The sequence below is a fragment of the Crotalus tigris genome, unplaced genomic scaffold (assembly GCF_016545835.1).
Source record: "Crotalus tigris isolate CLP2741 ecotype Arizona unplaced genomic scaffold, ASM1654583v1 scf7180000018777.2418813, whole genome shotgun sequence".
Classification (NCBI taxonomy): Eukaryota; Metazoa; Chordata; class Lepidosauria; order Squamata; family Viperidae; genus Crotalus; species Crotalus tigris.
Genome location: NW_024097195.1, coordinates 1,155,853 through 1,215,674, shown reverse-complemented (window position 1 = coordinate 1,215,674; position 59,822 = coordinate 1,155,853). Strand labels below are relative to the sequence as shown.

At 46.2% G+C, this 59,822-nt stretch overlaps 1 protein-coding gene across 13 annotated transcripts; it reads left to right on the top strand.

Annotated features, from left to right (window-relative positions):
• Positions 1 to 4,063: 4,063 nt before the first annotated feature.
• PAX6 (paired box 6) lies at positions 4,064 to 50,690 on the top strand. Of its 13 annotated transcripts, none has more exons than XM_039355958.1 (14): positions 4,064 to 4,608; positions 15,230 to 15,375; positions 19,631 to 19,707; positions 20,126 to 20,180; positions 26,334 to 26,464; positions 27,388 to 27,429; positions 27,524 to 27,538; positions 28,640 to 28,805; positions 40,313 to 40,471; positions 41,171 to 41,253; positions 41,803 to 41,953; positions 42,214 to 42,311; positions 47,633 to 47,783; positions 49,624 to 50,690. In XM_039355958.1, the coding sequence occupies exons 4-14, from the start codon at positions 20,171 to 20,173 to the stop codon at positions 49,707 to 49,709; spliced, it is 1,092 nt and encodes a 363-aa protein (XP_039211892.1). In that variant the 5' UTR covers positions 4,064 to 4,608; positions 15,230 to 15,375; positions 19,631 to 19,707; positions 20,126 to 20,170; the 3' UTR covers positions 49,710 to 50,690. The 13 variants fall into 13 exon arrangements, with proteins under 13 accessions (XP_039211892.1, XP_039211894.1, XP_039211888.1 ...); XM_039355954.1 differs by having other exon boundaries at positions 4,067 to 4,608; positions 27,524 to 27,739; XM_039355957.1 differs by having other exon boundaries at positions 4,071 to 4,608; positions 42,196 to 42,311.
• Positions 50,691 to 59,822: the final 9,132 nt, after the last annotated feature.

Below are 59,822 nucleotides of genomic sequence, written 5' to 3'. Positions count from 1 at the left end.
TATAAATGGTGTGCAATAAAGTCAGCTGAAAAGAGGGGAAAGAACAAGAATCAACCTGCAAACGGGCGGGGGGGGGTAGGTGGGGGAGTGAAGGGGTGAAGAAGGCGAGAATGGGAGACCGCAGGCCTCTTCTGCCAAGCTCACGAGTTCTGTTTAAGGTGACTCCTCTGTTCCTGATTGAGGAAAGTTTGGAGAGCCCCCCCCCTCCCTCCCGCCACCTCACACCTAAGCCCGGGTTAGGAAAAGCGTGGGGAGCGTTTCGGATCTAATACGGCGCCCGTCTTGGCCGGCTTTAGTGGAGGGGAGGCCACAGAGGGAGCCTTAAGGGGGATTGGGAGTGTGTGAGCGTTTGCGCGCGCGGAGAGAAAGGAGTTTTCAGTTCCTATTGCCTGTCACTCCGCACTAGGGAGACACCGAGTGAAAATCGCCTGAAAATGTGTCGTGGACGGGGGGGGGGAGCGGCGGGAGGGAGAGAAAAGCAACGGGTAATTAAATTGCTATCTGATCCAATGGAGGTGACTGAACAATCCGAAATATCAAGAGGGCGGCCCTCTTTGGGCGCCCTCCGCCCCCCCCCCTTTCAGGGACACGTCGAACAAGATCGGGCCTATCGTTTCATTTGCTGTCAAATCCAAATCAGATCAGGATCAGGCATCCGTTCCCACACCTAAGGTCCGGTCCTGCCCGGCCGGGGCGTTTCTTGGGTTAGTGTTTAATTCTAACCCAGCCCGGTGCGGCGCCCTGGAGCGGTCCCCGAGGCGAGCCGAAGCGAGCGGCACTCAGGCGTTGGCCGGGGAACTGTTTGCTCGCCGCGGAGGCCCGGCCAAGCAGCCTTGGCTTCACGCCTGATCGGTTTCTGAAGAGCCGCGCCGCTTGGCCGCGAAGGCAAGGCAGCACCTGGCCCTGCTTTTCGGAGCCATCTCCTTTATTGACAGCCAGATAAGCAGGCGGGAGCGTGGCGTTTCCAGCGCTTCCTTGGAGAACCCTGCTGGGTTGCAGGGAGCCCGAGTCTTAATGGCAGCAACTCCAAACAACCGGGCAAACAGGCTGCCTGATAAATCTCTGGCTCAGCGCGCCCGCCCGCCCCTCGGGAGGGAGGAAGCCTTCCGGGGGGCAGCGCGGCCCTCTTCGTCCCCTTGCAAAGCGCTGGTGGCCTAGAAAACGGCGCAGACCCAGGGGTTCTCAACCTTGGCAACTTTAAGACTTGTGGACTTCAACTCCCAGAATTCCTCAGCCAGCTTTGCTGGCTGAGGAATTCTGGGAGTTGAAGTCCACAAGTCTTAAAGTTATCAAGGTTGAGAACCCCTGGCGTAGACAAACGGGCAAGAGGAAGGCTGGGCGTCAGGCGAGGAACCAGAGAAAACCAGGGGTTGTCTTCCTCCGGGGGGGAGGGGGGCCCTTCAGTAGTTCTGCTGAGCCCTTTGATGCTCCATTTCCCTCTCTCGAGCCTTTCTTTCCCGCAGGTTTCTCTCTAGCCACCACGTCCAGGGCTGAGTAAATGTGTTCGTGGGAGGGGACCCACTTAGCGAACTAATATTTGGAATAGGATGCAAAGAATCGTTCAGCCTTATCCCGCACTGAAGGTTACTTCACCTGGAGCCCTGTCTGTGGCAGGACCACCACCCCACTCCCACCTCAATCCAGCAGGGGTCTCCTTCAGAAATTCTTTTCACTCCATAGAAGGCTAGTATTCAGGGACCTTAAGGTTGGATCCTAAGCAGGGGCTGGAAAGGTAAGATCCAAAGTTTGGTAGAGTTAGACTTCCTCTTAGCTAAAGACCCAAGAGATGGACTGAGTTACCTTTCTGGTTCTTTCAGCATTTTAATTTATCTCCGTGGGCTCACACCTTCAGCCCCAGACATACAAAAAAAAAGCTCAAGAAACCATTGCTTTCTGCTGGCGTTAAGGTAGATCTCCAAGACATCCTCAGCCTGGGGTTTCAGGATGTTGGGACCTGTGAATGTTGATGCAGCCAAGCTGCCATCAAAGTCTCTACAAGGCATGATGTCCAAGGGTTCCTCAGCTGAATATTCTCCAAAGCTAAGATCCTAAAGAGAGTGGGGGGGGGAGGGAATGAGGCAACAATACACTGGACTCCCATTCTTGTCAGTTCGGAGTCTCTCCACAATAGAGAGGTCCGTGGGAAAGCAATCCACCTAGGTCTGAGGTCTTTGGTAGATCAAGGATAGTTTCCTTGTTGTTCTGAAAATGTGTTTGGACAAATGAGGGAACCTCCCAAGAAAGCACTTGACAACACAAACATACAATTATGCTCACCACATTCTTTGAAGAACAACTCAGAGAGAATCTTAATTTAATAGGTTTATTTACGTCACTTAATATAATAAAAAAAACCCTGAAAAATGACTAAAGAGAATATCTGTGCCTTGAATTTAAAGTAGCTCCAATATTTTGCAATGGAGTTGCAGCCCTCAAAATCAATTGCCCACCTGGGGCCTGCTTCTGAGGAGTGAAGCATTAGCTTGTAGTGCAAGTGTGTCAAAGGGAAGAATCAAGAAAGGAAGTAGGATATAGGGGAGGGGGAGTGAGATGGGGGGAAAGGAACAAGAGGAGAACATTGTTTAAAGAAAACAACCTACTCTTGTGAGAGTTTTTTCTTCCAGCACTTTTCAGGAACCCATTGCCAGACATTTTCCCCAGAAATATTTCTGAAATACTAATGTACAGTTAAACCACATCTGAAACTTTCCACCACGGTCTAATTTCCTGACCAAAGAACTCAATATTGTCAATCTATGAAGAATGGAAACCCATACTAAAATGGAAACAGAGTTTCCCAATAAATAATAGCTGGCGATTCTCATTGATGTTAAGTAGATAAGATACAGGAGACTTTATCTCTGAATAGTACCTTAATAGGAAAAGGATTATCATTGCCTCCCAGAAAATAAAAATCCCTCGTGGTTCAAAAAGTAAAGGAACAAGCACATTTTTAAGCTCGTGGGATCCAATATAATTTATTTAAAATACATCTTTCCCCCCTCTCCACAAAAAGCAATCACTCGGTGCAGAAAACATGCACTTGAAATAGAAATCGGTGGTCTCAGGAAATTATTTTGATTACCAGAACCGAAGTGAGTTCACAGCCCTTTTGCACAAGGCTTCACTTCTGGCTTCTCCAAGTGGACTAGCTCACCAATATTACTGGGAGAGAGCAGTAAAATTCTCGCTATTGAAAAAATAATTGATGGGTTATAAAACTTAGTCAAACCATTACAAATAATTCTGTAATTCCAGTTCTCCTCCTTCCACTAATCTTCTACTCCCAGGAAAGGCCCCTCAAAAAGACATCAGGAGGACACTGCGGTGAAAAGACATGACCCACCCTAGAGACGAGTGTTTTAAAGATAGAGAAGTGAGTTGGGGGTACCCGTTAAACAGGATGTTCACTTCCTGAAAAGAACTTCACTTTCCCAGCCTCCTAAGGTTTAAAGAGAACATTGTCGGTCTACTATCTTCTAAATCTTTGAGACCTGGGGGACGCTGGGAGGGGGGGGGAAGAGTCAAAGAAATATGAGAATTTGTCGACTTATCTCCATTCGAAATTTCTCTCTCCGCGCGTGAGCCAGCTTTTTTTAGCTGGCCAATTTTATACATAACACACCATTCCCATTAACAGCAAAACGCGGGCAATCGTCGTCAGCCCAACCTGCCTTCCCTCTTGCTGCAACCGAGGTCTCCAACCCAAAGCCCGAGTTAGATTTGGGCTGGAGCCGTCCCAGAAGCAGAAACCTGGGAGCCAAGGTGGCTGAGTCGTGGGCGGAGAGGTGCGTATGGACTGTGTTGCGCCTTAGAGACCCAGGGAAGAAAAGCCACGTCCTCCTCCAGACTCCTTTGGGTCCCTTGACGGAGGCCCGTTGATCTCCAGCCTAGTAACCTGTCCAGCGACTTTTAGTAGCCAAGGCTACTAAATAGCTGGAACACAGCGGAATTTGCTGTGCAAGGACACAGAAGTAAAGCCAAAGAAGAGAGCGGAATACAAACTGGGGGGGGGGGGCGGAGGCGGGGAGGGCAAAGGAGCGAGCTCGAAAAAAGGGGACCCCAAGAAAAGGGAGATTCGGGATACTTTGGAAACGGGAGGGGGGCACTCCTCCCCCCCTCCTCCCCAATCTCTGACAAGCTGTCCGCGGCGAAGTGGAGCAAAGAGCCTCCCTGCGCAGCCGGATCCAGCGCAACGGGCGGAGAGAGGCTGGAGACGCGGGCCCCGCCGCCTTCCACGTGCGCCTCGCCTTAGCCTCGAAGTTTCAGCAATGGCCGCGGGAAGGTGAGCGAGCCCGGCGCTGGGAGCTCCTCTGCCTTCTCGAAAATGGCTTATTAGCTTAGCGGCCGCTCTAACTGCTCTCCGCCGTGACGTCACGGGGGCAGCCCAGCCAATGAGGGAAGCGCCGGCGCTGATATTAAGGGGAAAGTTAGCGCAAAGCTAAGCGCCCTGGCTTTTTTTTATATATATATTATTGTCATTGACATTTAAACTGTGTGGCAGATTCTTGTGTAGAAATTGGCGATCCGACTTGCCAGTTCCCGACTCGCAGAGGCGGGATTGGGAATCCGCGGAACATGCGCCTCCGCCGGCCCTCCCGCTAACAGGTAAACATTTGTTGCGTTTGATGCCGTCGTTTTCGAGAATTTGCACAGTGTCTTCCTAAAGCGGTTGGGTTTTTTTTTTTCTCCCGAATTTTCTGCGCGTCTTGGATGTTCGCTTTCCTTTCTCGTCGGCGAGCTTTCGCCCTCTCTCACGCACCCGTACTCACGTGCGCGAGTGTTTGCGTGCAGATTTACTTCGCTCTCCTCTTGTTCTGCCCGATGGCTGACCCTAAAAGCTCTGTTAAATTCCTTATGGCGGAAAGGGGGTCTTGCCGTTGCTACCACCCTTATTTGACCTGGGCATCGTCGGCTAGCCAACTTCTGGAGCAGGAGAGCTGCATGCGTGCCAAGGGCTAGTGAAGCGGAGGGTCATTTATTTCCCCCCCCCCCGCGAAGCACCGTGTCGTTGAGTGGACGAAGTGTAGCCCAAGCCCAAGTGCAATTAGTGGGAAGGGGATAGGAAGAGCCAGGGAAATGGCCTGGACTCTCCTTTGCAGTGAGGAACCGAGGCCAAAGGCAGGTGGGGAGAGCAGGACTCCGTTCCACGCCAAAGCACCACCACGGATATTGGGGGAGGGAGGGGGAAAGTAGCGTTGCGTTGTAAAGAGGGAAACGGAGGGTTCGATTCTCGAGCGAGCCCGGAGCCGCGGCCCTCGCGCCTCGGCGCCCTGAAGTTGAGGCAGGCACGAAAGAATGCAGCGCGCATTGTTGGGAGGCATTTTCCATCCCCAGTCCGAGTGATTTGAGCTTTCCTTGGGGGGGGGGGGACCTAATAATTAACGATTCTCACTGAGGTAGAAAGAAAATCGCTTCGGGTTACACGGGGACTCCGGCGCACCCTGCTCGCCTTGGGCTGCGGACAGCTTAAAGTGCTCCTGCCGTCGAGCCGCTGGGGCGTTTGCCGCTCATTTCGGGCCACGTTCAGGAGAACCTCGCCCGACGGGGAGCTTTCGCGCTGGGTTGCTTGTTTTGAACCGACCCGAACTGGAGCCTCGTTCTTTCTTCCGGCCGTTTGCCAACCCACCTCAGTTCACGTGTCTGGTCTCGCTTGGCTCTTCGGTTTGAGACGGTGGCAAAATTTTCTCTTCGTTCTGGATGGTTCCGTTTGGTGCGGTTGCTGTTCTAGAGCAAGCCAAGCGAATGCATTCGGGACCCCGGAGGTTTCAAACCAGGTTAATAAGGTCCTAGGCGCAGCCTCCTGCTGCGTTTGGCAACGCTTTCTCCTACTCCTGCTTTCCACCGCCGGTCGTATTCAAAGCGAGAAAGGAGGGGAGAGTAAACACCAGGCGTCGGGGGTACGCTTTTTCAGAGCCGGATCCACAAGTTAATTCAGCCAAAAGCCACACCTCGAAGCCGAATTTGCCTTCTGTGGACGTTCGAACCGGCAGGGAGGAACGCACAGAGTTGACCCGTAGAACTTTCTCCGGAAGAATTCCTTTAGGGTCTTATTCTGAAAGACTTTCGCTCTCCTCCTGCCTGCCAATTTTACCGCTCTGCCTTGTTTCCTGTGATGTCGTCGCGCCGCCGACTTAATTATCCCGGCTGGCACAAAAACGCAGGTGGCGTGTTATGGTTGGAGAAAAGGGAGCAGCCTAGACACCGGCTCTGATTTCACTTTTCAACTGTTGCCATCCGGATAAGCTTTCTCGAAGTTTCTGGTCCGATGAATAGGCCGTGGAATCCCGAGGTGAAGGGGGAAAGGGCTGGGTATGGAATGGCGAGGATCTTCTTCCCAACAGGTAGCGTGAACTCGGGTAGTGAGAAAAAAATGTGCACAGGTAGGCCAGAGGCGAGCAGAAGGCTGCGTTTGATTTTTATTTTGCTTTTCTGTTTTGCTGGCGGCGGCGGCGGCGGCAGCTGCAAAAGGGAAGAATAAGAGTGGAAACCAAAGAAATATATGAGGAAAGGGGGAACCGTTTCTTGGGAAACTCTGTGCTGAATTGCCGCCTGAAGCCAACTTATCTAAAAGCAGTTCGATTTGCAAGGGAGGACAATCTTCTGAACGGGTTTGGTTTAAAGCGGAGTATAGAGAAAGCTGCCCATCCTTGAGAGTAAATCCCAACAGGCTTCAAATAGTTTGTTTAGGATTGCAGCCCAAGGCAGGTGAGCTGTGTTTCGAAATCTAGATGATTGGGTGGGGGGGGTTCTTAATTAGGGGAAAAAAAGGATTAGTGGGATAATGGCTTTTTTTCTCCTCCCCCTTCCCCCCATTTGTCTTTCATTCACTCTCTTGGATGAAGTCTGCAGCCTTTCAGTTCTTAGAATCTCTTAAGGTGCTTTGGAACAAAACAAAACAAAATTAAAAAGGAGGGGGGAAAGTCCACTTTAATCTTCTCCAGTAAATGGACATTCTGGATGGGTAATAAATCAAACACCCAGCCTCGCAGGTCCTCCTCCCTAATTAGAGATGTTTATTGGAGATTGTGTTTATCCAGCTGTCACGACGAGAAAAAGCTGTGACATAATTACCTCTGACCACATAGTCTTTTTATATGCATATCTCGTTGACATCCAGCAACCACCCGATCGCACTAAAAACGACAAGATCAAAATGTTGATCTTCACAGATGGAAAGTTTCTCCACCTTTACCTTAATTGAAACTAGCTCCGGAGGAACGGCCCAATTCAGTTCCAACTCAGCCAGCACAAAAACCACCACCCCTAACCCCCCAGCCCCACCCAACCGCGCGCATCTATAGGCGCTGGTGTGTCGGTGAATGTTTATTTTTAAAATAGTTTGTGGCTGGAATGTAAGTCAGAACGCCTGGCGCTTTCCCATCCCTCTAGGATGCACATCCCACTGAAAGCTGCCCGTTTCCAAATCCACGCAGACGGATCTTTGGGATTGGTAAATGTAGGGCTGTCCAGCTTGATGCTTTTTCTGCTAGCAATCCAAGCGATTCCTACAAAGGTGGTGGAAGAGAAGAAGCAAAACAAAAGAAAAAAGAGACGAGAGTTATCTTTGCTCCGGCGGAATGTTCCCTTTTCCCCCTGCAGCGCCCTGCTTTGGAGGAAAGCCTGAGAAATCAGTGGTGGCTGCAGCTCTGGCGAAGTCTCCCTCCGCCTTTTGAGCCGGCTCTTCTCTTCTGGCAGCGTTTGGGGGGAAACCATCTGCGTGTTTCTGTTACGCGGGGATGATAAGCTAAGAATTGCTCTGTAATTGAAAATATTTTTTTGTGTGGGGAGGTTGGCTTGACAAATATCAAGGGGGAGAGTCTTTTGATCCTTTCTGCCGCTGTGTTCTCCAGTCGCTAATAAAAGTCGCATTGAGCTCCTTAGTGCCTTGATTAACAGGCAGATTAAGTGCTTCGGGGAGGGGGGGGGCGCTGAACAGCTTGTTCCAATCAATAGCGTTTAGAAAGGCCGTCAGGATGCGCTTTGCTGATGTGCTTTCTCCCGCCTTTCCCGTTTTCACTTTTTGGAAGAATTTTCCGCGGTGGCTATTTGTAGACTTTCTTCCCTGCAGTTATAAATATTAAACTTTCTTATGGTGGGAAGAAAAAGGAAAAAAAAAAAACAAAAAAAAAACACGGCGGTTGCTGCCTCCGCCTCTTTTCAGAGTTCCCCAAGGCCGAGTCTTTCCTCCATTCTCACCCCCCCCCGCCCTCCATTTTTTTTCTCTCTAATCCTTGCACACAAAAAGTGCCTTCCTACAAAACGCCTCATGGCAAAAAGAGGTTAAACCGATTCCAAACTTTTTTTTTTTTTTTTTTGCAGAGTGTTGCTTAAACTCGCCAAAGCTCCGTTTAACTGGGTGTCCGGCGCATTAGAGGTTTCCAGGGTTTCTCCCCCCCCCCCAATCGAAGTCGGCAGCCGGTGTCCTGAAGGCTGAGGCGTTGTGGAGCGAGCCGTCAGTGTGGGTGTATCTCTTCAGTCTGAGACTGAAGTGGACAAGAGGACTTTAAGCCCTTTTCGGGGGTATTTATAAAATAGTGCTTCACAAGGCAGATCTTAATGCAAGGAGACGATCCAAGAGCGCTTAATTCGGCGATTCCTTCTGAGGGCCTAACTCACCCACCCCCCTCCCACCCTTTTAAATATTTCCCTCCCCCCATAAATAAATTGCACTTCCTGGGAGCAAATGACGGCACTGAAACAATCTGTATCGGTTATTCACACTTCTGTCTTTATTTAGCATTCGGGAGATAAACAAAGATGCTGGCCTTTTCTCTTCAGGGAGCTGCCAAAGCTCTGAGCGATTCGCATTTTTTAGCGGCCCTTCTCTCCTCCTTCCCTGCTTGCTTTGTGTTGGGTGAGCTTTAAAAAAGGGAAAAACAAAAAAGTCGAACTCGAGTGACGGATTTCATCGGTCGCCTTCACACAAGAGACGCAGCGCTGCAAAAGGAGAAAGGATCGATCCACCGGCCCCGGCTGCTTTCCTTGATTAAGGCCAGGGATCGTCCTCTGCCCGACCCGCAAATTCCTCCGTTGAGCTCCCCACACCTGTACGTTCCAAACCTGCGGCCATTTCTGATCGACCAGCTCGGAATCCGCCTGACACCGACCGCCAAATCCATGTAAACGACAGCAAGGCGAACCTACCATTTCTAATTATTATTATTATTTATGATTTTCCCTGAAGACGCAGACACCCGCTCGGTCGCGCGCTTCGGAGGCGCGCAACTGGCTTTCTCGGGCGCAAGAAGCCTCGCTTGGCCTCGCTCCCTTGCCCCGAATGCTCCCTGTCGGAGCCGAGTCTGGCCCACTGAGCAGCTTAGGAAATCGGGGAGCCTCCGAGGCTCTGCCGCTCCAGGCTCCCATAAGCAACGCCTCCCTCCAGGACCCGGTTGTTGGTGCCGGCAGCCGGGTGAGAGAGGCAAGAGCCAGGCTGCGATCCTAGGCGCGTTTTATTTTTTTTCCCCCCTGGGAACAAGCCCATCTGGATGCCGGGCACCGTCTTTCTTTCCGCTTCAAGCGCACGAGCGTCCAAGGAAGAAACCCGCCGTCTTTTGAGAGTTGTTCTCGGTGACAGGCCTACCAGATCTCGGGGACTGGGCTCTGCCAGCCTGGTGGATCGGGCACGAGGTTGCCATCCCAAGCGCTTCACCCATTGAAGCCTTTGGCCCTTCTTGATCCAACGGGATCTCTGGAGAAGGGCGCCTTTTGTCTCCCGGTCCGGCTCACGCGCGCTCCGTTTCCCAGACGGACCGGTCGATAATCATCAATCCATTCCCCCTCCCCTCGAAGCCAGCCCGCCCGCTCCTCGCTCCGTCGGTTCCTATTTGTCTCGGGCTGAAGGGCCGTCTGGGAAGGAGCGCCCGGAGGACGGCTGCCACTTCGAGGAGCCTCAAGTGGCGGGCCAGCCCGGGCGCCCACCTGCCCAGACCAACTGGGCCGGACTGAGGGAAGCGGGAAGGGGCTCTGGCTTTTTTTCTCCCCCCCCCCTCGCGTCCCGGCCTGATCTTGTCTCCCCCCCCTTCTCTCTCTCTCTCCCTCCCTCCCTCCCTCCCTCCCTCCCTCTCTCTCTCTCTCTCTCTCTCTCTCTCTCTCTCTCTCTCTCTCTCTCTCTCTCTCTTTCTCTGCCCCCCTCTCTTTTAATGCCCCCGCCCCTCTCAGGAACCGGAGTAACCCCGATTTAAAATGGCGCCTCCGGTCACGGCCTCCCTCTCCTTTGCCTCCGGTGGCAGGTAGCGTCTCCCACCCTCCCGGCTTGCAGGCGGGCGCCGGCCTGGGAGTTGCTCGCCCTCCCCCCTCCCGCCGATGGGGCAGCCCTCCCAGCCCAGGCGAGAGCCGTCACCGACCCCACCCTTCGGCTCTCGACCCACGCGGCCTCCTCCGGAGGGGAACCGCGGCCTCCCACGAACTCGCCGTCTCCCTTCACTCACGCGCAAGCAGGCCCGGATCCCGGAGCCTCCTCGCCCTCCGATCACTGAAGCGCCAGACTTCGGGACTTTTAAGCTGGCTCCCCGGGACGTCGACGCACGTCTATGCCGAAGGAAAAGCCTCGCCGAGTTCAGGGAAACTTCCTTAGGAGAAAGTGAGTATAGGAGGGCAGGAGTTTCTCTGCCCCGTCAACCAAGTTCCCTTCCCACGCCCATTCTCTCCTCTCTCTCTCTCTCCCCCCCCCCCCAATTAACTGGCCTCTCCTTTCTTGAACCCTCTGGTGAGGCATCCGGGCCCACAGACCTCTAGGCTTGATCTGCCTGTCCCTTTTTCTCGCCTCTCTCTCTTCTTTTCACATAAATCCTACTTTGCTTTCTCACGCCCACATTCTACACGCCTGATGCTCTTCCTTTCCCATTCTCTTTCACACATGCATTTTGTAATACAGGCCTCTCTTCGCTCTTGTTCTTTCCTCTCCTCCTCTTCCCCCATCCTTCTCTTTCAACTTTTGCTTTCTTAGTTTCATCGATTTTTATCGATCTTTTGTGACCCTTCTCTCTCTCTCTCTCTCTCTCTCTCTCTCTCTCTCTCTCTCTCTCTCTCTCTCTTTCATTTTACTCAGACTTGCTTCCTCAGTTCTTCTAGTCCCTTTTCTGCAATGACGTCAGATTATTCGCTATTTCCTTCTCATTATTTTTTTGTCCTCCTAGTTGTTGTTTTTTTTTTTTAAAAAAAAAATCAGCAACTAAGAAAAGGGAGGCACACAAGGCCTACTGTGCCCTGGGGGAAAATAGCAACAAGATTACGGCTCCTTTCTTTTTGAGATGAAGCATATAAATAGGTGCTAATCCAAAGAATAGCTAATTGAATGGTTGTAAAAATGATATTTGCCTGAAGATCTGGGTAGAGAGCTTGTGGCTTCTCCCCCTCTCACTTTCCTTCCCCCCCTCCCTCCTTTGTTATTGCTGTAGTTGTTATAATATTTCTCAAAAGAGTTAACAATGTTTTTAAACTTAAACAAAGAGAAACAGAAGTTTAATTCTTTTTCATAAGATTAGAATACAATCTAAACAAATCACACACACACACATACACACACACACACACACACAATAAACTCAACATGCTAACCCCACTTTATATTTTATTTTATTGCATTACAATATCCAGAAGGACTAACGTCCTTTCAAATCACTTGCTGACTTAACAAGTTAGGTTTTGGAAGGGAAAAAAAATCCAAGCTTTTCTTAATCTAGATTTCCTTTCCTTTTCCACCTTTCTACCAAGATCCCTCTTGAGAAGCTCATTCTAAAGTTTTCCTGAAGCTGGATTGAAAAAAAGATGAATAATTTAACAATGAATATTAAATTGACTGGAGGGGGTTATCACCCTCACATTAAAGGGATTCAAATTTACTGGGGCTGATTCAAGAATAAGAGTGGGGAGTACCAAGAGGGGGAAAAACCAATTTGTTTTAAATAGATCTAAATTAGCAACCCGAACAGCTTTTCAGCACACACCAGCAACTCAACCCAGGAAATTCTCAAGTTCCTACCGGTACTTACCTTTACCAACGTCCTCTTCTCGAGTTCCGCCCCCCCCCCCGTTTCTACCATTGTATTCGACTCCGATTGCAAACTTAGTCCTCACTTCCCAGTTCAATGGGGAAAATACAGATTGCCTTAGGCCTAACTACGGTAGCTAGAGGACAAGGATTGGTCCAGCCTGCCCAGCCCTCTCATTTCTTCAGCAACTGAGGGGATGGGTGTTACCCAGGAAGGGTTGTAATACTGAGCACCCCCCACGCCCCCCCCCAAAAAAACCCAACAAAAAAACTGGAGGGAGAGCTTAAAGAAAAAAAAATCTAGATTGGCAAACGAAAGAGAAAGAGCCAGATTCCTATCTCCCAACCTCGCAGGTTTCCCCCACCTCAACACACACACACACACACACACACACACCTTGTTTGTACAAGGACAGGCAGCCCTGCTTCCCAGCTTTGCCCCAGCCTGCAAAAACCAGGGCACCAAAAGTTTGCCATCCCAGAGAAAATCTTGAATTGCAATTCCAACCTCTTCAGTCTCTCTCTCTCTCTCTCTCTCTCTCTCTCTCTCACACACACACACACACACACACACACACACTTCTGTTCAATCCCTTCACCAAAAATAAATAAATAAATAAACATCCACAGCCCAACAGAAGCAGAGCCCTAGTGTTTAGTGGCCCTCTCAGCTTCGAGGCACATTGGCAGGAGGAAAGGAAGGAGGCTGGAAAAAGAAGGAGAATGAGAATGAGAAGAGGGCCGGCCGGCTGGCTGGCCGGCCGCGGGCGGGGGCCCAGCCTCAGAAGGAATTGCCCGTTGGTCTTCCCAGCCAGTTTTGTGCTCGTAGGGGCCGCCGCAGTTTCTCGGGCCGGTCTGCAGATGACAGTCAGTGCATGACGGCCTGGCAGCCCATTATCCAGCTCCCATTGAGGCGTCTTTTCACTCCCATGCTAACTCCTTGGCAGAGTCGTTTGTCTCCTCATTGTACTTTCTGGAAGAATGCGATGCTTGTCAGGGCCCTCATTCAATCGCCAGCTACTTTATTGATGAGCTCTGACTTTTAGCACTTTTCACATGTCAAGAGAAGTCAAGTGTATGCGGGGCTACGACTTCATTTTATGCTTGGCGCGTTCGTGTCCTCCTCCTCCTCCTCCTCCTCCTCCCCCACCCGTCTTTTCAGCCTCCTGGAATTTGAAGAGGGGGAGGACGCGTCTTCCTTCTCTCTCTCTCTCTCTCTCTCTCTCTCTCTCTCTCTCTCTCTCTCCCTCTCTCGCTCGCTCGCTCGCTTCCTCCCTGCCCCCCCTCTTCCTTTATGCAAGAGGAAGCGCCACCCCTCCCCCCCGCGCCCTCCCCCCCCCGACCACTCGCCATCAACGATCGGAACACCCTGAGCTCGAACTGGTGCTGCCGGTGTCACCTTAAATGCAGGCGCGGAGGGGTTGCTTTGGAGTGTACTGAGGTGTATCCTAATACTCTGCCATTCAACAAATGAACTTGTGGTAGTGTGTGGCCAGAAGTGTTGCCTGCCTTCGGCCCTGGGTTTTTCTGCCTGGGTGCAGAAGAAACGGGCGGGGGGGGGGGGATGAGATGCAAGACTGGGCCAAAACTGGTGGAAGCAAAAGGCATACCGCACACAAACACTCATCTTCATTTACGGCGGAGCGGGTTTAGTACCCCCCCTCCTCAATTCGCCTTCTCTCTCTCTCTCTCTCTCTCTCTGTCTCTCTCTCTCTTTTTTGGTAATGTCTGCGGGGGGAGGGGGGAGGTCGAGGGAACCTTACAGCTCTTAGTCAACAAACGGCACGTGGAAGAAGTTTAGGCAAGGACTCTTCAGGCCCTTTTCACGAGAGCCCTCAATACACAAAGTAAATTGTCTATTTGCTCTGCACTTTCCAGGCAGAGGGGAGAGAGAGAGAGAGAGAGAGGAGAAATTCCTTTCTCCGTCCCATTTGGAGAAAAGGGGACTGAATACCCACACACCCAACTGTAGACTTGGCTACCTCCAGGCGATTCCCTCTCCCAAATATTTATGTCGTTACCATCTGAATGTTATTTTTTTCCCCCCTTATCTCCATTGTCTGGTGGAAACTAACTGTTTAAATGCAAATGGGTCGTCTCTCCCTTCCTCTCCCCTCCCCTCCCTCCCTCCCTCGCCCGCACCAACCACGGTCGCTTTGGAAAGAAAAGGGCACTCGTTTTTCAAGCGACATTATTTATTTACTCCGGGCCCTAACTCAGAGGCGAGGGGGCGGGTGTGAGCAGAGTTGATATTTTAGTTGCAGGCAAAGAGGCACTTTGGCTCTGGTAACTGAAAGAGGGGGTGGGGGGGAGAGGAGAGAAGGAAGCGAAGGAAAGGGGAGGGGAGGGGGGAAAGAAAGAGAGAGAAACTTCAGGAAGGCCCCGGTGCTATTATTTTGGATAACTTGAGAACAAACCAGGAAAACACCTCTCCAAAGCCAAAACGGCTAAACTGGCAATTGCCCGCCGCACATCCTGGCCCCAAAGTTTCTGATTTGAGCTGGGGAAAGATAGAAGAGGAACCCAGAGCAAATGGGGGCGGGGAGGGGATGCAAGCGAGGAGGAGCGGGAAGGGAGAGAGAGAGAGAGAGAGAGAGAGGGAGAGAGGGAGAGAGGGGGGAGGGAGGGAGGGGGAGAGAGAGAGAGAGGGGGGGGAGGGAGAGAGAGAGAGAGAGAGAGAGAGAGAGAGAGAGAGAGAGAGAGAGAGAGAGAGAGAGAGAGAGAGAGAGAGAGAGAGAGAGAGAAAAGCCGGTGCGTTCATATTCAAACAAATGGGCCAATTGAACTAGGCAGTGTGAGTGAACATCCAATCGGCAGCTGGGAGGCAATGGCGTTGCTTTGCATAAAGCAATATTTTGTGTGGGAGCGAGCCGAGCATTTGCATGCGTGGAGTGATTAGTGGGTTTGAAAAGCGAACCCTGGCTCAGCCTCATTTCCCGCTCTGGTTAAGGCGCGGGGAGGAAGTGTTTTGCTGGAAGATGATGACAGAGGTCAGCCTTTGCTAATGGGCCGGTGGAGGCGAGGCAGAGACTAGGCGCACACTCACATTCATACCCTTGAACCATCACCAATCAGCCTAGGTGTGCTCTGGCTCTCTCTCTCTCTCTCTCTCTCTCTCTCTCTCTCTCTCTCCCCCCCCCCACTCTCTCTCCGCCCCCCCTTCTCTACATCCTCTTTCTTCTTCCCTCTCCAGTCAGTGTCAGCCCATTTTATTGTCAATCTCTGTCGCCTTCCCAGGAACTCAAGATCACACAACCAGCAGCGTCACTGGAGAAAAACTCTTTTACTGGCAATCCTTTTTAAGACACCATCATTTCAAATCACGGGCGCTTTTTAAAACTGTTGACAAGAGCTTTGACAACAAGACAGGATGCCTCAAAAAGGTGAGTCTACTTGCTTCTTCTCCTTAGGCTGCATGCTGCCTCCCACCTCTTAGCCGCCTTTCTCTTTCGCCCATTCTCTCTCTCTCTCTCTCTTTCTCTCTCTCACACACACACACATATCCCCCCGCCCCCTTCTTTATCTCCACTTTTATATTCCGGAGATGACCCTGGGAGACGCATCAGTCTCAAAGCTAGCTTACTTCCTCCTCTTCTTTCGTGCACCCTCCCCACCCCGAAAGCAATTTTGCCTAGCGAAGCAATGGCTGCAGCAGGGCCCAGGCTCTCTAGCTGCCTTTGACTGGACAGAACCCTCCTCCAAAAGACTCGCCTCTTCTGACGAAGGGCGACGAGCTCGCTCGAGGCTTGTAGGGACTCCCAGGACGTGCGTGGCGGATCTGACCGGGGGGGGGGGCAGGTTGTGCTGTTGTTGTTCCACTGCGCCCGCCTGGAGCTCATTCATAGATTGCTTTCTGAGGTGACTGGACCGGTCCGAGTGTGGGTGTCCTCTCTCCCCCCCCCACCCCCCAGCTTTCCCCCCTTACTTTTCTTGCTTTGTATTCCAAAGATGCAGGCGCCTGTGTGTTTGGGCGAGGAAGGAGTCCCGTTTGGGGAATCCTGGGGGCTTTATTTATGGATCTTTTATTCATGTGCCTGGTGATAAGCAAAGGGGGGGGAAGAGGGGGGGAGAGGATTGGTGGTTGTAGCATCACCTTCTAGGCCAAGTCAGCTCTGAGTAGTGGCTGTGTCCGGGATGATCTGAGGGAGCTAAAAGTCTGTCACTCTCAATCAAGTAGCCCCGAGATCTCCCCAAACTTGCCCGCCACAGAAGAAAAGGAACCGACAGAACTTTATAACTTGACCAGCATCTGGCTAGAAGTTCCCACTGTTTAAACAACAACAAAGGGCTGGGGGGGGGAAGGGAAACTGGACACACACACACACACACACACACAAAAAAAATCAGAAAAGAATCCAGTCCCCTTTCTGCACCCCTTTCACTACCGGTTCTGTGAAATGGGAAATCTCCTAAATTTTGCCCCCCACAGAACTTGCGAATCAGGTTTCGAAACGAAACCGAGTTTCTGCTCCTATTTCAAGCCAGCAAAGGAAACCCTTGGATTTTCAAATTAATATTTCCTCCTTGCACGCCTGGATGCTTTTTCCAAATTAATGTTTCCTCCTTGCACGCCTGGATGCTTTTTTTTTCCCCCTCCCCCTTGAATGGTTCTCCCAGCCCCGGTGAACATTCAATGCAACGTTAGGATCCTAGAAAAGTTTTCTGCCGCCCCGAGAGCCGCCTCCCTCCGCAAGTACTTTCAGGCTGTGTAGCTTCGCGCTCAGGCAGCACTGATAGGAAAGCATCCCATTAAAGTAAATGGCGCTCCCTTTTGAGCCAACCTGCACACGGAAACGCTGCCCACCGGGTCACTTAAAAGCGTGGAGGAAGAAGCCATTTCGAAGGTCTCTCAAGGGAACGGGAAAAATCCACCGACCTTTGCTAAAAACGCCTTCAGATCCGCGGCTTCCAAACAACAACGGCAACAGCAACAGCAACAACCGGGGGGGGGGGGGGAGAGAGAGACCAACCACAAGCACCACCCCTGGGAGCCGAAGCGAAGAAAGTTTTCAGGCTGGCTCGAGTTCTTAAAAGAGCGAAGCTTTTCGGCGAGGGCCGCCGTAGGCCTAAAAACAATAACTGGAGCCTTTGGGCACTATTTTCTTTTTAACAGCTGCACCCGTCTCCAAGCCACCGGATTAGCCTTATATCTCCGTCGCCGATTCGTCCCGGGATTGTAAACACGGATCGCCTCCCGAGCTAATTGTGCTCGCCAACGGGAGGGAGACTCGGCACCCGCGGTCGAACAGATTTAGGTCCCGATTTGGAGACGGTCTTTCAAGAAAGGCGGGCGCAAGTTAGGCCTAGCCGACCGGGAAAAGGGGGAGGGGGGGAGGATGGAAAGGTAGAGCGGGGGGGGGCGGGTAGGGAGACACCTGGACTGGCCGAGGACCGGCTGGCATCGGCCGCCGCGGCGCCTCTCCGCGCACACCCAACCCAGCGTGGGAAGCTGGCTGGCTTCGTGGCAAGAGGGAGAAAGGACTGCTCCCCGATGGGGGGGATTCCGGGCGAGGGTCCTGCTTTTCCCGTGGACGCCGCCTAGCTTTGGCTGAGCCCCGGCCTGACTGTTCCAGGTCCCGAGGAGGGCGGCCGAAGGAGCCGGGGCCGGCCGGCCGGCTGGCTCCGAGAAGCCAAAGTTTTCCGCGTGGAGCCAAGCCTGCTCCCCCCCCTAAGCCCGGTCGGCCGCAGGCGAACGGCTTCCTCCAGCGGCGGACCCTGGGTGTCCGGGCAGAGTTGCTCGGGAGCCGGAGGTGGAGAGGATGGGGCTCCCTTCAGCTGCTCCTCTAGATGGGCCAGGCCGCTAACCGGGGGCCTCTCGGCAGCCGAGTCAATATTTACGCCCTCGGAAGCTCCTTCCCGCTGCGGGAAAGGCACCGCGCGTCGCCGGTTCGCTTTCTTGTTTTGTTTTGTTTTTAAATGGCTTTCGGGAGAGCTCTCCGAACCGGGCCCAGTTTGGACTCCGGGGCCGCGTCCGCCTTGGCCTCCCTTTTTTTTTCTTCTCCGGAGAACAGAGCGCAAGGAATCTCTGTGAACAAACCAGGATTTTTATTTTTATTTTTTAAAGGCTTTCTTTAAAACAAAATCAGAAAAAAAAGCTTTCTAGGTAAACAAGGAGAGAGAACGTGGGAGGAGACGAAGCAAACGAAAGCTAGCACCGTTTCATTATTTTATCTCCTTTACCTCTCTCGCTTTCCTCCCCCCTCCCCCCGCTTCTTCTTCTTTTTTTTTTTTTAAAAAAAGAGAAAACCCCTCTTGAATAGCTTCTTTATTGTAATTGTCTCACCCCAATTGAGCACCCCACTGCGCTGTTGTATCTTTTTACAACCCTTAACAACTCGCACCAGTAACATAATTACCTCCAGATATTTATAACGAGAAATTACTTCTCTATTTTCCTCCTGCTAGGCTGGGAACCTAAAAAGAAAGAGCTGGGATTAAATGCAGACACACACCAGCAGGAACTACAGAACTTTGTTTGTTTGTTTGTTTGTTATTTAAAAAAAAACGTTTTTAAAAGAGGAAGGAAGGAAGGAAGGAAGGAAGGAAGGAAGGAAGGAAGGAAGGAAGGAAGGAAGGAAGGAAGGAAGGAAGGAACACCCACCGAAGTCAGGCGTTGCAGCTGCCTAGTTCTGGGCTAAGGCAGGCCTAAGGCTTGTTCTTTATAAGTGGAAGGGCTGTTGGTACCTTAAGGTGGAAATTGCCTTGCCGGAGCAGGAGGAGGCTAGCTGGGTCTTGCGCTCTAGGTTTGGGGAGGGGAATAAAATGGAAGCCATTGTTTGCCTTCCATAGGCTTTGTGCTGGCAGTTCTCACCCCCTCCTGATCTTACTTTTTAAAGCAGTGAGGCGAGGTAGACAGCGTGTGTCACAGTACAGTGAAAGGGGGGAAGATCTAAAGACCAGAAAGAAGTTAAGCAGAATGAGTGGATTTCTCTCTTCTTTCCCTTCCCTTCTCGTTGCTCTCTTCTCTCTCAGAGAAAAAAAAAAAAGGGGGGGGGAGGTGGGATTGTTAGTGTCTCTTGAAAAATTGTTAGCGATTGTTAGTGCCTCTTGGGAAAAAAATATACATATGTTTGGGTTTTCTCACCAAAAGTAACGTTCCCACCAATTTAAAATGCCTCAGGTGAGAGAGATTTGCACATAACCGAAAAATGTCTTTCTTCTCCTTTTAGTATTGTTGTTGTTGTTCTTATAATTATATGTGGCAGCGAGCGTCCCTTGACTCAGAAAGTTCTGTTAGATCAGAGTAAGAATGTATTATACTCACTTCCATAAAAATCAACTCAAAGTCAAGTTGTTGGAGGGTTTGTTTGTTTTTAAATGCAGACACGCCATCTGACAAAATTTTGCATTCTTGCAAGAAGCACCCCAATATTATTAAAGAACGGGGGTATTCCTGAGAGTTTTAAAAGTGAAGAAAAGGTGGACACGTGAGTCTTTTGAACTGTTTTTCTTCCCAGTCCACGCTTGGGAAGAAAAACAGTTCAAAAGACGCACGTGTCCACCTTTTCTTCACTCTTTAAACTCTCAGGAATACCCCCATTCTTTAATTGGGGGGAGGGGGCAGGTGAATGTAGGGAAGGATGTAAACTAAAAAGTCCCTAATTTTATTTTTTCACACACTTTTCTTCTTCATCCTAGTGGGAAGACTTTAATCAGCACTACACAGATGTGCGGTTCCTTAAATTGCATGAGAGGAGAGTCCACTCATAAACCAGGCAAGTTTCGCCCTTCCTCCTCCTCCTCCTCCTTCCTTCTCCTCCTCCTCCTCCTCCTCCTCCTCCTCCTCCTCCTCCTCCTCCTCCTCCTCCTCCTCTGTTCCCCTATAGCACAAGAATGTGAATGAGTCTATATTTCCTTAGGGGTTCAAAGTGACCAGCCTCTCTTCTCACACGGTAGCTGATGTGCTGAGAGAGCTCAAGATTTTACTCAGAATGTGATTTATCTTGCATGATTGCATGAAAGATTCAGCGATTTGTTATTAATCAGGGTTGGGAGAGAACAAACAAATGATAAATTAATAAATTTGGGGCCTTAATTGAGGGGCCATAGAATGAATGACTTCTTAGACATAATAATACTGGAACTGCCAACCTGCCTCATTACCTTGGTTAATATTGATTTTATCACTAACAGTGCCCTCTTCCCGAGCCACGTGGGATCTTGCTTCATCAGTCCACAATGCAGAACAGTAAGTGGCTCTTCCTGTCTTTTGGGATGCCAGCTTGAGTATGTACAATTGAAAAGGTGGTTTGGCTTGGCTTGGGTGTGAAGGTGGCTGAGAAGAGAGAAAATTATGCATTTTGAAAATACTCTTCATAGTGGAAGAGAAAGCTGAAAGAGATTGGATGAATGAGGTTCTTTGAACTCTTCCAACAAGAGATGGGCTTTTGAACTTGGGGGAAGCACTGTGTGGTGGTTCTCCTTCTTTGTCCTCAAGGACATTTTGGAGGCCAAGACATCTTGGAGAGGTGGAAATCCACCCCTCTCAGGAGAACCTTCTTCCTTGTAATTGCACCTAGTGGAGATGGTGGTGAAAGAATATATTTTTATGGACTGACAACCCATTGGCTCTCAATAGACCCACTCTAATATTCATCTGCTTCTGGATTCCTCAGCAGCCCTTCAAATATGTGGATTCTTTCTGAGTGCTGTAGGGGGGACATTGGGAGAATAATGCTCTGTCTGAAGAGGGGAGGCTATTTCCTGACACAAACAGATTTCTAGAAGTCTGACTCTTTTGCTTGACTCAGTGCTGTGGATTCCTATCCACTTCACACCATCCCTTTCCCCAGCATTCTTCAGTGGTGGGCATGATAGCTCTCTGGCAGGAAATAGTGGAGCACTAAGGCCTGTGTAACTTTTGTACTTCTTAAAACTAGAAAAAGAGGGGGGGGAGAGGGGGAAGGAAGGAAGGAAGGAAGGAAGGAAGGAAGGAAGGAAGGAAGGAAGGAAGGAAGGAAGGAAGGAAGGAAGGAAGGAAACCCGATTCATTGCATTGTGGCAAAGTTCTCTGTTTGTTGTGGTGTAGTAAAAAAGAGGTGAGCTAGTTGAAATCCTCAATCTATCCGTGCAACTTTTATTAACCTGGAAGGAAATCCCCTTAGCAAGCAAGGTATTTGTCCAAGAAGGCGTGGTGGTGATGCCAGAGCGATGGGAAGCTGCTAGATCCAGCCCGATGGTTTTATCAGTCTGGAAGGCAAAGCAAAAGGTTGGAAGAGACCTCAGTAACCTCCTCGCCGTTTTGGTATATTGTCAGAATAAGCCCCAGCAACACCCAAAAAGTAAAGCAGACTAGAAACACCCAACTGTGTCCAGGAAACAACAGCGCCTGTTGCAGTTCTTTACTGATGCCCTAGCAATGAATGTTATTTCGAAACCCAAGCGACTTCTCCCTGGCCTTACGAATTCCCGAACCATGAATTTTTTTTATTTTTTATTTTTTTAAAAAAACTCCAGCTATCCTCTCTGGCGCAAAGGCACAGAGGCACGGTACAAACGGTAAGGGGACGTTGGCAGGCCGCTAGTCTGAAGGATTGGGCAGGGCGGGCGGTCTCCACCGCAAGGCGGAAAGGCATCAACTGAGCAAAGATGGGGCGCCTGCTGGTTTGGAACGCCTGACTTGTTCAGTGTATTTTAGGCACGGAGTTGGAACCGGAAAGCGCCGAGGTAGCCTGAAAGTTGCGGCGGGGGCTGAGGAGACGTCGTCCCAGATCTCGAGAGGGCCGTTCCCAGTCGCCAGCCGAAAGGGCTAGTTAGTGCCTTCCTTCCGGGACTCTCCGGAGCTGGGAAGGAAGGAAGGAGCCCTCTTTGATCTGGGTGGACGGCCCTACGAAGGGGAAGAGCCTTGTCTCTGCCCGAGGGAACACCCTCGCCAGGCCCTTCCGCAAGCTGGAGGGAATCCCTAGTGACATTGACACTAGGAAGGGGGAGACGAGCTTTGGGGGGGAAAGATGCCAGGAGTCACCCGGATATTTGTTTCCCAAATCTGTTTCTCAAAGAATTTACCCCCAGCCCACCCCGGCCGCGTCGTTTCCTGGGGAATTGGGTGGAGCACAGGTGCTTTCAGCGCGAGAATTAATGATCAGCTATTCTATTCTATAAGGTTGACTCAGCCTTCCATCCTTCCGAGGTAGTAAAATGAGGACCCAGATTGTTGGGGGCAATGTAATATATATATATATATATATATATATATATATATATATATATATATATATATATATATATATTATATATAATATATATATATATATATATACATTGCTTACTGGTGTACACCGCTTAGAGAGTGCTTGCACTTAAAGCGGTACATAAGTCTCATAAATAAATAAATAAATAAATAAACCCGCTCCGGATTTCCGCAGGGCCGTGATTTTGCGCGCAGCTCTGCCCCTTGGCGAGGGACTCAGCCCCAGATGGAGGGCACTCCGTAAAACCGATGGCACTCTTTCGCCCGATAAACAAGCACGCTTAGCCTTTAATAAGAAAGCCAGCCTTCTGGCAGCAGGTCGCGCTAAGCCTAACGCGACTTTATTTGTTTGGAGGTAGATATGAGCCGAGAGGGGAGCCGGACAGCCCTCCAGCCTTATCTGGGTGGGAAAGTTGCTATCCCGGCTGTTCTTGGGGACTTAGAAAAATAGCTCCCGTTGTGCGGCGTGCCGGGAAGGCGAGTAAGTTCGCCGGGTACTCCTGAGATCAAGGTAGGCTTGATCCCTTCAGGTGGACGGCGCCCTAATTTCCCCCCAGAAGTTATGCCGGTAAAATAACGTTGAGGTCTTTGCAAGCGATTCCCATCTTCAGCGCGTCCTGTTTGTTTTAAGCTTACTGTAACCCCGCACCCCTGGCCGGTTGTTGTTATTCGGTTGAGCTTCTAAATCCTAAAGATAGCTCGTTAGTATGCAAACTCCGTCGGGATTTCCTTGGAGAGAGAAGTGCAGGCGAGACCCGGTCGCGGAATCGGAGCTCAATAGCTTCGCTTCCCTCTCTCCTCTCTTCTTCGCCGGCCTCGCTCGCTCTTGCACGCAACCCGGGTCTGTTGCCACCTCCTTGGCTTTCGGAAGCTGGCTTGGAAGTAAGCCCCGTTGAGGCCCAGCGGGGCTTTCTTCTAAGGAGTCCCGCAAAAGCTCCGGCCCGGCTACAGGGGGCCCCTTCGGCTGCTCCAATCCAGCGCCACTCCTGATGAAGTCCAAGGTTCAACGCGGTTCGGCTCGCGGTCTCAGCTGCCTTTGGTTCTGGGGGGTTTTGTGCCATTTTTTTTTCTGAGCCCCAAACTCGCTTGGGTGTGTAGTTTCCGACTGGGGGTGGGAAGCAGCAACCCCCCCCCCCAACCGCGGGGTCTCTCTCTGTGCTAATGCGCCCCGAGGCCTGTTGGGGGGGGGGTGCGTTTCCGAGGTCCCTGGCGCTGCCTTTTATCTGCGGGTTCCTTTCGGGAACCTCCCTCGGTGGCTGGGCTGGGGTAGCGTCGGTGAAGCTTTTCCTGCTCGAGGTTGGCCTCGTCCCTTGAGACGGTTCTGATAAGGCCGCCTTGAGAGAGCGGTACCCCATATGTGCCCGGGCCTCCCTAGACAACGCGGGCCGTCTTTCCTGGGAATCGCAAATGCCTTTGCACTAGATTTCTCTCCCGACCCCATTCCTCCACCCTAGCCGCAGGAAGGGAGGGGAAAAAAAAAAAAAAAGCCCGCCGGGGTGATTTGGGTGGAGGTCGCGGCCGGTTTCCCCGGCTTTGTGCGGAGAACTCCTGCGTGTCTGCAGCCCGGCGCATCCAAATTGAGACCATATGTTTTCCCCTTAGAAGGCTCGCCCAAGAAGCCGAGGCGCGTAATCATTGCCACTGGGCTCGAACTGCCGGCGTTTCTCCTGGGAAATTAAGGCATTGATTAAGGCTTAACCTTTTTTTTTTACGCGGAATTTGGAAGTTGGGCTGCCTTCCTTGAGGCGCGGAGGAGGAGAGGCGGAGAACGCGGGCGAATGGCCTCCATCGGCTTCTGGGTTGGGGGAGACTGGGGTGTGGAGGCTTAGGGGGGAAAAAAAGAGCTCTCCTCTGTGCGCCTGGCAGGCCCAAGAGCTCCGAGCATCCGGTGGTGATGGAAACCTTCCCACCCCACCCCCACCCCCGGGCTCTCAGGGGAGCAGAAGGGGGCACCTGCTGCTGCTCCTCAGAACTCAGCTATGGAGTGGATTGTGGTCTCAGGCCTCCGCAGGTGGGGGGGAGGAAGAAGAGGGACGACCAAGATTTCCCTGAAGTCCAGGCCAACGGGGGAAGAGGAGAAAGAGACGATTTGGGTGCCGGTGTTGAGCATAAAGGCTCCCCAGGAAACAAGCACTTGGTGGAGGGAGGGCGAGAGGGGGAGAAAAAGAGAAAACCCCCCCTCCTCCTCAAGCTGCCTTTCTTGAGGTCCTTCCTGGTCAGCAACTCCATCCCAGAAGCCAAGAGAGCCGCTGTTTCTCCCCCGTTAGAGATTTTTTGCAGCCACGGCTAGTCAGTTCTCCAGTGGCCTTTACCAGAAGACTTTCCCCTCCTCCCAACCCGCCCCCCCCCCACTCCTCCTCTCCTCTCCCCACTGCTTTCTCCAACTCTTGTCACTTCGGATTTATCGCGGAGGCAGCGCGCCCCTTCGGTGGTGTCCAGATTGACCCTGTGGCTACCTTAAAAAGCCGCTTCTCCTCGAAGGGAAAGCTAGGCGAATTCACTCTCGTCGGAGTGATACCCAAATCCGGACAGAAAGGGTCGTTTTTATCCTGCTCCCGTTTGTCGTGGCGATGCAATATCCAAGAGCGGAGCACTGTCACAAAGTGACAGGTCTGCTACAAGTGCTCCAACTGATCTTTTCAATTAGCCTTCCATGCATGATCCGGGGCGACTTCCGCCTATTTCCAGAAATTAAGCTCAAACTTGACGTGCAGCTAGTTTTATTTTAAAGACAAATGTCAGAGAGACTCATCATATTTTCCTGCTCTTCTATATTTGGAGCTTATTTATTGCTAAGAAGCCGAGGCTCCTGGAGTCAATTTAGCAGACGGCTCCAAAGAGAGAAGGCGAGCGGAACAGAAGCAGAGAGAGAAAGAGGGGAAGAGAGAGAGAGAAAGAGAGAAAGAGAAAGAGAGAGAGAGGAAGAGAGAGGCCAGATCTTCTCCAGAGAACCTTTTTCCTCCAGAGCTTAAAGCTGCAGGTTGGGGATCCTTTTCGAACCCCCTTTTTGGGAGTCTTGCCTTTGGCGGGGGGGGGGGAAGAGAATGCAGACCAAGCTCGCGACTTTTCCTTAATAACCCCGGTGTCCCTTTTTCTCCCCCCTTCTTTTACCCCTCAACGCGTGGGGGGGGGCATGGGAGGGGAGAGGCGACTTTCTCGGAAATGGCACTCTTTGGGAGAGGGGGAGAACCAAGTAGCCTGGGCTTCTTCTTCTGTTTTGCAGAGCCGGGCATTGTGGGGGAGGGGAAGGGAGGGGAGGGGAGGACAGGCAAGGAGGACGGGGCACCCTTGCCGGGCCGGAGCTGTCTGCTGCTCCCGCAGCCAAGCGCCGGGCTTCCGAGGCTTCGGTTCCACCCCACCGCCCGACCCGAGAGACGGGCGACTTATTATTATTATTATTTTCCTTTTTTGCTCCCGCCGCCGCCGCCCCTCCCCCCAACCCCGCCGCTTCTTTTTCCTTGCTCGCTTTTGCCAAGTCTGCTGACAGGATGGCTCTGAGTGGAAGTGTGTAACCAAACGGTGCTCTTCTGAACCCAGCCGGCCGTCAATGGATTCGGCATTTAAGCTTAGAATCGGGGCGGGGGGGGGAGGGAGGTGGGGGGAGGCAAGGGGCTGGAGAAGCCAGCTGGGGCGGTGGGACAGGAGAGCCGAAAGTGGAGAAAGCCTCCCGCCCCCCCCCCGTCTGCCTCCCCTCTCCCTCCCCCCTCTAGGGTTGTCGAGCTGGGCTTTTCTTAATGCAACGGCCGTGTAGACTGAGATACCTGCCTGTCCGTCTGTCGGTTTTGAACTGCAAGGCGATTCCCTTTCTGTGCCTGTATAAACCTAGACGGCGACTGGAGAGGCCGGGGCTGCTACGGCTGTGAGACCGGAGGCTTTATTGCAACGCTTCTTTCCTTTGGGGGGGGGGAGCTCTTCTTTTCCTCCCACTGGTTCTTCCAGGCCCAGCTCGTGGGACACAGGGGCTTCAGCTCGACCGTCTCTCTCCCTCTCCCACCCACCCAGTCCCTTCCCTATCTCCCTCTACCGCCCACCCCCACCCCCCACCCCGCCCTTGCCTTTATCATGACCCGGGAGGGAGCCGCTGGGTCTTCCAGGTCTCCTCAGGTTGACCGAGACTTCCATTGTCCTTCTTTTCCTTCGCCCACTTCGCAGGTCACAGTGGCGTGAATCAGCTCGGCGGGGTGTTTGTCAACGGGCGGCCGCTGCCAGATTCAACCCGGCAAAAAATCGTGGAACTGGCCCACAGCGGGGCCCGGCCGTGCGACATCTCCCGAATCCTGCAGGTGAAAACGCCAGTCGCCTCCCCAGTTGGAGCCAGCCCGGGGCTTCTTGCTTGGAGAAGGAAAAAAGGGGAAAAAAAAAAAAAAACCAAACAGGGGAGAGGAGGGCTTTCCACACGGCTGCAAACTTCCCTGTCCAGCCTTCTGGGGGTGGGGGTGGGGAATCATAAATTATGCTCAGTGCATATTTCATGGGAAATAATATACATATATATATATATATTGCTTGACCAGTCTGTCTATATGCCTTATTTGTATGTGGGTCACCTAGTGCTGCAATAGTGCCTTATAGTCAACTGAGAATAACCTGGGCGAGGATAAGAGATAGCCATATTCCCCAATGGCCTTCTTGGAAATTTCGTCCCCTGTTCCCTTGAAGCTTCTTTCCAAGCCGCATTGCATTGGGGACGGAGGTGTGTGTGTGGGGGGGGCAAGCTAAGGTGTCCTCCCCACCCAGAGGTAGTAGTAGCTTCTGTTTTCTGCATGCATATATTAAGCAAAGGCTGAAAAACCAGCAATGCTCCAATCGCCTTTGCTGCGGCAATCCTTACCCGAGACTCCTCAAGACGTTTTGGCCAGGTCTTTGGCTTTAGGAAGGCAGTGGAATTCGTCTTTGATAGGTCAACTCCACCGCCCCGACATCCTTTCCCCAGGAATTCTATTTTGAAAACTAGCCTGAAGATGTTGTTAGTAGCTTATCTGCTAAACACCTTATCCACGTTGGCTATCTTCCTTCAGTTTTTCTCTCCCTTCCCTCCTGTCGAAAGTTTTTTTTTTTAAAGAACAAATATGTCACCTTTGTAGCATGTAGGCTCCCAAATGTAATCTTTTTTCTAAAAAAAAAAGAAAGAAAGAAAGAAAAGAAAAGAAAAGAAACCTCTCTAAGTAAGTTCTCATACCATTGAAGGTATATTTTTGTGTTATAGACCCATGCAGATGCAAAAGTCCAAGTGCTGGACAATCAAAACGTAAGCTTGTCATTGTTTAATGCATACTTAAACAATTTTATTTTTGTCTTGAAATTATTAATAATGTGATTTTCTGTCCACTTCCCTGATGCAGGTGTCGAATGGCTGTGTGAGTAAAATTCTGGGCAGGTATTACGAAACTGGCTCCATTCGACCGCGGGCCATCGGAGGTAGCAAGCCGAGAGTAGCGACTCCAGAAGTTGTAAGCAAAATAGCACAGTATAAGCGGGAGTGCCCCTCGATCTTTGCTTGGGAGATCCGAGACAGATTACTATCGGAGGGGGTCTGTACCAACGATAATATACCCAGCGTAAGTTCCTTGAGAATCTCTTTTCTGTCTGATCTAGAACAGCGTCATAGATAACCGTTTCCTCCCTGTTTTTTAGCTTCATAGTCCTCCCTTCTCTGGCTCACTGTCTGTCCAGGAGCGCTTAGAAAAAAAAATAATAACTTGGGATTCACTCTTGGCTTTTAAGCTCTTGGGAATTTAAAGAATAGAATGTGCTCCTTTTGAATATCCTAAATTTAAAAAAAAAATAAATCTAAAAATCTAAATCTAAGAACAACAACAACAAAAAAAAAGTGGGGAAATCTTTCTGTGTGAATTAGGAGTGGCTGAGCTGTTTCATCCTGAACGTTTCTTTCTAATTTGAAGAGAATGAGGCATTTTTGCCCCAGGCTATTCACTTCCCAAGGAAATGGAAAGGACTCAGGCTAACACACTCGGCCCTGCCAAAAGGGATCTAAATTTGGCTGCCTCTGCCTTGGTGCCAACTATGTTTGAGGGCACAGCTGAACCCACTTGCTTGTGCCACATGCTTTTCACTAGGATCTCAGCTTTTTGTCTTAGGCTCGGTAGCATATGCCTTGCCTCCTGAATGCATCCCCACCCTACCCCAACCCAAAGTCTTGGGATGGCAGCCTAGCGCTGCATCAATCAGGGCCCACTGATTAGCGGGGGCCCTACTGAAAGCTGGGAGCTTGCAATGGAGCAAGAGGGCCAGGGTCCTGAAGGCTGCTTGCCAAGGACTCCTGGTGAAATGAATTGGTGGGCATGATCCTGGGAAGCCAAGTGAGTTTTGTTTCACTTCTGGCTTTCTCCTCTGGGTGGACAGTCGACCTGTGGCTGGAATGGGAAGTGGGGTGGGTGGGTGGGTGAGGTTCTGCACCACTGTGCCTGCCATTTGGTGGAATGCAATTTTCCTTCCAGGTCTCTTCGATCAACCGAGTCCTACGCAACCTGGCTAGCGAAAAGCAACAGATGGGAGCAGATGGAATGTATGACAAGCTAAGGATGCTGAATGGGCAGACAGGGACGTGGGGCACCAGGCCTGGGTGGTACCCAGGCACATCTGTCCCAGGACAACCAACACAAGGTAGGCAGGGAAGGGAGTTGTCAACTGCTCCTTCCCATCTCCCCCCTTCTCCTCCCAGGTCAATCTGATTTCTCAAATGATCCTTCAGAGCCTAAAGGAGCAACTCAACACAGGCCTACCTGATTCATTTCCAACTTCCCTCTCACTCTCTACTCTGCCTCCCTGGGAATGCCCACTTAAAGGACACTTTATAAAAGCAGTGATTTTTCAGTCCAGTTTCCTAAATCCCACCCTTTATCTAAGGAGACCTCCAGACAGTATAGAGGGTGGACTAGGCCAGTGATGGCGAACCTTTTAGAGACCAAGTGCCCAAACTGCAACCCCAAACCCACTTATGCATTGTCGGGTGCCGGGTGGGTGTGGCCCATTGTCTGGGTGTGGCCAATTGGGTGGGTGTGGCCCCTTGAGTGGGTGTGGCTGCGGTGGTAACGGCAGACTGTGTGGGACTAAAAAGTTCAATCAATCAATTCCAACTTTGCAAGATCTTTTTTTTTTTCCCATTAGAAGTTGAAATTGACTCATTGATTGAACCTCTTTTTTTTGCACTTGGCGGTGGAGGCCTAAAGCGAAAAGGTTTTATAAAACCCAGCTGAAAGCCTAGGACTGGGGTGGCGGCGTGCGTGCCCACAGAGAGGGCACAGAGAGGGCTCTGAGTGTCGCCTCTGGCACCCGTGCCATAGGTTCACCACCCCTGGACTAGGCCGTTAAAAACAAACTGGAGAAGAAGAGCCAGTGGGTGAAGGGTTTAAGGGTTGGATAACAACGGAGAGAGAGTGGGCCTAATCCATACCCAACCACAGAAACTCCCTGGGTGACTTTGAGCCAGGCATTTCTCTCAGTCCACCTGCCTCTAAAGGGTTGTTGTAGGGAACCAAATGGAAGAGAGAGCACTCCTTATGTCCTCTTGAGTTCCTACATTGGCTAAGAAAGCTGCCCAAGTCACCAGCAGCAGAGTTTCAGGTTGCTTTTATTAAATCAAGTCCCTGCACAACCGGGCCATTCCTTTCTCCCAATTAAAAGGCATCAGGTGCTAAGCCGCTGATAGACTCGGAGCAAATCCTCACTGTATCAGCTTGCTTTGGAAGCGTAATTATGAAGCCCTGAGTGGGGAGAAGCATCCCCAACGATGGATGGATGGACGGGCTAAAAAAAACACAGCCCATGCAGTTCTTCTCTTTCGGGATCTGGTTAGTCCACAGGAGAATTACCACCCATCCCTCTTGTTGAATCTTGTCTTTCTTTGCCAGAAAATAAGTACTGAAGTATTGAAAATAAGTATTGAAGGGAAGGGAAGAGATGGGAAGGGAACAAAGAGGCAACTTGTGCAAGAATCCCCTGCTGTTGTGGGTTATTTCTACTTGTTCCTTTTAGATAAGTCTTTGGCATTTTGAAACCCAGGCTGGAGTATGTTCGGATTTGTTTTTTTCAGGGGACTCCAAATTCAGGGGTTCATCACTGCTTGCAGGCTCTGATAGCAGCTATGCCTGGGCATCCCCAACTCGCTTGTGGTTGGGGCAGAGAGGCATGCTTTCACATCCCCTTAGCTTGGGTTCACCCCCTTGAGGATTGGGGCTTCTCTGCTTGCTTGTGTGTCCTCTGTCGGGGTGGCTCTGGTCAGCTTTTCCAGCGTCCAGTAGCCAACACCCTACTTTGTGTTGTCTGGGAAAGGAGAAAGAAGAGAGGAAGGCGGAAGGAAGAGAGACACCGAGAAAACGAGAGCGGCAGAGAGAAGGAAAAAAAGAAAATCAGTAACAATATGCAGAATATCTGGTACAAAGGATGTTTCTGTCACACACAAGAATTTGTTATGGGAACAATTCTGTCGCTATGTAATTGCTCATTAGAGATCGTTTTGTTTCTCATTAAGGCGACATGAATAAGCGTCTAGTTGAAGGAGACAGCTGTAGAAATGTTCCACAGGAGACCTCTGGACACGATATGGCACCGGTTGCCAATTAGACATGTCAGTTTTAAGAGAAGGGAGCTTTCTAGGAGGGACCCTGGGAAGATCGGAGTTTTGGGCCAACCCATTACTGCCCAAGCCTCATCTTGAGGGAGGGGGGAGGGAGACATAGGTGGCTGAAGCTAGTAGAGGACTGAGTCCAATACTGATTTTTCTGGGGGGGGGGTTGGCTCTGCTCTCTCCATCCCACTATTTCTTTGGACGCCAACACTTTGAATTCCCTCTGGGAGGCAGCACAATCTATCTATCTATCTATCTATCTATCTATCTATCTATCTATCTATCTATCTATCTATCTATCTATCTATCTATCTATCTATCTATCAGCTCTATGCATTGTGTGTAGATGTTGTGGAAAGGGCGATGGGAACAGGTTTAGATCCAGAAAGTGAAATATGTGCTGCAGGAACAGCAAGAAGGATTCCGGCCACACTTCAAGGTTAGTGGCTCTTTCAAGACAGATCTACAGCTATTCCCATTTCCCTTTTTTTGTGAGCCAGAGCAAGCTCATTCCTGTAAAACGTTCGGCCACAATAAATCTGCCTTGAAAGAACTACCAGCTCAAAGTTTTCCATGGCTTCTGCTGTCTTATGGTGTCCTGAAAAGCACCAAAGCATGGAGAAAGCCTTGGGCATTGCTGTTCTCTCAGGACTGCAGCCAGGCAGTCTGGGACAGCCAAACCAAATCCCAGAGGAGGGGTGGCCCGTTAAAGGAGCCTACCGGGTTTATTTGTAAGAGCCTCTGGACTCCGGGAGTTGCTCCCTCGGTTCAAAGATGGGAAAGTCGGGGAGGATGTGTTCAAAGGTGGGAATTGCCACCAGCAAGGCATTCAGATGGGAAGAGGAGGGACCAACGTGTGGGCCAAGGGGAGTTGTTTGAATATTTTTAACAAACGGAGGACTCCCTTCATGGTACCTAATGCCAGCTGTGTTGGCAAGCCCTTCCCTAGGTTTTAGCTGTAACCTAGCCAATTCCGGCTGGGGAGGCCGAGGGGGTTGTCCTTTAGTTCGTCAGGATGACACCAGCTGGAGAATGTTGTGCACAGGAAGATCCCAGAGAGGTTCTAGATTGGGGGGGGGGGAGGCAGAGGCAGTTTCAGAGTCTCTTCCGTCCTGAATTTCAGCCAGTTCAGCTCAACCTTGAAAGTCAACAGCATTCTGGTAGCTTAGGTGAAGGGGGAAAGGATTTACTGAGGCCGAATCCTTACACACTCACTTACACGCCCCTTGGACTCTGAGACAAAAACAGCCTGGGCAGATTTGGATCTGGCACATCTGACTTCAGACTTGAATAGGGCAGCGCAAGCAGAACTCTCTCTCTCTGCTCAGGGGAAGATTTTTGCACTTATACCCCACTGACACACCTGTGGTTTAACTCTTTTCCAACCCTTTAGCTGGTCCCTTCCGGTTTCTCAGCGCGTGTGCCCCCGGATCCTAAATGGAAATGCCAGGAAAAGGCCTAATTTAATTTCAGATTAAATCTCCTGCCTCTCTTAGTCGGAAGTAACCCCGGGCGGGGGGGTTATTTAGTGAAGCCAGCCTCTGCTCATTCACGCTGGGGGTGGCACACGAAACAAGCTGGAGATAAGACAATATCTTTGTAATTGAACGGACTTCCTCTTCTCAGAGAGCTCGCTTTTAAGATTGCCAGCGTTGACCGAAAGCGCACCGCGGATTGATTGTAGCCTTCCTTCCCGAGGCTTTGAGGATCGGGATATCCCCAGTCAGAGCAGGGGAGCTCTCGGGAGGGGCGGGGGTGGCCAGAGACCCCCACCTCACCCCCACTCCTCCCTCGTTTGCACAGCTGCAGCCTGAAAGCGTGGAAAAGCGGGGAGCTGCGGCGCCCCAACAGGGCTTAGCTAAGGTCTTCCGAGAGAGAGAGAGAAGCGAACCGAACCCGGAGCCGCTGCGCTGGGCCAGTTCTGGCGACTCAACGGGAGCCAGATTCAGGATCGTTCGCCCAAGTGTGGGAAAAGATTCCGGAGGGCCACGAATGAGGGTGGCGAAGGGCTGACCCCCCCCCGTCTTCGGTCCATGGCCACCAGCCTCTCAGTTGAGATTAATGGGTTCCTCTTTCCCTGCCCTCTGCCCCCTCCCACCCGCCTCAGCTTCCAGGAGGCGCATCTCTGCACTCAGCCGTAGCCGCTTCGACAGGATGCACCCCCCCCCCTTTTTTTTTTTTTTTTTTAAAAAAATGCCTTTTAATCCAAGATACCTAATAGTAGCGTGTGCCATTCTGCTCTTCCGAGAGGAGTTGGTGCTTCTTCTCTTCTCCTTGTCGGAGAAGCTCGAGGCCGAAGGGCAACGGCGGGGGGCTTCGGCAGACCCTCTCCCCAAAAGACGCAGACCGTCTTTCTCTCCCGGGGCGCTTGGTGAACTCGTCCCGAAAGGGCAACCCTGCCCTAAAGTCTTCCAAGCGCGCCCAGGCCTCTCGGCAGATGGAGGCGGTTCTTGGGAAGCTGGCGCTGCCTGCCAGTGGTGATGCTAGCTGGGGGGGGGGGGAGGCTTTGGGGTTTGGTCAGGCAGGAGTGCGGCAGAGAGCGGGCTGCCTTTCAGCCGGACCCTGGGAGTCGCTTTGCGAAGCCGGGGCCGTAGCCTGTGGTCTTGGGGGGGGGGGGCTGAAGCGGGGCAGGAGTCAGCCAGCCCCAAGGAGGATCGCGGAGGAAGGCAAGCAAGCACACGCTAGCTTCTCTCCCCGAAGGGTACCAGCTGCTCGCTCCCTAGAAGTCCCTACGCAGGAGCTCTCCGTTTTGTACCAGGGGCTTCCTCGCCCAGCCCAGGAATAGAAAGAAGGGTTGAAAGAAGGTTTAGCTGACTGTGTTCAGCAGGTCAGCGGTTCAAATCTCACCGGCTCAAGGTTGACTCAGCCTTCCATCCTTCCGGGGTAGGTAAAATGAGGACCCAGATTGTTGGGGGCAATGTAAATATATATATATATATATATATATATATATATATATATATATATATATATATATATATATATATATATATATATATATATATATATATATATATACATACATACATACATACATACACATACATTGCTTACTGGTGTACACCGCTTAGAGAGTGCTTGCACTTAAAGCGGTATATAAGTCTCATAAATAAATAAATAAATAAATAAATAAATAAATTCCAACCTTTAAAAACGCTCGCCCGCCCTGGGCTCGCTCTTTCCCCCTACAGCTGGTGAAGCCCACCGTCTGCAAATTGAGCCTAATTCGTTCTGAAATCTTTTGAAGCGAGCCTTCTTTGGGATGGGGACGCCCGGCTTCCCAATGTTTCCCTACCTTCCCGCCCCCCAGCCCTCCCCCTCCAAACCCCGCTGCCCTTAATCAGCCGTCCCAGTTCAAACCAAAGCTTGGTTGGAAGGGGGAAAAAAAAAGCTGGATGGGAACTTATTATTGGGGCCGTCTCGCCGCATAAAATGTGGAAGGTGTAGGAAAGGAAGGTGGTGGGGAGGGGGGAGAGGAGCGGGGCGGGGGAGTGCGTGGAGAAGTAGACTTCAACGCGTTGTTTTTCCCGAGCTTCAAAGGCTTCCAAAAGGGTTTTGCCCGGGAACAAGTCATGCCAATCTCTGATGTTCTTTTTTTTTTTTCCCCTTGCAGGGGCTGCCTCTGTGTGCCTGGATTTTAAGAGCCCATTACTCCCAAAGCATAAGGCAAGGTTAGGTCTCAGAGGGGGACAAATACGGTCTCAATCTGATAAACGCCAGGCAGCAGCAAATAAAATAATGGCTGCAACGAGGGCTGACAGAACAAAAAAGAGACATCTCTATCCGGGAGAAAGTCTCTAGTGATTGAGTGGTTTTAGGCATCGCCGAGACACCATTTCTTATCTCTCCCCCCCCTCCCTCCCTCCCTCCCCCTCCCCCCTCCCCGCGCCTCCGCCCGGCTCCCTTCTCCCCTCCTTATAAGACTAAAGCCCTTCTATAGGATTTAGACACTTTCTCTTTCAACAGATGCTACAATGTTTTGATCCCAGCTCCACAGCTGAAAGGTGCCGCAATCGGTTTGCTATCTTGCTTTGCTTGCTTGCTTTTTTCTCTGCTAGTTTTCCGCCTCACTGATTAAGACACTAAGAAACTAAGGAATGATTTTATTTCCCAGCGTCTTTTATCCACCCCCCCTCCTTTTTTTTTCCTTTCCTGGAAACAAATCCTATACCCAGCGTCAGATGGTCTAGCTTTTAGATAATAGGGGCAGCATATTCACTCGCTTTCTTACGGATTAGGTCCAGAGAAGGTGGAACGGACTATTGAGTTCTTTAGAAAGCTGCTTTTCTCTCTCTCTCTCTCTCTCTCTCTCTCTCTCTCTCTCTCTCTCTCTCTCTCTCTCTCTTAAAGTCTCCCTTTAAAAAAAAAAAAGAAGAAAGCAAGATATCTTAATTGTCTGTCATTTCGTTTTCTTTCTTCTTCTTCTTTTTTTTTTTTTTAAAAACCAACAACACATATCTGTCTTCTCCGATCAAAACTTTAGCGTTAACAGACATCGGCGAGGTTTTGAGGAGGAGAGGAGCGGGAGGGAAGGGAAAAAAAAGGAGCGGGAGGGAAGAGAAAAAAAAAGAGATGAAAGCCAATGAAAAAAGTCGTCATAAGTGTTAACGGAAGGAGAAAAAAAAATGGATTTAAGGGAAAATCTGCGTCGTGCTGAAGTCAGCGGAGAATGTTCCATTGGCGTTAATGGAGTTGGAGCCTAACCTTTGCCGCCGTTAATGCCGATTGAACGAAGGCAGCCTTCTGGAGGGTGTATTTGTATTTGCTGATTTCTTTTCAAGCTTCTCTAGCCTTTGAGCTGAAAAGCAGCCGATTTTTCTTGTTACTCCCAACACACACACACACACACACACACACACACACACACAGACACACACACACACACACACACACACACACACACACACACACACACACACACACACAGAGACAGCCCTAGGTTTGAGGCTGTTTTATTTCTTACTCTTCGGCTGTAAACCGAGCTGCCTAACTCGTCCCCTTTGGCGAGCTGACAAACAGACGCCGGGCGGCCACACCCGGCGCTTGCATCCCCATCTGGCCGAAGGGAGAATCGCCGAGCTAGCCAGGGAACCCGCCAGAGACATGTGGCCTTTCCTGGCGTAGTCCAGCAAATGGGAAGCCGGCCTGATGGGGTCCGGAGGGCCTCGGCGAGAACTGGCAGGGCTCGCGGAGCTCGAGCGGCTGGTTTTCTGCCCGATTCCTAACCGGATTCAGCTGAATTTTGGCTCCTTTCCATTCCCTCCCCTCCCCTCCCCCCCCTTTGGCCTTCTTTTCCTTGGGTTGGGTGACAAAAGATCCCCCAAGGCGCCCCCAACCTCTCGTCCTTGGGCCGGATGGAAGCTGAGCTCGCAGTACTGGGGGTTCTTTGAGGTCTCAGTAAAGGAGAATATTTCTAGCTCGGGATTGACAGGATGGCTCCTTGGGGCTCCCCGAGCTTGCTTGTTTTCTTGCAGACGTTTCATTACCCAGACTAGGTAATGTCATCAGTGCTACATCAGTGATGATGTCACCTCATCTGGGTAATGAAATGTCCGCAAGACGAAAACAAGCAAGCTCAGGGACCACCAAGGAGCCCCTCTTTCAGGTCTCTTTGGAACAGTGGTTCTCAACCTTTCTAATGCTGTGACCCCCAACCGGTCGTAAGTCAAGGACTACTCAACCGGTCGTAAGTCGAGGACTACTCAACTGGTGCAGCACCGTTTGCAGAATGGGACTTTTGGCGGGCTCAGCAGGGCAGAGACAGCCTGGACAATTCCTATTGGCTTTTGAAAGCCAATAGAATTAGACTCTATTCAAGAGAGTCTATTCTATTGGCTTTCAAAAGCCAATAGAATAAAAGGGATTAGTACAGCTAAGGAAAAGGGGAAAAAATGGCGGACTGCGTTGTTTGGCGAATGGTCGTTCGACCTCAAATGGGGTCCTGACCCACAGGTTGAGAACCGCTGTTGTAGACGTTTCATTACCAGACTAGATAATGTCATCAGTGCTACATCAGTGATGATGTCACCTCGTTTGGGTAATGAAATGTCCGCAAGAGGAAAACAAGCAAGCTCAGGGACCACCAAGGAGCTCCTCTTTCAGGTCTCTTTGGAAGCTTAATCCCGACATTCCCATGCCCCCAGCTTTGGTTTCTCCCTGTTTGGGGAAGAGGCTGAAGCTTCAGAGCTTGCCTTCCAGAGGAGGAAGGGGTCTGGAGGCTCCTCTCCTACCCCTGAAGTTTCTTCAACCATGGGGCACATGGTACCTCTCCCCCCAAGTCTTTGCCACGAGGCGATCCGATGGTGGGTCTAACACAGACCTATCTAAGACCATCACCTGGATCCCTCCCAGCCCCCCCCCCATCTGCTGAGTTTGGACACCCATGGACCATGTGGGAGAAAGGAGGGAGGCCTCCCATCAGCTGCCAGCAGCATAACCTTTGCTGGTGCTACACCCCAAACACCTTGGACCCACAGCGGGGGATGGGGGGGGCTTTATTCAGGTCCCAGAGGTTCACTGGTATGTGGAGCTAAGGGAGCAAAACATTTGGTAGAGGCAGGTCCAGAATCCCAGCAGCTCGGTTTAGAGATTGTGGGGCAACAAAGTGGCTGTTTCTTTTTACAGAAATGCCAACCTAGAAGTCCTTACTCATAAAACCCTTTAAAAGGCAGCGGATCACCTTTGGTTAATGTGTAGAAGCAGGTCTCTTGTCTTAGACCCTTCTCTGCCAGTTGAAGCTTACTTAATCTAAGTAGTTCTCTCTCTCTCTCTCCTCCCCCTTCCCCCCCTCCCGTGTTGAGTAAACAGGCTGAATGTGTGGAGCTGGTCTATTCACCAGTTTAGGGGTGTTCTTTCTTTCTTCTCCAGCTCCTATAGAAGGGGGGGACCCTAAAGAGCATTGAGTAGCCCAGCCCAGGGGACAGTGATTAATGATAGTAGTGCCTAAAGGTTAACATACTTCACTGAAAAGTCTGTTGACTGGGATCCTTGTGATACAATGTGGGCCACTGCACGCCTCAAGAGAATCCTTTTGTTGGGCCGGCCTGATTGTGTCCTCAAAATTCTGCCCACGAAAGTTTGCCAATCCTCCTCCTTGCCCCAAGAGTTTAATAGTTTCCTTTACTCTGCTGGCATTGTGTCCTGGTGAAAAGCAGGGGCCCCCCCTCGCTATTCAAGTGGTGGTGGTCATCTCAATAGATCTCCAAACACCCATATGGTGACCACTGGAGATGAATCCAACTGTTTAAATGGGGGAGAAAGTTGGGGTTTTAAAACATTTCAAAGTGTTTGAAAAGATCTCTACCAGATCCTGTCACAATTCTCTTTTTAGGCTTTGAAGGTTAGACTCCATTGTTGGCTGATTATTACCCATTTATTGCTCTAAAGTTGATTTCCCACAAAAATGTGTTTTGTAGGCTAGAGGAGGGTTTTTTTTTTTTTTTAAAGGCTGTTCCTTTCTTTTTCACATAACTTTCTCCCTCTCATCTTCCTTCTTCAGGACCTGTATCAAAAGAAGCCCTTGTTCTATTTTTCATTTAGCAACTTCAAAACCACTCCAAATTATGCTCTGAAAGGAAAGGGAGAGTTAATTTACTGACAACTTCTCTCCTTCTACAGGAATGTCCATTTCTTTTGTAAAAAGAAAGGGGGGGAGGGTTGAAGCAGAGAGAGAGAGAGAGAGAGAGGGAGAGAGAGAGAGGGAGAGAGGGAGAGAGAGAGGGAGAGAGAGAGAGAGAGAGAGGGAGAGGAATAAACCATTCTTTCATACACCCCCCCCCTTCAATTTTCCTCAGGGTCTGCAGACACTTTGAAAGACAGCTCAACCAGGAGCATATCTTTACCTCCAGCAGCTATGTGAAAACAATAAAACTTTCTCTTGTTTAATGATAGAAATTACATTAAAAGTGGTGGAAATGCCCTAATTAAAAATGTACCACAAATGATATGCCAGGCGCTCAGCTGCAGAATAGCATATTTAGCTACTTAGCGAACTCGCTACTATTTCTTGTTAAAATTACATGTTAAAATTTTAAAAGAAATCTTACTTTTCTCTGGTGCAACACATTACAAAGAATGGACAGTCCTTTTATCTAAATATAAAATTCCATTTTCAGCAATTATAGCCTGTTCTTGGTGATGATATAATTACAGCTGTGCTCTGTAATAGGTGTCAAGGCAATGCACACTCATACAATAGTTGAATAAAACTGCAGAACAATGCAGGCACTTTTAAATTCACAACCTTTAAAATGAAATTGACTGTGCAGAATTAAAATCAAAACTAGATAAATATTTTTTAAAAAAGATTATAAGCTTGGTTTGGCTTCTTAATAGCATTTTCTGCAAACCTATCAGCATCTAATTGATTAGATAGGAATTACTGATTATAGATAATCTCAAAAAGTGAGCATCCCTATTCTAAATATACCAGTAGGTAAATAAAATTTAATAGAAATAATATTTTAGGAAGGCATGTTGGAAAACTTGCACCATACTCATTTGAACAATACCTTTGACGTTGTGAGAAGGGGCAAAAATAATAGATTTATTCAGCTGTATTTTTAAAGTGTTTAGATATTTTGGAACTGGATGTTTCTACTTGGACATGTTTTTGATTCCCCATTGTTGTATACTGATTAATGTTTTATGGCAGCTACTTGGAACATCACTGAATTGTAGAAAGGGATAAGCCCTACCTCGCTTCTGCTACCATTCCATTTAAGGAATCCAGATTGATTTTTGCTTAGAAGTCACTGAATTGCCCTTATAACATTTCTCCTATTGGAATTCTCTGTATTCTTCAGAATAGACAAATAATTGCAATAGATACCATAGTCAGTCAACTCCTAACCATCTTCTGACCACCATACATGCTACAATGAGCACCAAAGGCCCTGACATCTACAAGCTTTCTCTGCATTTGAGTTTAGGGTCAATCTCATGAAAATTCTTGGGTGTTGGGTACCATACTTTCATCTTCTGCATTCAAACTTGATCAGAATGACTATATACAAATTCACAAGATATCTTTTCAGTAGGTCATAGACTTCAAAGGCAGCATATAATATGTTTTAGATTTAGTGCATACACAAATTTAAATCCAAATGTGAACTATGAGAGCCAGTTTGGTCTACTGATTAAGGCACTAGGCTAGAAACCGGGAGACTGTGAATCCTAGTGCTGTCTTGGACATGAAGACAGTTGGATGACCTTGGGCCAGTCACTTTCTCTCAGTCCTAGGAAGGAGGCGATGGCAAACCATTTCTGGAAAACTTTGCCAAGAAAATTGCAAGGACTTCATTCAGCCAATTTTCAAGAATCAGAGAGAGTTAAAGAGAAGAAAAAAAATTGAAATACCAATTGAGCCACAAAAGTATTATTATTCAGCATAGGTTATGCTTCTACAGGAATGAGTGGTTCGATTGCTGTATTGTCACTTTGGGATAATGAAAAAGAGAGGTCCTCAGACATGGTTGGCTGTGTTTGCTATGGCATGCGAGTTCAGCACAAACTTTCTTAGAACGGTTTCCTCTTTCTTTTGCAGATGGCTGTCAACAGCAAGAAGGAGGGGGTGAAAATACCAATTCCATCAGTTCAAATGGAGAAGATTCAGATGAGGCCCAGATGAGACTCCAGTTGAAAAGAAAGCTGCAGAGAAATCGGACGTCCTTTACCCAAGAACAAATCGAAGCACTTGAGAAAGGTGAGGCTTGTTTTTCGTGACCAAAAGTCAGAACAAGGGGCGTATAATGCACTGTTCTGCCTCTTCTCTCCTGGCGTGGTATGATCAATCTGGGACAGACATGAGATGGATGTCCAGTCTAGGAATGTGATTTTTATGATGGCTTAGAGATGCAGCAATTATACAAGCAGCAGAGCAAGCATCTGGAACTGGAAGTTCAACAGTATCCCTGTCTTTGTCAGGAGACTTTCAGCTGCAATTTTGCTTCCCGCTTTTTTGGATCATAAAATATGCACAAGTCTCAGCCCATCGTCCAGTTCCCTTGCTCCCAATGTACCAATAGTTGATTGGGAACTCATCTGATCTGAGGCCTGGATTTCACAGAGTTATCATCTGAAATTTTCTTGAAAGTTAGCGCGAGAAAGTTACTCTAGGCTTTATCTATTAACTGCTTAAAATGTGTTACTATTGGTTTCTGTCTAAACTTGATCTGTAATTATATAAATCATTTTAATATGAACCACTTGATTGGGAAGGAATCATTCAATAATAATATCTCACACTTTAAATCAAACCTGCATTATATGATCTTATTCAAAGCATTCCTCCGATGATATTCATCATAAAAGATTTAGAATGTCAAGGGCGCTCAGAATATTCAGAAAGTTAAAAGCAAATAACCTAATTTAATGCAAATTCTATGGGTTTCTTTTCTACCAGAGTTTGAGAGAACTCATTATCCTGATGTGTTTGCCAGGGAGAGACTAGCTGCCAAAATAGACCTGCCTGAAGCAAGAATACAGGTATTCAAAAGACCATACCGTATTTTTCTTCAGCTCTTGCTACCTTACTATATGCTTTCTCTCTTTCTTCTCTGTGCATTCGTGTTCAAGAAGGTGGGATAGTGATTTTCATTGTTAATAATTTAATAAATTGTTTTAATTCTGATTTTAATTGCATTAAGGGTTTGGTACATAATCAATAAAATAAATGCAGACTCCAGTGAAGTTATCTGCATCCTATTAAAGCAAGTAGCATTTATGCTCCCTTTCATCTAGAATTCATCTAAACAGATGTTCTAATTCAAATGCAGTAAATATGTACCTAAATTTCCTGTTTGGAAAGTCCACCACACATGGATAATCTTGCATGGACTTTGCTAAATTTTTTGCCCCGATGAACATGGTAACGGATGAAAAATGTGGAAGCGAATACTTCATGAAGACGGTCTTTTTATTTTCACAAATGTTTTCTATGAATCCTACAGCCATTACTGGTTTTCTTTTCTTTTCTTTGTCTGATGCATTGTCTTTCTCCTCCCTGAACTAATGGAAAATACGTTGTATTGGCAGGTATGGTTTTCCAATAGGAGGGCAAAGTGGAGACGAGAAGAGAAACTAAGAAACCAGAGAAGACAAGCCAGCAACACTCCGAGTCACATTCCCATCAGCAGTAGTTTTAGCACAAGTGTCTACCAGCCGATCCCACAACCCACAACACCGGGTAATATGCTTTAAGAAGTATATCATGCAATTACTCACCCTTTCTGGGCAATACCATGGAACGCTGTCCGGCAACCTTACCCAACATGGCGTCTTCCAAATGCACTGGCTGGGAATTATGAGAGATAGACTTTGTCACATCTGGGAGCCACCAAGTTGGGGAACGCTGCCAAAAGTAATGCAGTCATCTGATCCAAGTGTAACTAATACATCCATCCTCTCTATCTATCTATTCTATTATAGTTTCCTCTTTCACATCAGGTTCAATGCTGGGCAGAACAGACACCGCGCTAACAAACACATACAGTGCTTTGCCACCCATGCCTAGTTTCACAATGGCTAACAACCTGCCTATGCAAGTAAGTATAATCTACTAATATGCTCTCTGAGCTGAGTAATCACTGGGCAGAATCTCTGTCCTTTGAAGTTAGTAACAATTCTAGACTATAAGGGAGATCTCTCCAGGGTTAAGAGGATTTTCCATATCATGCTGCTATCACCAAGTGTGCAATCTACCCAGTATTTGTGGGATCTTATGCATATTATCAGTTTGATTTAACAAAATGGGAAAGCCTGGACTACTACTTACATCTTTTCTCACAAATAGAAACACACCCACATACACGCACATTCAACAGAGGAGGAGTGGAATTGATGCTTTGATGCTTACCATTCATCGTGCTAATCAGAACCTCTACTTTATCTACCAGTATACTGAAACATCTTTTTTGTTGTGTTTTAACTATCTTGACAGATGGCTAAAGTTACCAGTTGTTAATGGATCACTAATCTGGGCAAAATATGCTTAAGCATGTAGGCAGAAAGTAAAATTGAGATCTTCTGGTAGTTTTTATGGTTAATAGATAAGCAGTGGCTTCTGTTTTCCCACTAGTTTAAGTATGGTAACAATACCATTCTACAACTTAAACTGGTTGGCCCAGATAACTAGGAGTAATGCTTTCATTTAAGGAAGAAAGAACTATACATTGTTAGTATGAAAGCAGAAAGACAGTCTGCTCCTTAATTCTAAATGGATCAAATGTTTGATACTGTCCTTCCTACTATTTTTATCTGATCCCTTGGTGATAAAAGCACTTACATTGCTTACAAGTTTGAAGTCTGTCTATCTCAGTGTTTCTCAACCTTGACAATTTTAAGGCATGTGGACTTCAACGCTGGCTGTGGAATTCTGGGAGTTGAAGTCCACATGCCTTAAAATTGTCAAGGTTGAGAAACACTGGTCTATCTTATTGATCCCATATAGACCAAGGCAGCAGTCCACAAACTGCTTGTTTCAGGAACCTTGCCTTTATTTCAGCAAGGTGTTTTAAAATCAGTGAGCAGATGTTTTCCTAGGAAAGGTGAAATTCAGCAGCTTCTGCAGGCCCTCAGAGCTCATACGGAAATTCTGAGTTGCCACCTAGAAGGTGAACGTATAAAACTTTCAGGCAAAGATGTAGATTGCTTCTTCTGGTTGATTTATCTACTGTACATTATCTGATCCAAAACATGGACACAGCTAGCGTTGATATAATGTATTTCAGGTTCATTGCTCAGCAATGAACGGGGCTCACATTTGGTGGAAATAAATGAAATAAGAACAGCAAAGTGTAAGTGTGAACTGGTAAATAGTGATCAAGAACCAAATTGCACCTCCCTTTGCTATTCTTATGTGCTATAGGTATGGTCAGGTTGTACTGCAATATAGGATTTCCAAACCCAGATTTGGTTTAAGTTGAACAAGTTGCCAATAAATGGCAGGCTTCTTTTAATTTCTCTGGCTGGCAATGACTTTGCCATTCGAAACCATTCTGTAATGGAGCCATAGTATCACTGCCACCTCTTGATTATTTATTCATTAATTAGATTTATCTCCCAATTTGTCTTTGGGAGATGAAGCAGCTTACTTAGCATTCCTTTGTTTAGTTATTCTTCACTAAAACAAGCTTGTGAAGTAGTTTAGCATATGAGATTGTGCAAAGCTCAGAGTCACCCACTGAGTTTCCCTTATTGAGAATGGACTTGAACTTGGGTCTTCGCATTAGAATATTCCTTCTTTTAAATATGTGCTTAGAATTTTAGTGCTGTTGTGATGGTGTTGCACAGTAGACAACATGGGCAGTTATTAATCCAACTTAATATTAATCAAGATTAATATCAATGAAGTTTGAAATCATATTTTTATAATCCCAATTCCATAGGCTATGAGACCCTTGAAAGATACATTTTCTAGGCTCTGATCTCAAACAGACAACCTTGTTTAAGCATTGTTGACTTCCAAGAATCCATAAGAATTTTTCTCAGGCCTCCATGCTGTGCATCTATGCCATGACTTGTGTCCAAAACATGCAGTCCAGTATAGACTGATAAATATATCTTATCTTTATTGAACTGTGATCAGTGGTCCTGATCCAAAGAAAATTAACAAAGAAATGTCCATTGAATGTAAGCCAACTGTGATTAAGGGCACCTTGATAACATTTGAAATTGTTGTTTGAGTGATGCTGTGGGTTGTCTGAATATTTGGTACTTTCTTTGAACCTACACAGTATGGTGTAATGGAATGCCTGTTGTTATGAAATGGCTTGCCATGAATTGTCTGATAAGTTTTGGTAATAGTTCAATGTAATCTCACTTTTCCTCTAGTGAGGACAGTAAATTCAGGCGCAAGATTGTTTTGCTAGCATGATTAAATACTTGGTTTGGGACTGCATTTAGATTCCTGGAAAAGCTTGAATGGCACCTACCCTATCCATTCAACTACATTTCTTTAAAATATCAAACTGATTACAAAATTGTAGAAGAAACCAAAGTAGCATAGACATGTCAGCAATCATTGAAACAGAAGTGTAAAGCATACTCATTTTTTTGTTTTATTCAGGGGATTTTAAAAAAGTAAACGCAGGATGTCCCAGGCATAGCAGAGGGTTGAAGCACTATTTTACCTCTTAAGAATTCCCCTCTCCAAATTGGTTTCTGATCCAGCCCAACGTCTGTTCCAATTTGTAGTTTATCATAACATTCAGCCACTAGAACAGTGTTTCTCAACCTTGACAATTTTAAGGCACGTGGACTTCAACTCCCAGAATTCCGCAGCCAGCAATGCTGGCTGTGGAATTCTGGAAATTGAAGTCCACATGCCTTAAAATTGTCAAGGTTGAGAAACACTGCACTAGAACTAGTAACCCTAGTATATTATAGAAGAAAGTAGGCAGATCCTGAGAAGAGCTTCCCAACTTTTACCCCAAACAGCATGGTCTGGGAAGTGGAAGAAAGGATTTGATTAAATTATCCAGAAGCTCTGAATCCAAAAGACAAAACATTTCAACTGGGTAAAAGGAAAAAAATATCTGTTTAAAAATGTATCTAACTAGAAAAACTCATTAGTATAGAGCTGCGGTGGAGAAAGAGCTTATTAACATGCTAGCAGACTTACACCTTGCTGATGAGACACCAGGGCTATTGGCACCCTTGAAATACCCAAGGGGAAGCAGAGGATGTGAACAGCACCTGCAGTTCTAAATAGCTGTGTTAAAATGAATATTGCTGCTAACCCTCATGCTTGTAAGCATGCAGATTACTAGTCAGGAAAAGAATGCATTTCTAGGCCCTGAATCATTCTTGCACTCTAAGAAAGATAACAAGTTGTGGATATTCAATGGAGGAGCTTGAACAACTCTCTTATAGAATGCCTTAAAAAGTCTAGCACTAAAAAAAACCCCCAATATTTGCAAACTTCAGAAGTTAGAACATATGTCTGTGAACACAAAACAACTATTTAGGGAATAAATACTTTGAGATCTTTTAAGTATTTCACCCAACTTCCAGCTTCCAATTGTTGAAGATAGCTCTATGAATGAGGAAAAGTTAGTGAGACAATGAAATTATTAGAATTATATATGATTATACTTGGAAAATTTATTACGCTATATATATATATATATATATATATATATATATATATATATATATATATATATATATATATATATATATATATATCTGTAATAATCAAGCCAATAACCAAGTGAATACACACACACACACACACACTGTATATATACAGTATGTATATACATATACACAACACACTGTGTGTGAACGTACATATGTCTATATACACGCACACAACATCAATTTAAATCCATGTAATACTAAAATTTACTTCAGGAGCAATATGCATAGAATTATGCTGCAAAATGAAATATTTTGCACTTAAAGTTCTGTTTTTATCATAATCAGGTGCTGCTAAATAGCTCAGAGAGTTTCAGCTCTCATAAATTCCAGCTTCATGCTGCCTAGAAGTTGTAGGGAGTGAAATGTAGCATATATGCAAGAAAAGACACCAATTGAGAAGTGATGCCAGTGTTACTGGTACAGCTTTCATGCCTGTCCAGATGGCTGCTATTCTACATAGGGCCGTGACTTTTAAATGGAAGGCTGAGGCATGCGAGATTTGGATGAAAAATCTTTTGCACTTTGGAGTGAAATGAAAATTGCACAAATGGACTCCTCTTAGCTCGTTGGGCATTTCTTCTCTTTTGTCACCCTCTCCCCAGGTTCCTACATCTAATCTAAATGGGGGTGGATAGGGAGAAATACATTCCTTCCTTTTGGACTGAAGGAAGAAAAAACTTGCAAACTGGAAAGCTAGATGGCTATTATTAATATAGAGTACAGTAGATGCTCTGGATGGACACTTAGAACAATCATGAAAAATCAAGGTTTTCTCCTAAATTCCAATTGGACATCCTTCACTGTTAATTCCCTAGCTTATGAATGTTATGAAACATTGTATTGAAAAGTTGTATTTTTCTATTTATGAAAATAAAGGTAGAGTGGACTTTATGCGTACATAAGAAAACAGTGTCCAACATTTAAATGAAAGGCTGTAATGGTCTGTTTCCATGATGTATTTAATTGGGCAGAAGCTGGGCTGTGCCATCATCGTAGCTTGTCAACTAACCTGGAAAATTAATCTAAAAAGATTTAGGATGAACTAATCTCCCCTCTCCCAGTCAATCATTCCATGAAAACAGGGTTTGAAAGGGTTAACAGAGAAGTAACCCTTTGTCTCCGAAACAGACACAAAGCTGCAGAAGCGCCTTGCCGAAATGCAGCTTTTCTAGGCATTGTGTCACTGTTTCCTTTCTACTTTTCACCCTCTGATACCTTCACAAATGGGGTAGGGTTGGCGGTGAATGGAAAAAAGGGGTCAGCATGGGAAAGCCCTCCCTCTGACTCCATCCACAGTGGCACTGAACCTAATTAGGCCATCAATGTTTCCCCCTCCCATTATTTTTTTCTAATGGGGGGGAAACGAACTCTAAGCCTGCTTTATGGTGAGTGGGAGGACTTAAAAATGGCCTTCACATGGCTGCCTTATTGATGCACTGTCAGTAGCTGCTGGCACATGGGGGAATGTTTATTGCCCTGGGGAGAAGTTGAGTCAGTTGTGTTGGCAAACAGAGCCAACCTCTGTATGCTAGAAAATGCAACTGGGCACCAGTCTTCCCTGTTGCATCATAAAGCTCATCCAACATAGTGGAACCAATCAGTTAATATGAATGTTGCATGAGTTTGTGGAGATTACATTTGCACCATCTGTTAAAAAAAGAAAGAAGGAAAGATGAAATGATGTTTAAAGTAATGAACATTATATTGGTCTTTTTACCTGCAGCCCCCAGTACCCAGCCAGACTTCCTCTTATTCTTGCATGTTGCCCACAAGTCCATCAGTAAATGGGAGGAGCTATGATACATACACCCCTCCTCATATGCAGACACATATGAACAGCCAGCCAATGGGCACTTCTGGAACCACTTCAACAGGTGAGCAGCCAACCAATGGTACCTTCATCAGAGATAGTTTATAGGAGTGCTTACCCATGAATTGGAATTTTGATTCCTTTGGGCAAAACTTGATGACTTGTTATCAACTCTTAAATCAAAGAAGAGGAAATAACAAATATGTGTTTAAGAGTCTAATTAGATATCATTGGAGGGTATGAATAACATAATCTGATGAAAAAGAAAGCCCCATTTTGTTAGAAATTCACTGACAATATAAATCAGCACTTCTTTAACCATGTAGAATAATTGATAGGTTTTGTTTTTCTCTACTGATTTGGTGAGAGGAGGGTATCTTAATATAAAAAGATGCACAAAGGTGCAAGGTTTATAATCATATATAATATAATAGTACAGTGATAATAAATTACTAAGATAGACTTATGGCAAAATTTAATTCACTTTTGTCTCCATAGTGGAGAAGGAGATAAATATTATGGAATTCAGGAAGATAAAGCTCAGCTCAGTTGAGGAACAGATGCTATGCTTGATCTTAGCCAAAAGGCCATTGTAATGGAATTTTGTAATCCAATCCTTTTATTGTTCTAATAAATATTCAAATACATTTTTGCCTATCTTAGCTGAAGTTTCAAAGTTCCATTAGTTAGTGGGAGACTTATTACCTAATTATTATAAGCTAAACTGCTAACCTGTGCTTGTGTTGTATTCTAAATAAATAATAAACACAATTCATATGCTACCATACATATTAGCATATCATTATGTGGATTTTGAAGATTCACATTCCTTGTTACATCAAGTTTCTCTCTTTCATTTATTCAATTATTAGCCTCTTTTTAAAGAACTAATATAAAGAAAAAAACATATATGTAATTTGTTCATATTTATCTATTACAGAATTGCACTGAATACAATGTTATGTTACCTTACTTCTCCCAATCCTTCTACCATCCTGCATATCTGTTGTACTGTTGGATATCTTTCAACCAATAGATCAGCGGTTCTCAACCTATGGGTCGCGACCCCATTTGGGGTCGAACGACCATTTTACGGGGGTCGCCAAACAATGCGATCCGCCATTTTTCCCCCTCAGGGGGTGGCGCCGCGCATGCGCACCGCACACGGGGGCGCCGCCGCGCATGCGCGCCGTGCATGGGGGCACCGCGCATGCACGCCGTGCATGGGGGCGCTGCCACACATGCGTGCCGTGCATGGGGGCACCGCTGCGCATGCGCGCAGTGCATGGGGGCACCGCCGCGCATGCGCACCGTGCATGGGGGTACCGCCGTGCATGCGCGGCGCGTCTGTGTGACAGGGGTCACTGTCACACAAAGGTTGAGAACCGCTGCAATAGATGGACATAATTATATTATAATAATAATTATTATGCAAACCATTGGAAAGGATGGTTGGGAAGTGAGAGAAATATATATGACCTGGGCACTTATATACATACACGGATAGAACTTCTGCCAAGATTCAATGCCAAAATAAAACCACTTGTTCTTTCACAAAGATATCTGTGCATGCATAGAAGTGCTTGAAGTGGTCACACTGAGCATATGAGAATGCACAATACCTTAATACAGGGGTCTTCAAACTTGGCCCTTTTATTACTTGTGGACTTCAACTCCCAGAATTCCTCAGCCAGCGTCCCTGGCTGAGGAATTCTGAGAGTTGAAGTCCACATGTCATAAAAGGGTCAAGTTTGAAGACCCCTGTCTTAACACATAAGTTGTAGTTCTTATTCACTGATTTCCCAAAGTGTCCCTTGTCATTCTCTCTCTCCCTCCCCCCCATCATTTATCCAACCACTGATCTATAAACATGCACCCAAACACATTTTTTCCCTTTCTTCAAGGTCTAATTTCTCCTGGAGTGTCAGTTCCTGTTCAAGTTCCTGGCAGTGAACCTGATATGTCTCAGTACTGGCCAAGGTTACAGTAAACCGTGGGCTGATTTTGTAAATGGCTATATGGACATCAGTTGGAGGTTGATCTGTATTTCTATAAGAAGAATGGCTTTCCACATACTTCTGTACTACAACAGCATCCTATGATGTAACACATGAGGAAAGACTTTAACATGGACCTTTGTATACCGAAGGAATTATATCAGTTGGAACAAATCTTCATTTTGGTATCCAAACTTTTATTCATTTTGGTGTATTATTTGTAAATGGGCATTTATATGTTATAATGAAAGAACAATGTAGACTGAATGGATGTTTGCTTTTGTGTTGGTCATGAAGGTTTTTTTTTTTAAAAGGAAGCCATGATCAACAACCTTTGCCATGAATTAAGAGTTTTATCAAACTATATTGAATATTTCTACCAATTTGTTCATAGGTTCCAGACTATGCTACAAGTCTATATTATTTCACTGCATATAATTCAACCGGGAACAATTCAGAGTATATTTCTGTAAGGAAAATATCTGTTGAAATTTCCAAAGGTTATAAACAGATGATGCTTATTTGCAAACATAGGGTTAACTTCAAAGAAGAAAAGTTTGATAGGAAAAGAGTAGATTGTGTCTCTGATATAATCCAATTTGTTTTATGTCAAAATGTAAGTATTTGTCTTCCCTAGAAATCTCCCAGAATGATTTCTATAATAAAGTTAATTTCATTTATATTCAACAAGAATATTCTATAGATGTTTTACACACATTTTCATGCATCAAACATTTCTTTTTTGGTCAGCAAAAGTTAATTGTTCTTAGCTATAGTTGTACTACTGTTCACAGTCCAATTATTTTGTGCATCTAGAATTCATTCCTAATCAATTAAAAGTGCTTGCAAGAGTTTTAAACTTAAGTGTTTTGAAGTTGTTCACAATGACATATCAAAATTAACCATTGTTGATTGTAAAAACCATGCCAAAGCCTTTGTATTTCCTTTATTATACTATTTTATTTTTAACCTAATAGTGTGGTGTGGCAAATTTTGTTCCTTGTTAGGGTTTAACTATTTTTTTTTTTACACACACACACAAATTACTTTTGCCAGTAACATTTGCCCATTGAAAATAAACATTCAAAAGTAATTTTTATAGATTTTACAACTTATTCTGGAATCTTGGTTGAAAAGTTAACAGTTTGTTAGAACATCAGACTTATGTATGAAAGCTATAATAATAATAACAACAATAATAATTTTCCAAATTGCAATGAAATATTATATAAAGAAATATTTAATAAGGAGAAAATAGATAAATAAGAGCTACATTTTATGTTGGGTACATTTGAATTTAGAGAAAAGACTAACATTTTCTACTTATTTCAGTTAAGCTGCAATGCTGAAAACACTTATTTTCAAATAAATCTAGTTTAAAGCTAATAGAATTAAATTGGAATAGCTGGTTGGAAGACAGCAAATTTTTAGAGTTTTTTTTTTAAATTATTGAATGGTTATGTTTAATTCTAAGTAAAATTCTCTAAGGAAATGGATTCCTACATGTATTCACAAAGCACACTTTCTTAACATAATTTTGCCATGAATTTATAATGGAAAATATTTTAGTGCCCTTTGCATGTGTATGCACAAGGTTGAAAAGGTGCATTATCAAGAAACAATTAGAGGAAAGTAATAAGGATAGGACAACAATGTAGATTGTGACCAGTCAGCGAAAGTGAAAAGCTTTTAGTCTTTGGCAGTTTGAATATAAACATTCCTACATCTATGAAGGAAGTTCATTGTGATCCAGCTGTTACTTATAACACTGCAAGAAAGAAGAAATCAGATGATGTGTAAAGAAATTATGCCCTGGGACCCTGCAACTTAAGGAAACACCTCAAGCAATCCTTGTAAAAGATAAGGGAGATTCTCTCCTTCTCCAGGTGTAACTTCTGAATCAAAGAGCCGAGGTGGCGCAGCAGTTAGAGTGCAATACTGCAGGCCACTTTAGCTGGCTGTGTTCAGCAGGTCAGCGGTTCAAATCTCACCGGCTCAAGGTTGACTCAGCCTTCCATCCTTCCGGGGTAGGTAAAATGAGGACCCAGATTGTTGGGGGCAATGTAAATATATATATATATATACATTGCTTACTGGTGTACACCGCTTAGAGAGTGCTTGCACTTAAAGCGGTATATAAGTCTCATAAATAATAAATAATAATTATTCTATTATTTAGGAAAAAAATGTAGTAACCCTAAAACAGATTTTAGTTTACTGGTTCTATGAAAGCACCCAAAGGGACAAACTGCTTCCATGGTAGATGAAAGAGAGTGTAACCCAGCTTTAGTTACAGCATGCACTTTCCACATGAACTGAAATGAGGATGGTGACTTTTAATATATCTTTAAGAAGACTTTGTGAAAAACACAGCTTAGGAGCTGAGTTAAAAAAGGTGTATTCTGATTAAAACTGAAAACTTTTTTCTGACAATTTATTTTAATGCTATTTATACCAAGAGGATATTTCATATACAGAATAATGTTGATGGCTATGATTGATTAGACAGCTAATACTGAGCAAAACAATAATACACAGCAACTCCAAGAAATGCCAACAAGTTTGAAGAGAAGTCTGTCTTAGTCTGTGTTTCTGTGTATTTATACACCTCGAAAATCCCTTCTGGAACTCAGTTGGATTTAATTCTATGAGAATGAGTATAGATGCATTGCTAGTCTTCAAGAAAATCATACTAACTTTTTTTAAGGTCTAAAAACCATCTTGAAGAAAATTTCCTTGTGTCTATGAATGAGAACATGAATATTCTACCATTAACATCATTTTATGGTACATAGAAACAAACAGGGCCTCTTGAATATTTTTTCTAATCAAGGTTTTTTTTCAAATTATCCAAAAGAAAGACGAGGAGGTGGTGGAGGAGGAGGAGGAAGAGGAGAAAGAAGAAAGAAGAAATAATTGTCTTCTTTTAGGTGGTATTAACATGAAGTCAAATCCTGTCCTAGGGCATATCACAAGATCACACAGTTTTATTCCAGATTAATTAATCTTACTGCCCTCCTCTGCTTCTGTCTTTTGCATCACCTAAAACAGAATTATACTGTAATAATCAGCATGCTATATTTGAACAGGCAATGAATATGTAAAAAAAAAAAGTTTTTAACCAGCTTGATTATAGATTATCACAATGTGTTAAAGGGTAAAATGTGTTAGGTGATCTTAAGGATGTACCGTCAGAGTATTTTATAGTTAATTTTAGATAGCTCCTGTGGAACAGCTTCTGGACTATGCTTAGAAATCTCCTCAATATTGTTTTTCATTGAAGGGATCATGAAAAATACCTAAAGAGTTTGTACTTCTTGTCTTCTTCTGTCTTTTAGCTTCTTTATATCTTGTTGCTACACCTGAATCACTTATTGTTCCAGGGTGAATCAAATGCCACAACAGTTGATCAAATGCCACAACAGTTAATTGATCTTTGAGTGGTACTTGTTTCTTTTGCCAGAGGCATCATTCCAAAAGTGGTCCAAAACTGTCATGTGAAAGACTGGTTATACATTTTCCATATTGATGAACAGTAAAGGAGACATTTCAGACTCTGTGCTGCTTTAGATCCCATTCCACATTGGGGTGAAGATGGGTGTCCTGTTCCATGTGTTCTGCTGGCCTAGAAAAGGCCTGGTTCACATTAGAGCAGGGGTCTTCAAACTTGGCCCTTTTATGACTTGTGGACTTCAACTCCCAGAATTCCTCAGCCAGCATGCCTGGCTGAGGAATTCTGGGAGTTGAAGTCCACAAGTCATAAAAGGGCCAAGTTTGAAGACCCCTGCATTAGAGCAGTGTTAACATGGTGGTGCCGTGGGGGCATAGTGGTTAGAATGCAGTACTGCAGGCTACTTCTGCTGACTGCTGACTGCCTGCAGTTCAGCAGTTCGATTCTTACCGGCTCAAGGTTGACTCTGCCTTCCATCCTTCTGAGGTTGGTAAAATGAGGACCCAGATTGTTGGCGGCAATATGCTGACTCTGTAAACCACTTAGAGAGGGCTGTAAAGCATTGTGAAGCAGTATATAAGTCTAAGTGCTATTGCTATTCTCAACCTTGGCAACTTTACGATGTGCAGGCTTCAACTGGCTGGGGAATTCTGGGAGTTGAAGTCTGCACATCATAAAGCTATCAAGGTTGAAAAACACTGCATTAGAGAAGCAGAGTTGTGCACAGCTTTGTGCTGGAAGAATCTTGTCTAGACAAGACAAGGATCTCTAACTGAGAAGGAATAGTAGAGATAAAGAATGTAACACAACAAATAGCGTGAATTTCTATTCCAATTACTTTACTGTTTACTTTTTCAAGGCCACGCTAGATTATAAAATGAAACAAGCACATCATGTGTACTGAGCAAGCTCTAGTAGTTTAAAATCTAGGTGGGAAGAAGTGCATTGCTGGATCTGGTAGAATTTACAAGAAACTTAACAAGTTTCATATTTTAATAAATGGTTTCTAAAAAGAACTTTGTATTATAAGTATGATGGGCAGATACTCTTTAGAAGACTATTTTTAAATAAATATTTGCAAATTAACATTATAAAGCATTCCCCCCCCCCATTAAACCTTTTCTGTTGTAGTTCTGGAAATAGCAATGTACATTTCCAGTTTATGTGTTCTTAACCTAATTATGATTCTGATAAAAAAATAATAATTCTAAATACATTATGCTTTAGGTACATTAGTAGGGTTTTTTTTGTTTACCCCCAAAAATAGTATGAATGATCAATTCTTGACAATCCCAGCAAGCATTATTAGAATATTTATTAATTTTTTATTAATTTTTACATGCATAGAGTTGTATATTTTTTACTAGTTCCATTAATCTAATTCTTTCAAATGAATTGTAAACTGATTGATCCTTATTTGCTTGATTTTTCTCAAAATCAAATCATAATTGCAGTTCTGCTTTGCATAGGCTAGTTCCAAGTCAATGACGCTTAACCTAGTCTTATTCTTGGCAGGCAATTTCCTGTATATTTTTTGCATAATTTTTGTTACAGTGTAATTGAAGGGAAATCCATCTAATGACCTTACTATTTCAATATATTCATGAGGCTGGATTCAGAAACTGTCTCTCTGAATGGAAGGACTCTTTCTTGCTCAATAGAACAGATATGATCATTTGCACTGGACTTCCCTTATGTCACAGTCTGCTATGACCGCGAGATTTGCTTCCTTGGACTGGAGAGCTCTGCAGAGCAATGGGGGAAGTGCCTGTAAGTGTGGCAGTGAAAAAGGGAGCTCATAAACAGTGTCTCTGCTTCCCCACCCCCTCCTGCATTTCTTGCAGATGAGTCTGCTCGTGAAATGTTATGTTAGTAGACATGGAGTTGAAACCATCTCATTTAAATCAGTTAGGAACTGGGAAAGAATGCATCCTTTAAAAACAAAATTGCCAAAGGAGAAAATGTCAAAATAGGCAAATAGCAGTCGCAACATTATCATCCTGCCTTTTAGCAAATGCACGACGTTGCTTACAAATACAAAAGGGCAGGGCTTTTATAGTATGATTCCATGATGGCCATCTCGACTCTTTTGTTCCTCCCCATTGGCTCCCCAGATATAATGTTACTAAAAACATATTTTTATACCATAAACATAGTGATTCTCCAATGTTATTTGAATGCAGTAGGACGTTTGAAAATATTGCTTGAAAATGTCACTTAAAAATCAAGCTTTCAATTATCCTGAAATTTTGAATTTCTCCCAAATAATCTGAAAAAGAGAGCTCAGTACATTCATAAGCTATTTGATCATATAAATGTAGAGTAGGATTTGTATACTTATTTCACTAGTATGATTTTTTTTTTTTGCAAAGAATAACATTATTTTAGGACATCCTGTACTAATTTCAGGTTGAAGGTGAACAAACTCTCTTAAAATTAAATTTAAAGTCGAAGAACTACATTTTATTTTAATACCCTATCAAAAATGTTTAATACATAGTTATAAATGTTATCCAATGAATAAGATCAAGTCCAAATGTGGTTTTCTGGTACACGTTTTGCAGTATTTCCCAAGTAATCAGCATAATAAAAAGCAAACAAATATACAGACAGTAGCTGGTTTTCAGATTCTACCCCTACTGTCATCCAGCAATGACTTTTGACACCTTCAGGGAATTAAATTAGCCACCAATAACATGGTGTGATTGGAAAAGGACAGATCAATTAAAATAGAACAACATACATCATGTATGTCCATCATGGCTACCAAAGATGCCAGAGATTGATTTGCCCTTTTCCAATCACGCTGTGTGATCTAATTTTCTCTGCGCAACACCTGCAGGGGTTTGTGTTAATTTGGGGATAAGCTCTTTTTACAGGGGGATGTTATGACAGACGCTTAACACTGTCTTCCTTTTGTTCTTGTTTGCTTTTGTACGGCAGGCTAACAAGAGTGGGTCAGCTTTCACCTAAGAATGCCACACATTCTGTTCCATTTATTTGTTTTGATTGGGAAGGCAGAAGCATCTCTTCCTGTTATTTTCTTAAAGGAAAATATTGCTTTTCTGCAAGCATTGTGGAGGCTGAAACAGATACCCCTCAGCAGAATCTGCAATCAGAATCCATCTGAAAAAAAAAATTGGCATTTGGGGAGGGTGCATTTTCTAGAGGGTATATATGATATTTTAAACAAAAGCATACGGTCAGAAGGAATGTCTTAGATTTTGCTTCATTACTTTGCTAGATAAGGGCAACTGGAATTCAATATTGAACAGAGTGCCAAAGAAGCCGTCTTGGAGGAAGCGATGTAGAGATTTCTGATGGACAAAACTGGGCAGGATAGCTAGCATTCTAGAACACAGGAGCAAAATTATAAATAATCTTGCTAGGTTAGTAAAGTTGGCTGAAAGTAACAGAATGAAATTTAGCAGAGACAGAGGCACAGTTCAAACTTGGGAAAAAAATAAGTTAAATGCAGAGGTGTAAAACGTGCTTATTTGGCTTGGGCAACAATACATGTGAACTGGATCTTGGGTGAAAATGAGTAAAATGGGGATATAGCAACTGAAGGGGCAAATGTTCTTTTTGCACGAATAGACATGAATAAATAGAAATATTAAATACAGGCAGTCCTCCGATTATGACCATTCATTTCAATGACTGTTCCAAGCATTGATGGTGCTGAACAAGGAGACTTACAACTGGTCCTCAAAGTTGTAGTTGTTGCAGGATCTTCATGGTCACATGATTGCAGTTCAGGTGCTTGGCAACTGGTTCACAATTATGGCACTTGCAGCATCTCATGGTCACATGATTGCCATTAATGACCATTCTTGTCAGCTTCCCATAAGCAAAGTCAATGGGGAAGCTGGAAGAAGGATGTAAGTTGTTCCTGCCTACCCATGTTCTGTAGGACTCACACTCACTCTCTCCCCTACCCTCCATAACCCCAATCTGCCTGCTCTTTGTAGTGCCCATTGGTGGCACCTGCCCACCTATTTACCTGCCACCTGCTCACATGCCTAGAGCTGTTGTCCATAAGTTTGCTTGTCTGGGAATTCCACTTCATCCTGTATCATAGCCACATGAGATCCTTATTTAACAAGCTGTATCATTCTGGAGCTACAACAGCAACCTGGGACTTCTGGGTTGGCTGCCACTAGGCCAGTGGTTCTCAACCTGTGGGTCGGGACCCCATTTGGGGTCGAACGACCATTTCACGGGAGTCGCCAAACAATGCAGTCCACCAATTTTTTCCCCTTTTCCTTAGCTGTGCTACTCCCTTTTATTCTACTGGCTTTTGAAAGCCAATAGAATAGACTCTCTTGAATAGAGTCTAATTCTATTGGCTTTCAAAAGCCAATAGGAATTGTCCAGGCTGTCTCTGCCTGCTGAGCCCGCCAAAAGTCCCATTCTGCAAACGGTGCTGCACCAGTTGAGTAGTCCTCGACTTACGACCGGTTGAGTAGTCCTCGACTTACGACCGGTTGAGTAGTCCTCGACTTACAACCGGTTGGGGGTCGCGGCATTAAAAAGGTTGAGAACCACTGCACTAGGCAATATTGTCACATGATTTTGCACTTTAGGACTGCACTGCTTAGTTTCGGTCCCAATTGCCATCGTAACCTGAGGACTACCTGTAATAGTTTTTCTCTAGCCTCCAGTGGTCAGATCCCACAAATTAAAGATTCATAAATTTTAGGACAAGTTCAAAGAGTGCAGTGAGAATGGCTAATGAACTACAATGAAGAGAGTTTAAGAAATTAACATGACTAATCTAAATAAAAGCCAACAAAGGGGAGATAGTAAAGTTTTTCTTCAAGAACTGGAAGTGGTGCCATGGATTGTTGTTTTGTCACCCCAGAAGCTAGGGAAGACAGATTCTGTTTAAATATCAGGGGAAGAGGAGCCCTAATTATAAGCTTTTCAACAGTGAAACCACTTACCAAGAGAAATTGTTGAGCATCCACTTGTTGAATGTTTTCATGCAGTGGCTGGACAGCCATTGTCAAGGATGCATTAATTTAGATTTTTTTAACTGAGCAGGAAGTGGGACCAGTGGCTTAAATGTCTTTGCTTATTCTATGGTTCTCTGGAAATGTCTACTTTGACATCTTTTGTTTATGCCATTCTGGAAGACTGTTTTCTTATAGCTCTTTCTGGATCATAAATGAACAGATTGGAAAAAAGAAGAATGTTTTGAAATAATTGGGAAAGCTATTGATGAATTTACACATTTTAAAAAATCAGCATTGTTTTCCTGGGATTTTTTTTGAACCTATAGGTATTATAAATTATTACTATGTTTCTGCTTTCCTGAAATGGTAAAAGGTAATATTTGAATGTGAATTAAATCAGGACTTTCATTTTCTTTAGGTAACAGAAATTCACTGTAAGACTGGGGTGGGCACAAGCAATCACCTTTTCTGTTGTGCTAAAAGCCACAGTGTCTTGAGTCTAGTAAGGTAGGATTCATAAACTGGATTACAGGGCAGCTGTTGCTAAATCTCAGATCCATGGTTAGTCACATCTGTCTGGATTTGAACAAGGAGGAAAGGATAAACCTAGACAAGGACAGGAGTGGAGGCTGTCTTATTATAAATTTGTCTGATTGCATATTGAGTACTCAATGGCTTTTGTGGCTTACAAAATCCAACAACAGTAAAAATAGCCATAACAATAACGCACTACAGGCCACATCCGATACATTCACCCCAGGCCTGGGAACAGAGCTAGTTCTTAAAGCTCTTTCCAGAATCCCAACAGAGAGGGTGCTGTCTGTATCCCTAGGGGAGTTGCTGTTTCAGAGGGTGGTTTACGATAGGCACCACTTGTCTTCAGTCCCTCAAGATGACAGTGTTTAATAGGGCAGCTGCAGTGTACCCACTGTGCCGGAACATACCAGGCAGGCAGAAACATTTGAAGATAGGTAGTTTGGCAGATAACCAGGCCTATGCCATGACGGCTAGCACCTGGAATTGTACCTGGAAGCCAACTGGTAAGCAATGCATCTAGCACAGCAGCTGCATATTGGCACTGCTGAATTTTGAACCAGCTGTAGCTTCCTGATAATCTTCAAGGATAGCCCCATTTGGAACACACTGTAATAGTCCAATCATGTGGTGATCAGGGCATGAGTGATCATCTGAAGGGCCTCCTGGTCATGGAAAGAGTGCAACTAGCGCATAAGATGAACCGGTGCAAAAAGCCCTCCTGGCCACAGCTGCAATCTGCTCTTTGAGCAGTAGCTGAAAATCCAGGAGGATCCTCAATTTGCATAACATGGGGAAATGCTTTCCCACCTAAGACCAATAATAAAAAATGTCCCCAACCACAGCTAGCTCAAGCCGTTACAGTAATTTAATTTTGTCAGGATTGAGCTGAAGTTTGCTCTGCTTCATCCAGAACAGCCACACAGCATGTGGTCGAGATATAATACAGTGTGCTGATAATACCGTAGTCCAAACCAATGAATATTCTAACTCAACAATTTTCATGTTGATGTTAAACAGAAAGGGGAGAGTGCCGAGCCTTAAGCACTCCTTAAATGAGTACCCTCCCCCTTCATTAACACTGACTGGGTCCAACAACTGATTAAAGAGGCAAACTGCAGTAACACAGTGCTTCCTGCTCCCATCTTCCACAGCCCATCCAC

Coding starts and splice junctions, on each gene's coding strand:
- PAX6 (XM_039355953.1), top strand. Junction 28,806..40,312: donor CCCAGGACAACCAACACAAG/GTAGGCAGGGAA, acceptor TTTCTTTTGCAG/ATGGCTGTCAACAGCAAGAA. Junction 42,312..47,632: donor CTAACAACCTGCCTATGCAA/GTAAGTATAATC, acceptor TTTTACCTGCAG/CCCCCAGTACCCAGCCAGAC.